The sequence below is a fragment of the Juglans regia genome, unplaced genomic scaffold (assembly GCF_001411555.2).
Source record: "Juglans regia cultivar Chandler unplaced genomic scaffold, Walnut 2.0 Scaffold_683, whole genome shotgun sequence".
In the NCBI taxonomy this organism is placed as follows: domain Eukaryota; kingdom Viridiplantae; phylum Streptophyta; class Magnoliopsida; order Fagales; family Juglandaceae; genus Juglans; species Juglans regia.
Window position 1 is genome coordinate 1 of NW_023361697.1, and position 52,644 is coordinate 52,644.

Below are 52,644 nucleotides of genomic sequence, written 5' to 3' on the forward strand. Positions count from 1 at the left end.
AATAGTCCTAGTTAGATAGAGAAGTGGTGATGCAGAGGAAGGGGAAAATGAACAATAGCACGTCTAATTACCTTTGCCTCTCTCCTTGAATATCAATAACTATATGGCTAGAGGTTCGTTCTATAAGCATAAAACCATAGGTGGCAGAAGCATACACCAATGCTTGTTCATCTGGAGACTCCCCTTGGTAATTTATTATCTTCACACTAGGATCAGATGTGTCGACAAGCAGAGGCACTATTGTATTGCAAGCTGCCAACGCAAGGAAGAAATCACCGACATGTTTACCTTCCTTTGTGCCATTTCCGCACTTTGATATTTGTAAAAGCTCCGAGTCAGGCTTTACCTTCATTTTTGGCCTTAGAACTTTCCCCTCCACTGATACCAAGTAAGGCAACATAAGATGAAAACGTTATGCCAAGTAAAAACAAATTCAGAAACATTATAGATTATATTACAAGATAACAAAATGGTATTACCTTGAACAAAGTATCCTACTTGCTCAATTTTTGAATTCCCACAACTATAATCTTCTCCCCGTACGCTTGCTCATTGGAATTCCATCTTGTTCTCTGTAAGCATGCCAGTTTTATCTGAGAATACATACTTTACTTACCCTAAATCTTCGTTTATATTCAATGTTCTGCGCTGAAATCTCGAATGCAATGCCTCATCATACATTTGGGTATCTCCGATCATGAAGTAAGCCTAACCAACCCGAACAAGCTCCATGGAAATGTACAGAGAAATGGGGATCATGATCTGGAAAACAATAACTGGCATGAGGAATGCGAATAACGTCTCCATTCCCCACTCGTAATAGTTAAAGTCTTTCCGTCCTCCCTTGGAGAAGTCTTGTTTTCTATAATAAGGCAAGTAATCCAACTCTTCCCTGTGGTTCAGCAACTAAATGAGGGCACAGATAGAAACAACCACGCATAGAGCAACAAGAAACATAGAAAGTATGATGATCTCGGAGTTCATATGGGTCTCAAGCCGACTCCTCTTAGATGGAGCTCCTGAGTTGTTGAGCATGGCTTTGGTGTCACGACCAGCATACACTATAACCCCAATTGCCCAATTAGTATTCTTCAGCTGACAGCCTCGAAGGACAATATTGGAGGGTCCAAGTGACAGCTTTTTTCCATCAATTTCCATGTTTGCATGAAACCCATAGATATTCCTATTTGGTTTTCACACTTGATCAACCCACTAACTTTTCCTTCATTAGGCATCTTCAAGAGGGTCTCTTGTTTCGCATAGTGAGTTTTCAAATTTGACTCCCCATCCAAAGTAATCGTCTGCACATATGCGACCCCAGTTGGGTCGCTAGTCAAGAGCAGCACCATATCACAAGGAAGTGTTTCCTTTGCTTGACTTCTGATCATTTCACCAACTTGGAGGTCCTTCCATTTTTTTGGTTGGAACTGATCATTAACCAAAACTGATGCCAACATGTTGTTCTCAATTCGGTCTAACCGGTGCCACCTATAGTCCTCATGTGCATCCTTCACAGCTGTAACTAACAGCACAAAGTGATGGGCACCAAGATGGACCTAATCTTAAAGATGTTTTGCAAGTTTCAGATGGGTCAATTACAAGGTCAAGAGCCAAGAAGATCAATGAAGCAATGCAAGGATTGGTGCAATCCACTTGAGACGAGTCTAGCAAGAGCCGAATATTCAAGATGGGCTTTAGAGAATGAAATCTAGTGACCATCCATGTGATACAAGCTATGGAAGAGCTTAACATAAACTAGGGCCAATTATTATGATTATGTGATTAAAGGTCTTGGACTTGTTTATTTCATTAAATGAGCTTATGTTATTAGTTATAGGAATTAGTCTAGAATAATTGGGTTTGAAGACGTTTGGTCCCCATACGTCTTATTTCTTATGAATTATGGATTTTGTACAGGCCTTGTATTTTGGCCAATGGCTTATTTGAAAAGTTATTTTTTAGGAACTAGGGTTTCAAAATGTTACTGTAGCCGAGTTACTGTAGTGTTGTACTGCAGCTGCGACACTGTTCACTCAGATGTATTTTTGGAAGATAGGGCATTATTTTGGCTAAGATTTTAATTAGGTTTTGGTTTAAATACTCTTTGTAGCCTCATTTTAACAAGTTTATAAAATTTAATGAATTTATTCATTGTGAGTTAAGTTTTACTCTTCTTATTCTTGATTGAACTTTTGTACTTATTAAAGGTAAATCACAATATCTGTGGCTTTCCTCCTTGTAATCTGGGTTCTTGAGACGGGTTCTTCAACGGGTCTAGATTTTAATATAATCTAGATTCTTGAAACGAGTTTTTATCGGGTCTAGATTCTCCATCTATTGACTTGATTTTAGCTTTCTTGGATGAATTTTTAAATTAATTGTGAATTTAAGAGATTTCATTCTTGCAGGTTGATATCACTAAGGCTAACAGCAAAATTGAAACTCCCCGGCCAAAAACGGCCAGCTGTGGGAGCTGATTCAGCACAACAATTACAAGAAAATATCTATGAAATTGTTCAAACAAATTTCATGGCAAAAATGAAATAATCGAATCCTTTGCAGTTCTTAAGAGTTTCCCGCAAACTCATACCTCTCATTTGTCTTCGCAGGATCATTTATATAAGGAAAATGCTACATGCCCCGCTGGGGGCTCCCGCTGGGAGCTCCCGCTGGGCATGTAACATTTTTTTATCTATTTATTTTAGTTTTTTTAATATAAATATTATTAATAATTTTAAATATTTTAAAAAATAAAATAAAAATTATAATATTATTAAAAATATTTTTTTAATCAAGAAATAGAATAAAAAATAATATTTATTTTACTTCGTGATTAAGGAAGTATTTTTTAATAATTTTTTTTTACTTTCTGATTAAGAAAGTGTTTTTAAATGATATTTTAAATTTATTTTATTTTTTAAAAGTGTAAAAAAAATCTATATAAAAAATAAATTAAAAAAATACACATAAAAGAGTACATATTAAGCCCAGCAGGAACCCCAACGAAGCTGTAGCATGTCCATTTTAAATATTTAAAAAAATCATAATATTATTAAAAATATTTTCTTAATCATGAAGTAAAATAAAAAATTATAAAAAAATATTTTTTATTTTACTTCGTAATTAAGAAAATATATATTTTTTTACTTTTTGATTAAAAAAATATTTTCTTAATAATATTTTAAATTTATTATTTTTTTAAAATATTAAAAAATGTTAAAAAATTTAGATAAAAAATTATTTAAATAAAAAATATATAAAATAACCTACAGCCCCCAGCGGGGGCTGTAGCATCACCCTTTATATAAATCAACCTCGCATCCTCATCACTGATTTGCTTCTGGGACATGCTAAGCAGCTCGGAATCAGCCCCTCTGGACCCATATCTCACGGGCTTCGACCCCAAATCACCAAAACTCACTTCCCTGATAGAATTCCCCGCCGACTTGGACTGAATGGAAAAAACACTTCGTTGGGATGAGGAATTGAAATTTGGTTCCACATTAGAGGAACTCTCAAATGGGTTTTTCGATTCCATCTCGGAAAAAGAACCTGGGCGGCCAGAATTTGGTTTAGCTAGATCTAACAAGACAAGTGCAGTATATATGTCTCGGGAATTTGGAATTCTCGGATATGGGATCAAAAGGGGACGCTCAGAGGCCATGATCTGACAATTTGAGGCCTCTTGAACAGCACAGAGTTAACGATCACCAAAGTCATGAAATACCAGAAAGGTTATTTCGTTTTTTCATTCTATTTTCGATAAGTAAATAGCTCGAGGTGATTCGACCAATTGCCACGAAAGTTTACAACAACAACAGAAATTTAAGACAAGCAGCAAACCCAGGACGAATAGGAAAAGATCGGCCTAGTTAAATATTTAGCTGGAGATGCTAGTATTTGTTTCATTTGTGGATTTTTATTGATTAATAAAGAAAAAGAGATGTTGTCCTCTTCTGTTAAAGAAAATACAATATTTGATAAATATTTTTTAAGAAATTCTACTTGAAACATCCATTATCGACACGACAAACAATCAAACCAATCATTTTTGTAATTGATATGATAGGCATATACATATTTATCAAGTCAATAATATTACAAGAATATACACTTGGGTGACGAAAATAGCAAAACTCATATTTTTTAGATTGAATAAGATGGATAAAGACTTATTTAAACACTAGCTAGCATTTAATAAAATCTCAGTTTTTTATTTTGGCTTTAAGTTAAACATATATAGAGTTTTGATTCCATCAAGGTTCATCCCCATCGAAAAGTGACAAAGTGATGGCATCTTATGTAATTAAGGATATTAAAACAGAAGGATATTTTTTCTCAGTTTCAAAATGCCATATTATGGTTTACATACAAAGATTTTTTGTGTATTTATAACTTTATATATATATATATAGAAAAATAATAGTTACAGTTGTGAGTGCGCAAGTACTGTATAATTATTTTAAAAAAAGTGAATAAATACGAGATCCACATGAAAAGAAATTAATTTTTTAATAATAGACCACAATATTTTTCAAAGCGACTGTACCGCGCTTGTATATTCACGACTGTATATAGCATTACTCATATATATATATAGGTACGAGATGACCCAAATTATCGCAATTTTAGTGAATTCTTGTTATTTTTTATTAGTATAATTACCCCTCTTTTTGAAACTATTAGTGACTTTTGCTTGTATGCATTATGATACAATTGTTTATATCCCATTAGAAAAAACATGAATTATTTGGACTTAAAACGCACAACACACACCTGATATGCATTCCACTTATTGAACATGATTAGGTTTTGATATAATCAAAAACATGGCAAAGGGCTTACCGACTTCATAAATATGACTAATGTTAAATACAGTTTTAGAGTGTACAAGTCTAAAGCATTTATTTGAAATATATGAATGAAATTTTTCATATTTATTCTAAATTTGACTATTATTAAAAAGGTAATGCGCTCGCTTTTATTTGTATAAATTATTTTTTCATAAAAATATCTATAAAATGTTTTGTCATGTTATTTTTTTTATTTTATCAACTAGCATTTAAAATATAGTGAAATAATCTCGTGACTACATAATGGGTTAGGTTTACTAATTAGATTGGTGCGTGATTCGAATGCACGTAGAATAAGTTATTTATCTTTTATTTGAACAAATAATAATGGGTTTTTCAATGAAGAGGATCTTTTATTTTTGAATTAATGATAGGGAAGAATCGTTTAGCTTTCTTTAATAAATGATTCGTATCTTTCCCACGTACATAAGACAAAAAGTACTTAGATAATTAACCTAATACACTAATTAAAGGAAAAATAAATTACATTTTTATATGATTAAATGAGACAACCATTGTTTAGGAATACAATTGTTCTAAGATATTTTCAGACTACTTTATTATTATTCACTACTATTCATAAATCAATAAAGACGATTTTAATATCTAAACGGAACCATAATGTCTACCATATAGTTCCATAGAAAATTTCGAAAATGAAAAATATTATTCTTTATTCTAAATCTCATCGTTCTCAATTATATCAATTGATGTGTCATATTTCAAGTGACATTTTATTCAAATTGCATAATTATAAAATCGTCTAAATGAAAAATAGCAATGCCATATATATATATATATATATATACACACTAGCGGTTGGGCAATGTGCGAGGCACATTTGCCCGGTTGAAAAATAACTTATTTTGTAAAATATAAATATGTTTTGGGTTAAAAAAAAAAACGTAATCATTAGTAAAATAAGTAGTATATAGAGAATTTTTTATGAATTTAATTTCTGCACCTAACAAGTGAAAAGAGATGTAGAGAATTTTTGTGATAGTGATAGTACTTCACTGCATAAATCGAAACAATCCAACCGAAGAAAAAAAATGAGAAGTGGTAAAATGAAGGGTTGGATTTAAATCTTAAAAATTTTAATGTACCAACAGCAGCCTCGTCCTTCAAAAAACAACACACGTAGACATCATATCCTTAGATATGATTTGGATCGATGTATTAATAGTAGTGATATGGTTTGTGAATAGTAATATATAAAATTATTTGGATTAAGATGTTTTATTTGATTTTAGAAAATGACAGAAAAAAAATTAAAATAAAAATATTATAAAAGTTAAAATATTATTGGAATATAATTTTTTAATGTAGTTTTTGTTTTAAAATTTAAAAAATTTATATTTAAGAAAATTGTAATGATTAGATTAACAAATTAAAAAATATTTTATATTTAAATAATATTTTAAAAAATATATAAAAGTTTCTGAAAACCTAAGAATCTATTAATCTCTTCCTCGAACTCAATAATTTTGTTTGGGAAGAAATAGATTGTCAATTCCCTCCTGACCCAATGATGTTGTAAATTTTTTATTTTTTTAAAAATGTTTATGATGATTAAAAAAATACATGAAAAAAAGAAAATAAAAATAAAAAAATGAAATACATATTCATGACATATTTTCAGGTTACTTTTTTATTAGTTGTAGCAGTTCTCTTTAGTTAATTAAGAATATTATCATATTTAAATTATGTTAAAACTCTAATTATTTATATAGTTATACTTTTTTAAAAATATTTAACAAAATTTCATTATTTATTTAATGATGAAATATTAGTATTTTATAAATGGCTTGGTTATTTTGAAATTAGTGGTACTTGTATAAAATCCTGTATGGCGTAAGATTTTTTAATTGATAAAAAAAAGCAAGTTTGCCACATCTGTCAAATTGAAGAAAAAAATAAAGTGTAATTTCAAATATTAAAATAGTCTAATGTATAAGAATAAAATTATTATTTATTTATGTTCATCATTTATTATGAAATTTAAATTATATTAAAAATTCAAATTAATTAGATAGTTTTTTTCTCTTAAAAATGTACAGTAAAATTTTATCATTTATTTAATGATAAAAAATTAGTATTTTATAAATTAAAATTGATTTTTAGTGTATGATATAATAAACAGTAATAGGATATGCGAAAAAAACATGCGAAGAAAAAAAAACAGCTTCTTTATTGATCATTTAAAACTCAAAAATCAATATTTTTTTCACTTTTTCTTTCTTCCTCTTTCTCATTCCCTACGCACGATTGTGGTATTACGTCGCACATTGGCATTCACACAGACAAAAACAAAAAACAAAAAAAAATCTTTACTGTTCATTAATGTTCATCATACTGTCGATGAACAGTAATAAGATATGAAAAAAAAAAACGGCTGATTTAGATTTACTATTCACGATGAATAGTAATGAACAATAACGTTATAGGCGCATTTAAGTAATAGGCAGATATATATCAACTTCAATTCTCTTGGATGGAAGACGTGTTTATACATATGTGCATGTATGTATAAACAAGTCTTCAATTCAAGAGAATCAAAGTTGATGGAAGGTAAGAACAATTGCACTTAAAACACGTTTTATGTGCATCTACAAAATAATGCTCAAGGCAAAAGGGTATGGACAAAGCTTGATTATTCTATTGCATCATTATTTGGAGGAGAAGGAGATCAACTTTGACCATTTCAAAGAAAGGATAACGTGTTGTTAAGGTGTTGATCTGACCGACTCTGACCACATCTCTGTAAATAAATATGTTTTGAGTGCCTCCACAGTAAGTATTTCAATTCCCCACAATAAAGCTATTATTTCAATTTCCCACAATATTTAGGTTGTGTTTAGATGTTGAATTGAGTTAAGTTGAGATGATAAAATATTATTAGAATATTATTTTTTAATAATATTATTATTTTGAAATTTGAAAAAATTAAATTATTTATTATATTTTGTATTGAGATTTAAAAAAATTGTAATGATGAATTGAGATGAATTGAGATGAGTTTGAGATCCAAACGAAGCCTTATTATTGTCCATTCCATATCTCATCTCATTTAATATAATAAAGACATAATTTACTACCATCTTAATTACAATAAATTAATAAAATAAAATGAATATCATGATCTCTAATATAATATTATAATTTCATACAATAGTTCAAAGTTACAAGAGTGCAGTCAAGAATCTGATGGCAGACGGCTCCATTTTTTTTATTTATTGATTAAGAAAGTGATTTTAAGTGTATTAATATATTTTTTTATTTTTTAAATATATTAAAAAAATGTGAAAAGAAAAATGAAAAAAAAATAGAAAAGCAACTAGCGGTCAAAGTGAGCAAACTACTCTAGACGGCAGAGTAGCCCGACTCTTTCTTCAAATGTAAAACATGAGTAACTCACTCCCCCATTGTGTTAAAAAAAAAAACTACAATAGTGTAGATATAAAAGCCAATAATTGTCAAAGGTCTGTGGCCTGGTTGGCATAATCCTCGGCTTTGAACTTTCAAAATAAAAGTCTAAAATTCGAAACTCCAGTCCCAGATTAAAAAAAAAAAAAAAACCAATAATTCTGTCTAGTGGAAAATGAAGTATGCTAATTAGAAAGAATATCCAAAGTAGTCAAGAACATATTGCTTAAATGACACTCTTATTTAATTCTCTATCATATGCCATTCTCAAAATCATATCCCACGAACAAAAATATTATTTATCATCATCCTATTAATATAAAAATATGATAATAAATAGTTTTCTAATTATTAAAAATCAGATAATAATTTAAAAAAATTGATAAATATCACTTCAAGCCCACTTTGAAAGTTGGATCTGGTCTAACCTATAGCCCTGGCCTTGAATTCATTGTTAGTGGATTGGATTTAGTTAAATCTTCCAGCTTGGCATGATTTCATGCCCAAACCCAAATTCATGAACAGGGTTTTATTTTTATTTTGTGTTTTTGTTAAAAAGAGAGAAAAGAAATGTGAAAGACAATTTCTTCTGATGGATGATCCCTTGCTTGATTCCTTCTCTAACGCTTTTACAAACCTACTTTGAGTCCAGGGAAGGGAAGGGAAGGGAAGGGAGAAGTACGAGGAGAACAAAGTAAAGCATAAAATGGACATTTATTGCTATTTAATACCCATTATCACTGATGTAATCTACTAAAAAGTTGCTTGCAAAAATATCTCTCAGAATGGAGCTTATGCAAATTTCCCTGGCCCACTTGCTCGGGAAAGCTTTTGCTCTATCTTCGGTGGCCATACCTGCTGCCTATTTATATTTCACCAATAAACGCAAAGGTATGATTTCCATCTTTTGTGGCAATCGTGAATGTGTAAATATAGTGTAATTATTTTTAAAAAAATGAATAAATACATGATTCACATAAAAAAAATTAATTTTTTAATAGTAGATCTCACTCTTTTTCAAAGTGATTACATGACGTTTGCACACTTCACGACTGCATGTAGCATTACTCTTTACTAAAACAGGAAATTATCAATTTATCATTACCTCTCTAATACCTTCAAATTGGCAACTATTTCATATGTAAAACAACAAACCACCATTAATCAATTTTCCTAAAACTTGTCACTCCACTTCAGCTATCCCTACAAGGATGTCAAGTGTCAACATCTAACCACTACTTTGAATTAGTTTACCAACACCAACAACATTACTTACCTCCTTTTCTAAAATATTGTTATATATGGAAAGAAATGGATATCAAATTTCTGAAATATATTTTCGTGCAAGTAGGAATTGTCAATCATCAAGGATCCATGCATTTGTCAACTTAACTGAAATTTGATTATTCCTGATACTCGATGATCAATAAAAAAATGCATGTGAACTTCTTTATCAAGCAAGTTTTTAAGAAAACTATATTTTGTACTCTCGTATTATCATTGTTTTTCAACTTGCATGCTAAAATATCAAAATTGTCAATGTACACGATAAATTATCAAATTTTAACAATTCGCAAACTCATTACTAACTGTTAAGATTGTGCTATACATGTACTATTTTTCATCGAAGTGAGTAGTCAGATTTTGACCAAACGTGTAAATTATCAAGATTTGATGGTCTAAGGCTGAGATTTGACAATTTCGGTAGTTTAGGATGCAATTGAGATAGCGGTGGTAATTCAGATGTGCAAAACATAATTTCTTGTTTTTGTTTTTCAAGTTTTCTTATGGTCTTAAATTCCTTATTTGCCTGCCATATGATTGTTCTGGTGATGTCTGTCCAGGTTGTTTAAATCCTGACAAGTTCAACGAATTCAAACTTGTTAAGAAAACTCAGCTAAACCATAATACTGCAAGGTTCAGATTTAGTCTTCCTACACCCACTTCAGTATTGGGTCTTCCCGCCGGACAGTATGTAATTTGCAGGTTCAAGTAACTGATTCTGTCAGTGTCAATGATTTCAGAATTGCAATGCATTTGTCTTCTGCATAACTCTGATGTTTTGTTGTAGTGCATAAACACTTCAAAAGTTCTCTGAGGCATTGAAACCTTCTTGAAACATAGATTATGGGTGCATAATGTCTGAACTATCTTTTGATAAATTGAGTTATTTGTTTGCTCATTTTGTTAATTTCTCCAGTTATGCTTAGTGAATATGATTGTTCCAACAGTTTTTTGAACTCTCTTTATGTTGCTTTTATCAATTCCCCCAAAACTTAGTTGTCTGTATATACAAATAATGGACATCTAGTTGATGCAACAAGTGACAAGAATTGAAACCTAACAAGTGTTCCCTGGTTAAGCAGAGGAAAGGATAACCAAGGTGAAGAAGTGATTAGACCATATACACCAATTACTTTGGACTCTCATGTGGGTTACTTTGAACTGGTTGTAAAGGTATATCCCATCATCCCCCTTTCATATCTAAGAACATGTCTTTGCTCATTCATTTCAGTTTTATTCAGCAGAACTCGGTTTCTCATTTTGATTTTTCCTGTAAAAGATGTATCCCATGGGAAAGATGTCCCACCATTTTAGAGAGATGCGAGAAGGCGATTACCTGTCTGTGAAGGGCCCCACGGTACATATTCTATCTTTTGGGGGATACCCACTTGATACATGTGGATGTTGGTCTCTATTACAGATAATAGTGTTAGCCATGGAAATTCTGATAGATTGTTTAGAACTTCTGTTATGTACATGGGCTTGACACCTTGAAGTTGGCGACAATATTAGGTATGAACTCCAGTTACCCTTCATTGCAGATTCCTGTAAAATATGGTTGCAAGGACAATGCAAATCATTGCAAAACCTTTCGTAATCACACTGTTGATTGTTGAAATGGAACTTTACCATATGTAGGTTTTAAACAACTAGTAGTGATGAATTTGCCTTCAAAATGTTGTGGGCAAAATCATTTAAGCCACCCATTTTGGACCATATCCACTTCGGTTCTACATTAGATCCTACCCTATTATCTTAAGCAACAGTGGGAGCTATAAATGTATGCCTAAATCAGTTGGTATTATGTATTGCATACTCATCAGAACCAAGATTTTCAAATTCTCTGTTTTTTTCATTTTATGAGTTAAATTTTCGTGCTTAAAAGGGGAGCTTTAAATACAAACCTGGCCAAGCTAGAGCTTTTGGAATGCTTGCAGGTGGCTCTGGCATAACCGCAATGTTTCAGGTACATATGTGAGCATTAAAAAGCAGAATTTCTTCCTGTTTAGTGTTCTGATTGGTATTATTGATCTTATCAAGCATTTTGTTGATTTAAAGGTTCTTATTTCTACTTCTCTCTTTCTTTGTTTCTTTGTCATTCCTTTTGTTTCCAGCTCACTCGAGCCATACTAGAAAACCGGAAAGATAAGACCAATGTGCATCTTATCTATGCCAATGTCACCCTAGATGACATCCTGTTGAAGGTAATTTGCTTGCTTCATTTTTTTCCCTTATAGATGAGTGTGCAGTGCACTAGTTTTTCTTTACTGGATGAATTAGAGAAAACTTGTTCAACCAAACAGATAGTGCACCTGTCAGAATCATTTACAAGACCTTTGTAGCAGGGCACTCCAAACGGCAGAAACATAAATAAGACAAAGCAAATTACACAGAGAAAGACATCGATGGAAACAAACTAAATGTAATTGGAAACAGCAATAGCAATTCCTTAGCTTTGACAGAGTCTGGTTGATTCGTTCTGCATCCAAGTTGTCCTCATAATATGAAATTTTCTTTTAGAACTATATCTTATTTACCTTTTCTGCAATTCTTGCATATAAAAGAAGATGTACCACATATAAAAAGAAATAGAGTTAGTCTAGATACAGTGCCCAAATGGGGATTGCTCATGCAAGCCCATACAGTTATGTTTAAAAAAAATACGGGTCACAGAGTTTCACTTTAATTTACATATGATAGACATGAGGGTCCTTATCATTCTACCATTTCTTATATCAGACACATCGATCTCTTTCTCCAAGTCTCTTGAGTTAACTGTCTCTTGATTCATTATTTTCTTTGATGTAGTATTGATGAGAGTGCATTTTTTTTACGGACTTTCTGCAGGAAGAGCTAGATGCCTTTGCTAGAAATTTCCCTAATCGTTTCAAAGTCTTCTATGTCTTGAATGAGGTCAGTTCCTTTGGTACAACATTTCCTTCAAATATCTCTCTTTTTAGATGTGCTAAGGGAACACTTGCAAAAGATATCCCCTTGATTTCAAAAATAAATAAATAAATAGATATCCCCTTGTGTAAGTATGTGCCAAATCTTTATCATTGATGCTCACTCTATCCCATAATTGCCAGCCTCCTGTGCCATGGAATGGTGGCGTTGGGTTTATAACCAAGGAAATGATTCAAACCCATTTCCCAGCACCAGCCCCAGATGTTCAGGTTAGTTACCCAATTTTTATATTTACTTCAAACGAAAACTTGCACATTCTCATGACACTTGCTCTCTAACTTGCACTCCTCATTGGGCTAAAACGTTTGCAGATTCTGAGGTGCGGTCCACCAGCCATGAACATGGCCATGAAAGCTCACGTTGATGCACTTGGATACACATCAGACATGTGTTATAATGAACCCTAGGGAACCCTTGAGAAGATAACTGAGAAGAGAAGTTTGAAGTGAACTGAAGTGTTGTCGTGAAGGCTAAACTTACATGAGTTCGGGAATGGGCTGGATCACGTAGAGGCTGAAGCCCGTGCTGCAATAGGGTTTTAAGAATAAGTGGGCCTTGGCCCAGTTCAATATTAAGTCTATTAATGTTTTAAAATTAATCCAGTATCGGTTATTGTATTTCCTTATTTTATTCCGTTACGTTGTTATGGTACTGTCAGAGAATATTCTCCATGAGTGCGCAGAGTTTGTTACGTACTCTGTCCATATACATGGTTGTTTTCTCTTGTAAGGACATCAATGAATGCATAAGTTTTCTAGTATTTCCCCTTCTCGAGAGAATGGTCATTCTCTGAGTGAGCTTATTCATCCTTCTACCCCAAGGGGTGTTACAGAATTGGTATCAGAGATACCCCCATCCCCTTCTTACAAAAGTATACTCATGGCAGAAGGCACCCGTCTGTCACAGCTGCAGGAGAGTTTCACCTCTCTAAAGAAAACTTCTGAATCCCAGTTCAAGAGCTTGGAGATAGAAATGCTGGCCTTGAAGAGACAACTTTCCTTGCTCACTGTGGAGTTGCAGAAGAAGCATCAGGAGGAAGTTAAATCTTCACATGCACCAAAGGGGCAGCAGGACCTCCAACTAGTTCAGATGGGAGAAGTGCAAACCCGTTTGGTACGACTTGACTTCCCTATGTTTACTGGTGATGATCCCACGGGCTGGCTGTACAAGGTACATCAGTTTTTTAAGTTTCAAAATACTCTGCCACAACACAAGTTAAGGTTAGGATCATTTCATATGTAGGGTAGGGCATTGGTGTGGTTCCAGGAGATGCATGAGACTGGGCAGTTGGTTGATTGGGAGTGGTTTGTGAAAGCCTTACTTATTAGGTTTGGTCCAAGTTGTTATGATGATCTTATGGAGGCCTTAACCAGGCTTAGGCAATTTGGTTCAATAGAGGACTACAAAACTCAATTTGAGTCCCTCTCTAATTGGCTGAGGGGTCTATCCGATAACTATAAACTAAGTTGTTTTGAGTGGGCTTAGGGATGACATTCGTCTTCCAGTACGCATGTTCAATCCTACATTCCTTATTTCAGCCTACAGTTTGGCCAAATTCCAAGAGGAAAACTTGTCCCTCACTAGAAGAATCCATAAACCATTCACTTCCTATTCTACTGAAACCACCCTACCCAGAATTAGCCAACCACAACCACAACCTGAGAACCAGAAAACCTATCCAAAACTCACCTTACCAGTACAAAAAATTAGCTAAACACAAATCAAGGACCGTAGGGATAAGGGTCTGTGCTATTACTATGAGGCAAGATGGACACCGAGGCATAAGTGTCAAAAGCCTTGATTATATTTGATTGAAGAGATTTGTGAGGTGCCTGATGAGGAAGGGGCTGTGATGGGGGATTTGCTTGAGAAGGAAAATGAGCCTGAATAGAGGCTGGTGGAAGTGATTAAAACAAAAGGGGGTCCAAAACTATCACTCCATGCTATCACTGGTTCAATCAACACTAAGCCCATGAGAGTCAAAGGAAAAATTGGAGACTGCTGGATAGTCATTCTCATTGACTTTGGTAGCACCCATAACTTAGTTGACCCAACAATAGTCCATAAGACCAGGTTGCGAGTCAATAGGGAGGAAACAATCCAGGTTAAAGTGGCGAATGGGGAATTAGTCTCTAGTGTGGGGAAAGTGAAAGACATATCACTGGTAATTCAAAATGTTCCATTTTTGGGTGAAGCCTATGTGTTGTTGTTGGCGGAATGTGATATGGTCTTAGGAGTGGTTTGGCTCCAAACCTTGGGGTCTATCTTGTGGAATTTCAAATAGCTAAAAATGCAATTTTCAGTGGCAGGGCGACAAGTGCTACTTAGAGGCCTGACCAACTCTAAATTGGTGGAAGAGGGCAGTTTACCTAACCCTAGCAGCATGGGCAGCAAAGGGGTATTATTGCAATATTTAGAGCCTGAGCTAGAAACCCCAACTTTCCTTTTAAAAATAATCAACCAGTTCTCAGATATTTTTGCTGAACCCAGAGAGCTTCCACCACAAAAGTCCCATGACCATTCCATTCCCCTACTTCCTAGAACAAGCCCAATTTCAGTAAGACCCTATAGGCATCTCTACTACCAAAAAGACAAAATAGAAAAGATAGTGAAGGAGCTACTGGGTACAAGGGTTATTCAGCCAAGTCAAAGCCCATATTCCTCACCAGTGTTGTTGGTTAGGAAGGCTGATGGGTCTTGGCGCCTTTGTATGAATTATGGGCCTTAAACAAGGTCACAGTGAAGGACCGATACCCCATACCAGTGGTGGAAGAACTTTTGGATGAACTTTGTGGTTCTACTATTTTCTCTAAGTTGGATTTTCGATTGGGTTATCACCAGATAAGGGTCAAAGTTGAAGATATTCCAAAGACAGCCTTTCGTACCCACGAAGGCCACTATGAATTTTTAGTCATGTCTTTTGGCTTCACTAATGCTCCATCAACTTTCCAAAGATTGATGAACCAAATTTTTAAACCCTTTCTAAGACATTTCATACTTGTGTTTTTTTATGACATTTTGATCTACAGTAAAAATGAGGAGGAGCATGGGCAGCATTTGGAGATTACACTGCAGATACTCAGACAACATCAACTCTTTGCAAAAGGCTCCAAGTGCATGTTTGGTTGCTCAGAAATGGCTTACCTAAGGCATTTAATCTCAGCTCAAGGAGTTAAGCAGATCCTAAGAAGCTTAAGGCCATGGGGGAATGGCCCATGGCCCCATACCGACTACTGTGAGGTCCTTAAGAGGCTTTTTGGGGCTAAGTAGATATTACAGAAGGTTCATCCAAGGGTATGGAGGAGTAGCTACCCCCCTTACAAAGTTGCTAAAAAAATATGGGTTTAAGTGGACAGCTACTGCAGAAACAGCATTCCACGCACTCAAGGAGGCAGTGACTAAACCTCCAATTCTAGCCCTTCCTAATTTTTCATTCCCATTCGAAATTGAATGTGATGCTTCAGGGAAGGTTGTGGGGGCAATTCTTATGCAAAAGGGACATCCCATTGCATTTTATAGCCAGACTCTGAAGGGTAGAGCCTTGGATATGTCAACCTATGAGAATGAGCTCTTTGCACTGGTTTCTGCAGTACAACGATAGAGGCATTACCTCTTCGTTGTGAAGACAGACCATCAGAGTTTGAAGTTTTTATTAGACCAGAAGGTCGGCACTACTATGCAACAAAAGTGGATCAGCAAACTTCTAGGTTATGATTTCCTGGTGGAGTACAAAAGAGGGTCTGAGAATAGGGCAGCAGATGTCCTATCTAGGAGGGATGAAGATGAGAGTCCTATAGTACTCTCCATTATTTCAGTTCCCACTTGGAACTTGCTGGAAGAAGTGAAACAGAAGAGCGAAAGGAATCCTGAAGTGAAACTACTATTGCAAAAGGTGGAGAGTGGAGAAACAAAAGACAATAATTCCAGCTTTTTGAAATGGAGCCACTCGACTACATAGCACCACGGAACATCTACTGGCCAATTGGAAGAGCTGCAACTCAAGATGCATGAGCTACATTAGCATAATAAGACATCAACAAGCACTAGGAAGGGGAGGGGGAGGGCGAGGGCGAGGGGGAGAGAGAGAGAGAGAGAGAGAGAGAGCCATTAGCTTACAAGCACTTACATGTTCTTCGAGTTCGCTATCAAGAACATAAACAAGGCTGGTACCATCAGTAATCAAGGCCACTGGAGTTGAACCAGCTTCAGAACTTCCTCCAACATCACCTGCAACCCCAGCAATGACATGACAATGGCATCTTCCAAACTCCTTCTACATGACTCTTTAGAACTGCTATTAATTATTATCTGGGTCATCTTGCTTGTCAGGAGCTTAGAGGAGTAGCCAATTGATATGGCAGTTTCTTGCTTGTCCCCTGTCAAAACCCATACTTTGATACCTGAGGTTCTCAGAGATTCTATAGCTTCTGGCACCCCTTGTTGCAGTTTATCTTCAATACCAGAGGCACCTAGTATGCATAGATTGTTTTCAACACTGCTAGCAACCTTTCGAAGCAGAGCCGCTCTACCAATTAAAGCAGTGCTTGCAGCCTCAAAGGAAGAGTGTCATTGTTCAAATTCTGAAGCACACAGTTCCCGCATCCTAACAACAAGGGTTCTCAAACCAAGTGAGGAATAAGTTTGAAGATGGGCTTCAGTTGCCCGTATTATGCTCGTGTTCAAATATTTATCCACCACGCTGAACATGGTTGAGTCAGCACCTTTTACAAAGACTCTCACAGTCTTGTCAGGGCACCCCAATATTACTAACATCCTCTTTTGGTCACTATCAAACTCATGCAAACCCATTACATCAAACCTGCAATGCCAATTATGAGGGAATTCATCAATAAGAAGAGATTCTAAAGCTCACATCTTTTGAAAGAAGCCACATATAAAGATGATAGGTAGTCATTTGGAGTAATCAAGTATGACTACTCGACCCACTGCAACTACATTACCCAACAGTTTCGTAACTGATACTTTAAAACTATTAAGTATAAATTAACTCAAAATTATTCAAACCATTACAAGCCACCTATTACTTCTGTTTGTATATTGATTGATTATGACAAAGGAAAAATAATTGAATGTCAATTGTTACTGAATCTGAAAAGAACGTACAGGGATAGGGATAGGGATATGGATAGAGGGGGAGAGAGAGGGAGAGAGAGTTCTAAGAATTCTGAAACCACTATAGACTAACCAAAATTTCCTTCTACTAGTAAAAAACAAATCCAGCAAGAACAGTTGTAGCCACTCTGTCAAAGTTGTTCTAACAATGGTGTGGTCATCATAAATTCGTAATAGTCCTAGTTAGATAGAGAAGTGGTGATGCAGAGGAAGGGGAAAATGAACAATAGCACGTCTAATTACCTTTGCCTCTCTCCTTGAATATCAATAACTATATGGCTAGAGGTTCGTTCTATAAGCATAAAACCATAGGTGGCAGAAGCATACACCAATGCTTGTTCATCTGGAGACTCCCCTTGGTAATTTATTATCTTCACACTAGGATCAGATGTGTCGACAAGCAGAGGCACTATTGTATTGCAAGCTGCCAACGCAAGGAAGAAATCACCGACATGTTTACCTTCCTTTGTGCCATTTCCGCACTTTGATATTTGTAAAAGCTCCGAGTCAGGCTTTACCTTCATTTTTGGCCTTAGAACTTTCCCCTCCACTGATACCAAGTAAGGCAGCATAAGATGAAAACGTTATGCCAAGTAAAAACAAATTCAGAAACATTATAGATTATATTACAAGATAACAAAATGGTATTACCTTGAACAAAGTATCCTACTTGCTCAATTTTTGAATTCCCACAACTATAATCTTCTCCCCGTACGCTTGCTCATTGGAATTCCATCTTGTTCTCTGTAAGCGTGCCAGTTTTATCTGAGAATACATACTTTACTTACCCTAAATCTTCGTTTATATTCAATGTTCTGCACTGAAATCTCGAATGCAATGCCTCATCATACATTTGGGTATCTCCGATCATGAAGTAAGCCTAACCAACCCGAACAAGCTCCATGGAAATGTACAGAGAAATGGGGATCATGATCTGGAAAACAATAACTGGCATGAGGAATGCGAATAACGTCTCCATTCCCCACTCGTAATAGTTAAAGTCTTTCCGTCCTCCCTTGGAGAAGTCTTGTTTTCTATAATAAGGCAAGTAATCCAACTCTTCCCTGTGGTTCAGCAACTAAATGAGGGCACAGATAGAAACAACCACGCATAGAGCAACAAGAAACATAGAAAGTATGATGATCTCGGAGTTCATATGGGTCTCAAGCCGACTCCTCTTAGATGGAGCTCCTGAGTTGTTGAGCATGGCTTTGGTGTCACGACCAGCATACACTATAACCCCAATTGCCCAATTAGTATTCTTCAGCTGACAGCCTCGAAGGACAATATTGGAGGGTCCAAGTGACAGCTTTTTTCCATCAATTTCCATGTTTGCATGAAACCCATAGATATTCCTATTTGGTTTTCACACTTGATCAACCCACTAACTTTTCCTTCATTAGGCATCTTCAAGAGGGTCTCTTGTTTCGCATAGTGAGTTTTCAAATTTGACTCCCCATCCAAAGTAATCGTCTGCACATATGCGACCCCAGTTGGGTCGCTAGTCAAGAGCAGCACCATATCACAAGGAAGTGTTTCCTTTGCTTGGCTTCTGATCATTTCACCAACTTGGAGGTCCTTCCATTTTTTTGGTTGGAACTGATCATTAACCAAAACTGATGCCAACATGTTGTTCTCAATTCGGTCTAACCGGTGCCACCTATAGTCCTCATGTGCATCCTTCACAGCTGTAACTAACAGCACAAAGTGATGGGCACCAAGATGGACCTAATCTTAAAGATGTTTTGCAAGTTTCAGATGGGTCAATTACAAGGTCAAGAGCCAAGAAGATCAATGAAGCAATGCAAGGATTGGTGCAATCCACTTGAGACGAGTCTAGCAAGAGCCGAATATTCAAGATGGGCTTTAGAGAATGAAATCTAGTGACCATCCATGTGATACAAGCTATGGAAGAGCTTAACATAAACTAGGGCCTATTATTATGATTATGTGATTAAAGGTCTTGGACTTGTTTATTTCATTAAATGAGCTTATGTTATTAGTTATAGGAATTAGTCTAGAATAATTGGGTTTGAAGACGTTTGGTCCCCATATGTCTTATTTCTTATGAATTATGGATTTTGTACAGGCCTTGTATTTTGGCCAATGGCTTATTTGAAAAGTTATTTTTTAGGAACTAGGGTTTCAAAATGTTACTGTAGCCGAGTTACTGTAGTGTTGTACTGCAGCTGCGACACTGTTCACTCAGATGTATTTTTGGAAGATAGGGCATTATTTTGGCTAAGATTTTAATTAGGTTTTGGTTTAAATACTCTTTGTAGCCTCATTTTAACAAGTTTATAAAATTTAATGAATTTATTCATTGTGAGTTAAGTTTTACTCTTCTTATTCTTGATTGAACTTTTGTACTTATTAAAGGTAAATCACAATATCTGTGGCTTTCCTCCTTGTAATCTGGGTTCTTGAGACGGGTTCTTCAACGGGTCTAGATTTTAATTAATCTAGATTCTTGAAACGAGTTTTTATCGGGTCTAGATTCTCCATCTATTGACTTGATTTTAGCTTTCTTGGATGAATTTTTAAATTAATTGTGAATTTAAGAGATTTCATTCTTGCAGGTTGATATCACTAAGGCTAACAGCAAAATTGAAACTCCCCGGCCAAAAACGGCCAGCTGTGGGAGCTGATTCAGCACAACAATTACAAGAAAATATCTATGAAATTGTTCAAACAAATTTCATGGCAAAAATGAAATAATCGAATCCTTTGCAGTTCTTAAGAGTTTCCCGCAAACTCATACCTCTCATTTGTCTTCGCAGGATCATTTATATAAGGAAAATGCTACATGCCCCGCTGGGGGCTCCCGCTGGGAGCTCCCGCTGGGCATGTAACATTTTTTTATCTATTTATTTTAGTTTTTTTAATATAAATATTATTAATAATTTTAAATATTTTAAAAAATAAAATAAAAATTATAATATTATTAAAAAATATTTTTTTAATCAAGAAATAGAATAAAAAATAATATTTATTTTACTTCGTGATTAAAGAAGTATTTTTTAATAATTTTTTTTACTTTCTGATTAAGAAAGTGTTTTTAAATGATATTTTAAATTTATTTTATTTTTTAAAAGTGTAAAAAAAATCTATATAAAAAATAAATTAAAAAAATACACATAAAAGAGTACATATTAAGCCCAGCAGGAACCCCAACGAAGCTGTAGCATGTCCATTTTAAATATTTAAAAAAATCATAATATTATTAAAAATATTTTCTTAATCATGAAGTAAAATAAAAAATTATAAAAAAATATTTTTTATTTTACTTCGTAATTAAGAAAATATATATTTTTTTACTTTTTGATTAAAAAAATATTTTCTTAATAATATTTTAAATTTATTATTTTTTTAAAATATTAAAAAATGTTAAAAAATTTAGATAAAAAATTATTTAAATAAAAAATATATAAAATAACCTACAGCCCCCAGCGGAGCTCCCAGCGGGAGCCCCCAGCGGGGGCTGTAGCATCACCCTTTATATAAATCAACCTCGCATCCTCATCACTGATTTGCTTCTGGGACATGCTAAGCAGCTCGGAATCAGCCCCTCTGGACCCATATCTCACGGGCTTCGACCCCAAATCACCAAAACTCACTTCCCTGATAGAATTCCCCGCCGACTTGGACTGAATGGAAAAAACACTTCGTTGGGATGAGGAATTGAAATTTGGTTCCACATTAGAGGAACTCTCAAATGGGTTTTTCGATTCCATCTCGGAAAAAGAACCTGGGCGGCCAGAATTTGGTTTAGCTAGATCTAACAAGACAAGTGCAGTATATATGTCTCGGGAATTTGGAATTCTCGGATATGGGATCAAAAGGGGACGCTCAGAGGCCATGATCTGACAATTTGAGGCCTCTTGAACAGCACAGAGTTAACGATCACCAAAGTCATGAAATACCAGAAAGGTTATTTCGTTTTTTCATTCTATTTTCGATAAGTAAATAGCTCGAGGTGATTCGACCAATTGCCACGAAAGTTTACAACAACAACAGAAATTTAAGACAAGCAGCAAACCCAGGACGAATAGGAAAAGATCGGCCTAGTTAAATATTTAGCTGGAGATGCTAGTATTTGTTTCATTTGTGGATTTTTATTGATTAATAAAGAAAAAGAGATGTTGTCCTCTTCTGTTAAAGAAAATACAATATTTGATAAATATTTTTTAAGAAATTCTACTTGAAACATCCATTATCGACACGACAAACAATCAAACCAATCATTTTTGTAATTGATATGATAGGCATATACATATTTATCAAGTCAATAATATTACAAGAATATACACTTGGGTGACGAAAATAGCAAAACTCATATTTTTTAGATTGAATAAGATGGATAAAGACTTATTTAAACACTAGCTAGCATTTAATAAAATCTCAGTTTTTTATTTTGGCTTTAAGTTAAACATATATAGAGTTTTGATTCCATCAAGGTTCATCCCCATCGAAAAGTGACAAAGTGATGGCATCTTATGTAATTAAGGATATTAAAACAGAAGGATATTTTTTCTCAGTTTCAAAATGCCATATTATGGTTTACATACAAAGATTTTTTGTGTATTTATAACTTTATATATATATATATAGAAAAATAATAGTTACAGTTGTGAGTGCGCAAGTACTGTATAATTATTTTAAAAAAAGTGAATAAATACGAGATCCACATGAAAAGAAATTAATTTTTTAATAATAGACCACAATATTTTTCAAAGCGACTGTACCGCACTTGTATATTCACGACTGTATATAGCATTACTCATATATATATATAGGTACGAGATGACCCAAATTATCGCAATTTTAGTGAATTCTTGTTATTTTTTATTAGTATAATTACCCCTCTTTTTGAAACTATTAGTGACTTTTGCTTGTATGCATTATGATACAATTGTTTATATCCCATTAGAAAAAACATGAATTATTTGGACTTAAAACGCACAACACACACCTTATATGCATTCCACTTATTGAACATGATTAGGTTTTGATATAATCAAAAACATGGCAAAGGGCTTACCGACTTCATAAATATGACTAATGTTAAATACAGTTTTAGAGTGTACAAGTCTGAAGCATTTATTTGAAATATATGAATGAAATTTTTCATATTTATTCTAAATTTGACTATTATTAAAAAGGTAATGCGCTCGCTTTTATTTGTATAAATTATTTTTTCATAAAAATATCTATAAAATGTTTTGTCATGTTATTTTTTTTATTTTATCAACTAGCATTTAAAATATAGTGAAATAATCTCGTGACTACATAATGGGTTAGGTTTACTAATTAGATTGGTGCGTGATTCGAATGCACGTAGAATAAGTTATTTATCTTTTATTTGAACAAATAATAATGGGTTTTTCAATGAAGAGGATCTTTTATTTTTGAATTAATGATAGGGAAGAATCGTTTAGCTTTCTTTAATAAATGATTCGTATCTTCCCCACGTACATAAGACAAAAAGTACTTAGATAATTAACCTAATACACTAATTAAAGGAAAAATAAATTACATTTTTATATGATTAAATGAGACAACCATTGTTTAGGAATACAATTGTTCTAAGATATTTTCAGACTACTTTATTATTATTCACTACTATTCATAAATCAATAAAGACGATTTTAATATCTAAACGGAACCATAATGTCTACCATATAGTTCCATAGAAAATTTCGAAAATGAAAAATATTATTCTTTATTCTAAATCTCATCGTTCTCAATTATATCAATTGATGTGTCATATTTCAAGTGACATTTTATTCAAATTGCATAATTATAAAATCGTCTAAATGAAAAATAGCAATGCCATATATATATATATATATATATACACACTAGCGGTTGGGCAATGTGCGAGGCACATTTGCCCGGTTGAAAAATAACTTATTTTGTAAAATATAAATATGTTTTGGGTTAAAAAAAAAAACGTAATCATTAGTAAAATAAGTAGTATATAGAGAATTTTTTATGAATTTAATTTCTGCACCTAACAAGTGAAAAGAGATGTAGAGAATTTTTGTGATAGTGATAGTACTTCACTGCATAAATCGAAACAATCCAACCGAAGAAAAAAAATGAGAAGTGGTAAAATGAAGGGTTGGATTTAAATCTTAAAAATTTTAATGTACCAACAGCAGCCTCGTCCTTCAAAAAACAACACACGTAGACATCATATCCTTAGATATGATTTGGATCGATGTATTAATAGTAGTGATATGGTTTGTGAATAGTAATATATAAAATTATTTGGATTAAGATGTTTTATTTGATTTTAGAAAATGACAGAAAAAAAATTAAAATAAAAATATTATAAAAGTTAAAATATTATTGGAATATAATTTTTTAATGTAGTTTTTGTTTTAAAATTTAAAAAATTTATATTTAAGAAAATTGTAATGATTAGATTAACAAATTAAATAATATTTTATATTTAAATAATATTTTAAAAAATATATAAAAGTTTCTGAAAACCTAAGAATCTATTAATCTCTTCCTCGAACTCAATAATTTTGTTTGGGAAGAGATAGATTGTCAATTCCCTCCTGACCCAATGATGTTGTAAATTTTTTATTTTTTTAAAAATGTTTATGATGATTAAAAAAATACATGAAAAAAAGAAAAGAAAAATAAAAAAATGAAATACATATTCATGACATATTTTCAGGTTACTTTTTTATTAGTTGTAGTAGTTCTCTTTAGTTAATTAAGAATATTATCATATTTAAATTATGTTAAAACTCTAATTATTTATATAGTTATACTTTTTTAAAAATATTTAACAAAATTTCATTATTTATTTAATGATGAAATATTAGTATTTTATAAATGGCTTGGTTATTTTGAAATTAGTGGTACTTGTATAAAATCCTGTATGGCGTAAGATTTTTTAATTGATAAAAAAAAGCAAGTTTGCCACATCTGTCAAATTGAAGAAAAAAATAAAGTGTAATTTCAAATATTAAAATAGTCTAATGTATAAGAATAAAATTATTATTTATTTATGTTCATCATTTATTATGAAATTTAAATTATATTAAAAATTCAAATTAATTAGATAGTTTTTTTCTCTTAAAAATGTACAGTAAAATTTTATCATTTATTTAATGATAAAAAATTAGTATTTTATAAATTAAAATTGATTTTTAGTGTATGATATAATAAACAGTAATAGGATATGCGAAAAAAACATGCGAAGAAAAAAAAACAGCTTCTTTATTGATCATTTAAAACTCAAAAATCAATATTTTTTTCACTTTTTCTTTCTTCCTCTTTCTCATTCCCTACGCACGATTGTGGTATTACGTCGCACATTGGCATTCACACAGACAAAAACAAAAAACAAAAAAAAATCTTTACTGTTCATTAATGTTCATCATACTGTCGATGAACAGTAATAAGATATGAAAAAAAAAAACGGCTGATTTAGATTTACTATTCACGATGAATAGTAATGAACAATAACGTTATAGGCGCATTTAAGTAATAGGCAGATATATATCAACTTCAATTCTCTTGGATGGAAGACGTGTTTATACATATGTGCATGTATGTATAAACAAGTCTTCAATTCAAGAGAATCAAAGTTGATGGAAGGTAAGAACAATTGCACTTAAAACACGTTTTATGTGCATCTACAAAATAATGCTCAAGGCAAAAGGGTATGGACAAAGCTTGATTATTCTATTGCATCATTATTTGGAGGAGAAGGAGATCAACTTTGACCATTTCAAAGAAAGGATAACGTGTTGTTAAGGTGTTGATCTGACCGACTCTGACCACATCTCTGTAAATAAATATGTTTTGAGTGCCTCCACAGTAAGTATTTCAATTCCCCACAATAAAGCTATTATTTCAATTTCCCACAATATTTAGGTTGTGTTTAGATGTTGAATTGAGTTAAGTTGAGATGATAAAATATTATTAGAATATTATTTTTTAATAATATTATTATTTTGAAATTTGAAAAAATTAAATTATTTATTATATTTTGTATTGAGATTTAAAAAAATTGTAATGATGAATTGAGATGAATTGAGATGAGTTTGAGATCCAAACGAAGCCTTATTATTGTCCATTCCATATCTCATCTCATTTAATATAATAAAGACATAATTTACTACCATCTTAATTACAATAAATTAATAAAATAAAATGAATATCATGATCTCTAATATAATATTATAATTTCATACAATAGTTCAAAGTTACAAGAGTGCAGTCAAGAATCTGATGGCAGACGGCTCCATTTTTTTTATTTATTGATTAAGAAAGTGATTTTAAGTGTATTAATATATTTTTTTATTTTTTAAATATATTAAAAAAATGTGAAAAGAAAAATGAAAAAAAAATAGAAAAGCAACTAGCGGTCAAAGTGAGCAAACTACTCTAGACGGCAGAGTAGCCCGACTCTTTCTTCAAATGTAAAACATGAGTAACTCACTCCCCCATTGTGTTAAAAAAAAAAACTACAATAGTGTAGATATAAAAGCCAATAATTGTCAAAGGTCTGTGGCCTGGTTGGCATAATCCTCGGCTTTGAACTTTCAAAATAAAAGTCTAAAATTCGAAACTCCAGTCCCAGATTAAAAAAAAAAAAAACCAATAATTCTGTCTAGTGGAAAATGAAGTATGCTAATTAGAAAGAATATCCAAAGTAGTCAAGAACATATTGCTTAAATGACACTCTTATTTAATTCTCTATCATATGCCATTCTCAAAATCATATCCCACGAACAAAAATATTATTTATCATCATCCTATTAATATAAAAATATGATAATAAATAGTTTTCTAATTATTAAAAATCAGATAATAATTTAAAAAAATTGATAAATATCACTTCAAGCCCACTTTGAAAGTTGGATCTGGTCTAACCTATAGCCCTGGCCTTGAATTCATTGTTAGTGGATTGGATTTAGTTAAATCTTCCAGCTTGGCATGATTTCATGCCCAAACCCAAATTCATGAACAGGGTTTTATTTTTATTTTGTGTTTTTGTTAAAAAGAGAGAAAAGAAATGTGAAAGACAATTTCTTCTGATGGATGATCCCTTGCTTGATTCCTTCTCTAACGCTTTTACAAACCTACTTTGAGTCCAGGGAAGGGAAGGGAAGGGAGAAGTACGAGGAGAACAAAGTAAAGCATAAAATGGACATTTATTGCTATTTAATACCCATTATCACTGATGTAATCTACTAAAAAGTTGCTTGCAAAAATATCTCTCAGAATGGAGCTTATGCAAATTTCCCTGGCCCACTTGCTCGGGACAGCTTTTGCTCTATCTTTGGTGGCCATACCTGCTGCCTATTTATATTTCACCAATAAACGCAAAGGTATGATTTCCATCTTTTGTGGCAATCGTGAATGTGTAAATATAGTGTAATTATTTTTAAAAAAATGAATAAATACATGATTCACATAAAAAAAATTAATTTTTTAATAGTAGATCTCACTCTTTTTCAAAGTGATTACATGACGTTTGCACACTTCACGACTGCATGTAGCATTACTCTTTACTAAAACAGGAAATTATCAATTTATCATTACCTCTCTAATACCTTCAAATTGGCAACTATTTCATATGTAAAACAACAAACCACCATTAATCAATTTTCCTAAAACTTGTCACTCCACTTCAGCTATCCCTACAAGGATGTCAAGTGTCAACATCTAACCACTACTTTGAATTAGTTTACCAACACCAACAACATTACTTACCTCCTTTTCTAAAATATTGTTATATATGGAAAGAAATGGATATCAAATTTCTGAAATATATTTTCGTGCAAGTAGGAATTGTCAATCATCAAGGATCCATGCATTTGTCAACTTAACTGAAATTTGATTATTCCTGATACTCGATGATCAATAAAAAAATGCATGTGAACTTCTTTATCAAGCAAGTTTTTAAGAAAACTATATTTTGTACTCTCGTATTATCATTGTTTTTCAACTTGCATGCTAAAATATCAAAATTGTCAATGTACACGATAAATTATCAAATTTTAACAATTCGCAAACTCATTACTAACTGTTAAGATTGTGCTATACATGTACTATTTTTCATCGAAGTGAGTAGTCAGATTTTGACCAAACGTGTAAATTATCAAGATTTGATGGTCTAAGGCTGAGATTTGACAATTTCGGTAGTTTAGGATGCAATTGAGATAGCGGTGGTAATTCAGATGTGCAAAACATAATTTCTTGTTTTTGTTTTTCAAGTTTTCTTATGGTCTTAAATTCCTTATTTGCCTGCCATATGATTGTTCTGGTGATGTCTGTCCAGGTTGTTTAAATCCTGACAAGTTCAACGAATTCAAACTTGTTAAGAAAACTCAGCTAAACCATAATACTGCAAGGTTCAGATTTAGTCTTCCTACACCCACTTCAGTATTGGGTCTTCCCGCCGGACAGTATGTAATTTGCAGGTTCAAGTAACTGATTCTGTCAGTGTCAATGATTTCAGAATTGCAATGCATTTGTCTTCTGCATAACTCTGATGTTTTGTTGTAGTGCATAAACACTTCAAAAGTTCTCTGAGGCATTGAAACCTTCTTGAAACATAGATTATGGGTGCATAATGTCTGAACTATCTTTTGATAAATTGAGTTATTTGTTTGCTCATTTTGTTAATTTCTCCAGTTATGCTTAGTGAATATGATTGTTCCAACAGTTTTTTGAACTCTCTTTATGTTGCTTTTATCAATTCCCCCAAAACTTAGTTGTCTGTATATACAAATAATGGACATCTAGTTGATGCAACAAGTGACAAGAATTGAAACCTAACAAGTGTTCCCTGGTTAAGCAGAGGAAAGGATAACCAAGGTGAAGAAGTGATTAGACCATATACACCAATTACTTTGGACTCTCATGTGGGTTACTTTGAACTGGTTGTAAAGGTATATCCCATCATCCCCCTTTCATATCTAAGAACATGTCTTTGCTCATTCATTTCAGTTTTATTCAGCAGAACTCGGTTTCTCATTTTGATTTTTCCTGTAAAAGATGTATCCCATGGGAAAGATGTCCCACCATTTTAGAGAGATGCGAGAAGGCGATTACCTGTCTGTGAAGGGCCCCACGGTACATATTCTATCTTTTGGGGGATACCCACTTGATACATGTGGATGTTGGTCTCTATTACAGATAATAGTGTTAGCCATGGAAATTCTGATAGATTGTTTAGAACTTCTGTTATGTACATGGGCTTGACACCTTGAAGTTGGCGACAATATTAGGTATGAACTCCAGTTACCCTTCATTGCAGATTCCTGTAAAATATGGTTGCAAGGACAATGCAAATCATTGCAAAACCTTTCGTAATCACACTGTTGATTGTTGAAATGGAACTTTACCATATGTAGGTTTTAAACAACTAGTAGTGATGAATTTGCCTTCAAAATGTTGTGGGCAAAATCATTTAAGCCACCCATTTTGGACCATATCCACTTCGGTTCTACATTAGATCCTACCCTATTATCTTAAGCAACAGTGGGAGCTATAAATGTATGCCTAAATCAGTTGGTATTATGTATTGCATACTCATCAGAACCAAGATTTTCAAATTCTCTGTTTTTTTCATTTTATGAGTTAAATTTTCGTGCTTAAAAGGGGAGCTTTAAATACAAACCTGGCCAAGCTAGAGCTTTTGGAATGCTTGCAGGTGGCTCTGGCATAACCGCAATGTTTCAGGTACATATGTGAGCATTAAAAAGCAGAATTTCTTCCTGTTTAGTGTTCTGATTGGTATTATTGATCTTATCAAGCATTTTGTTGATTTAAAGGTTCTTATTTCTACTTCTCTCTTTCTTTGTTTCTTTGTCATTCCTTTTGTTTCCAGCTCACTCGAGCCATACTAGAAAACCGGAAAGATAAGACCAATGTGCATCTTATCTATGCCAATGTCACCCTAGATGACATCCTGTTGAAGGTAATTTGCTTGCTTCATTTTTTTCCCTTATAGATGAGTGTGCAGTGCACTAGTTTTTCTTTACTGGATGAATTAGAGAAAACTTGTTCAACCAAACAGATAGTGCACCTGTCAGAATCATTTACAAGACCTTTGTAGCAGGGCACTCCAAACGGCAGAAACATAAATAAGACAAAGCAAATTACACAGAGAAAGACATCGATGGAAACAAACTAAATGTAATTGGAAACAGCAATAGCAATTCCTTAGCTTTGACAGAGTCTGGTTGATTCGTTCTGCATCCAAGTTGTCCTCATAATATGAAATTTTCTTTTAGAACTATATCTTATTTACCTTTTCTGCAATTCTTGCATATAAAAGAAGATGTACCACATATAAAAAGAAATAGAGTTAGTCTAGATACAGTGCCCAAATGGGGATTGCTCATGCAAGCCCATACAGTTATGTTTAAAAAAAATACGGGTCACAGAGTTTCACTTTAATTTACATATGATAGACATGAGGGTCCTTATCATTCTACCATTTCTTATATCAGACACATCGATCTCTTTCTCCAAGTCTCTTGAGTTAACTGTCTCTTGATTCATTATTTTCTTTGATGTAGTATTGATGAGAGTGCATTTTTTTTACGGACTTTCTGCAGGAAGAGCTAGATGCCTTTGCTAGAAATTTCCCTAATCGTTTCAAAGTCTTCTATGTCTTGAATGAGGTCAGTTCCTTTGGTACAACATTTCCTTCAAATATCTCTCTTTTTAGATGTGCTAAGGGAACACTTGCAAAAGATATCCCCTTGATTTCAAAAATAAATAAATAAATAGATATCCCCTTGTGTAAGTATGTGCCAAATCTTTATCATTGATGCTCACTCTATCCCATAATTGCCAGCCTCCTGTGCCATGGAATGGTGGCGTTGGGTTTATAACCAAGGAAATGATTCAAACCCATTTCCCAGCACCAGCCCCAGATGTTCAGGTTAGTTACCCAATTTTTATATTTACTTCAAACGAAAACTTGCACATTCTCATGACACTTGCTCTCTAACTTGCAGTCCTCATTGGGCTAAAACGTTTGCAGATTCTGAGGTGCGGTCCACCAGCCATGAACATGGCCATGAAAGCTCACGTTGATGCACTTGGATACACATCAGACATGTGTTATAATGAACCCTAGGGAACCCTTGAGAAGATAACTGAGAAGAGAAGTTTGAAGTGAACTGAAGTGTTGTCGTGAAGGCTAAACTTACATGAGTTCGGGAATGGGCTGGATCACGTAGAGGCTGAAGCCCGTGCTGCAATAGGGTTTTAAGAATAAGTGGGCCTTGGCCCAGTTCAATATTAAGTCTATTAATGTTTTAAAATTAATCCAGTATCGGTTATTGTATTTCCTTATTTTATTCCGTTACGTTGTTATGGTACTGTCAGAGAATATTCTCCATGAGTGCGCAGAGTTTGTTACGTACTCTGTCCATATACATGGTTGTTTTCTCTTGTAAGGACATCAATGAATGCATAAGTTTTCTAGTATTTCCCCTTCTCGAGAGAATGGTCATTCTCTGAGTGAGCTTATTCATCCTTCTACCCCAAGGGGTGTTACAGAATTGGTATCAGAGATACCCCCATCCCCTTCTTACAAAAGTATACTCATGGCAGAAGGCACCCGTCTGTCACAGCTGCAGGAGAGTTTCACCTCTCTAAAGAAAACTTCTGAATCCCAGTTCAAGAGCTTGGAGATAGAAATGCTGGCCTTGAAGAGACAACTTTCCTTGCTCACTGTGGAGTTGCAGAAGAAGCATCAGGAGGAAGTTAAATCTTCACATGCACCAAAGGGGCAGCAGGACCTCCAACTAGTTCAGATGGGAGAAGTGCAAACCCGTTTGGTACGACTTGACTTCCCTATGTTTACTGGTGATGATCCCACGGGCTGGCTGTACAAGGTACATCAGTTTTTTAAGTTTCAAAATACTCTGCCACAACACAAGTTAAGGTTAGGATCATTTCATATGTAGGGTAGGGCATTGGTGTGGTTCCAGGAGATGCATGAGACTGGGCAGTTGGTTGATTGGGAGTGGTTTGTGAAAGCCTTACTTATTAGGTTTGGTCCAAGTTGTTATGATGATCTTATGGAGGCCTTAACCAGGCTTAGGCAATTTGGTTCAATAGAGGACTACAAAACTCAATTTGAGTCCCTCTCTAATTGGCTGAGGGGTCTATCCGATAACTATAAACTAAGTTGTTTTGAGTGGGCTTAGGGATGACATTCGTCTTCCAGTACGCATGTTCAATCCTACATTCCTTATTTCAGCCTACAGTTTGGCCAAATTCCAAGAGGAAAACTTGTCCCTCACTAGAAGAATCCATAAACCATTCACTTCCTATTCTACTGAAACCACCCTACCCAGAATTAGCCAACCACAACCACAACCTGAGAACCAGAAAACCTATCCAAAACTCACCTTACCAGTACAAAAAATTAGCTAAACACAAATCAAGGACCGTAGGGATAAGGGTCTGTGCTATTACTATGAGGCAAGATGGACACCGAGGCATAAGTGTCAAAAGCCTTGATTATATTTGATTGAAGAGATTTGTGAGGTGCCTGATGAGGAAGGGGCTGTGATGGGGGATTTGCTTGAGAAGGAAAATGAGCCTGAATAGAGGCTGGTGGAAGTGATTAAAACAAAAGGGGGTCCAAAACTATCACTCCATGCTATCACTGGTTCAATCAACACTAAGCCCATGAGAGTCAAAGGAAAAATTGGAGACTGCTGGATAGTCATTCTCATTGACTTTGGTAGCACCCATAACTTAGTTGACCCAACAATAGTCCATAAGACCAGGTTGCGAGTCAATAGGGAGGAAACAATCCAGGTTAAAGTGGCGAATGGGGAATTAGTCTCTAGTGTGGGGAAAGTGAAAGACATATCACTGGTAATTCAAAATGTTCCATTTTTGGGTGAAGCCTATGTGTTGTTGTTGGCGGAATGTGATATGGTCTTAGGAGTGGTTTGGCTCCAAACCTTGGGGTCTATCTTGTGGAATTTCAAATAGCTAAAAATGCAATTTTCAGTGGCAGGGCGACAAGTGCTACTTAGAGGCCTGACCAACTCTAAATTGGTGGAAGAGGGCAGTTTACCTAACCCTAGCAGCATGGGCAGCAAAGGGGTATTATTGCAATATTTAGAGCCTGAGCTAGAAACCCCAACTTTCCTTTTAAAAATAATCAACCAGTTCTCAGATATTTTTGCTGAACCCAGAGAGCTTCCACCACAAAAGTCCCATGACCATTCCATTCCCCTACTTCCTAGAACAAGCCCAATTTCATTAAGACCCTATAGGCATCTCTACTACCAAAAAGACAAAATAGAAAAGATAGTGAAGGAGCTACTGGGTACAAGGGTTATTCAGCCAAGTCAAAGCCCATATTCCTCACCAGTGTTGTTGGTTAGGAAGGCTGATGGGTCTTGGCGCCTTTGTATGAATTATGGGCCTTAAACAAGGTCACAGTGAAGGACCGATACCCCATACCAGTGGTGGAAGAACTTTTGGATGAACTTTGTGGTTCTACTATTTTCTCTAAGTTGGATTTTCGATTGGGTTATCACCAGATAAGGGTCAAAGTTGAAGATATTCCAAAGACAGCCTTTCGTACCCACGAAGGCCACTATGAATTTTTAGTCATGTCTTTTGGCTTCACTAATGCTCCATCAACTTTCCAAAGATTGATGAACCAAATTTTTAAACCCTTTCTAAGACATTTCATACTTGTGTTTTTTTATGACATTTTGATCTACAGTAAAAATGAGGAGGAGCATGGGCAGCATTTGGAGATTACACTGCAGATACTCAGACAACATCAACTCTTTGCAAAAGGCTCCAAGTGCATGTTTGGTTGCTCAGAAATGGCTTACCTAAGGCATTTAATCTCAGCTCAAGGAGTTAAGCAGATCCTAAGAAGCTTAAGGCCATGGGGGAATGGCCCATGGCCCCATACCGACTACTGTGAGGTCCTTAAGAGGCTTTTTGGGGCTAAGTAGATATTACAGAAGGTTCATCCAAGGGTATGGAGGAGTAGCTACCCCCCTTACAAAGTTGCTAAAAAAATATGGGTTTAAGTGGACAGCTACTGCAGAAACAGCATTCCACGCACTCAAGGAGGCAGTGACTAAACCTCCAATTCTAGCCCTTCCTAATTTTTCATTCCCATTCGAAATTGAATGTGATGCTTCAGGGAAGGTTGTGGGGGCAATTCTTATGCAAAAGGGACATCCCATTGCATTTTATAGCCAGACTCTGAAGGGTAGAGCCTTGGATATGTCAACCTATGAGAATGAGCTCTTTGCACTGGTTTCTGCAGTACAACGATAGAGGCATTACCTCTTCGTTGTGAAGACAGACCATCAGAGTTTGAAGTTTTTATTAGACCAGAAGGTCGGCACTACTATGCAACAAAAGTGGATCAGCAAACTTCTAGGTTATGATTTCCTGGTGGAGTACAAAAGAGGGTCTGAGAATAGGGCAGCAGATGTCCTATCTAGGAGGGATGAAGATGAGAGTCCTATAGTACTCTCCATTATTTCAGTTCCCACTTGGAACTTGCTGGAAGAAGTGAAACAGAAGAGCGAAAGGAATCCTGAAGTGAAACTACTATTGCAAAAGGTGGAGAGTGGAGAAACAAAAGACAATAATTCCAGCTTTTTGAAATGGAGCCACTCGACTACATAGCACCACGGAACATCTACTGGCCAATTGGAAGAGCTGCAACTCAAGATGCATGAGCTACATTAGCATAATAAGACATCAACAAGCACTAGGAAGGGGAGGGGGAGGGCGAGGGCGAGGGGGAGAGAGAGAGAGAGAGAGAGAGAGCCATTAGCTTACAAGCACTTACATGTTCTTCGAGTTCGCTATCAAGAACATAAACAAGGCTGGTACCATCAGTAATCAAGGCCACTGGAGTTGAACCAGCTTCAGAACTTCCTCCAACATCACCTGCAACCCCAGCAATGACATGACAATGGCATCTTCCAAACTCCTTCTACATGACTCTTTAGAACTGCTATTAATTATTATCTGGGTCATCTTGCTTGTCAGGAGCTTAGAGGAGTAGCCAATTGATATGGCAGTTTCTTGCTTGTCCCCTGTCAAAACCCATACTTTGATACCTGAGGTTCTCAGAGATTCTATAGCTTCTGGCACCCCTTGTTGCAGTTTATCTTCAATACCAGAGGCACCTAGTATGCATAGATTGTTTTCAACACTGCTAGCAACCTTTCGAAGCAGAGCCGCTCTACCAATTAAAGCAGTGCTTGCAGCCTCAAAGGAAGAGTGTCATTGTTCAAATTCTGAAGCACACAGTTCCCGCATCCTAACAACAAGGGTTCTCAAACCAAGTGAGGAATAAGTTTGAAGATGGGCTTCAGTTGCCCGTATTATGCTCGTGTTCAAATATTTATCCACCACGCTGAACATGGTTGAGTCAGCACCTTTTACAAAGACTCTCACAGTCTTGTCAGGGCACCCCAATATTACTAACATCCTCTTTTGGTCACTATCAAACTCATGCAAACCCATTACATCAAACCTGCAATGCCAATTATGAGGGAATTCATCAATAAGAAGAGATTCTAAAGCTCACATCTTTTGAAAGAAGCCACATATAAAGATGATAGGTAGTCATTTGGAGTAATCAAGTATGACTACTCGACCCACTGCAACTACATTACCCAACAGTTTCGTAACTGATACTTTAAAACTATTAAGTATAAATTAACTCAAAATTATTCAAACCATTACAAGCCACCTATTACTTCTGTTTGTATATTGATTGATTATGACAAAGGAAAAATAATTGAATGTCAATTGTTACTGAATCTGAAAAGAACGTACAGGGATAGGGATAGGGATATGGATAGAGGGGGAGAGAGAGGGAGAGAGAGTTCTAAGAATTCTGAAACCACTATAGACTAACCAAAATTTCCTTCTACTAGTAAAAAACAAATCCAGCAAGAACAGTTGTAGCCACTCTGTCAAAGTTGTTCTAACAATGGTGTGGTCATCATAAATTCGTAATAGTCCTAGTTAGATAGAGAAGTGGTGATGCAGAGGAAGGGGAAAATGAACAATAGCACGTCTAATTACCTTTGCCTCTCTCCTTGAATATCAATAACTATATGGCTAGAGGTTCGTTCTATAAGCATAAAACCATAGGTGGCAGAAGCATACACCAATGCTTGTTCATCTGGAGACTCCCCTTGGTAATTTATTATCTTCACACTAGGATCAGATGTGTCGACAAGCAGAGGCACTATTGTATTGCAAGCTGCCAACGCAAGGAAGAAATCACCGACATGTTTACCTTCCTTTGTGCCATTTCCGCACTTTGATATTTGTAAAAGCTCCGAGTCAGGCTTTACCTTCATTTTTGGCCTTAGAACTTTCCCCTCCACTGATACCAAGTAAGGCAGCATAAGATGAAAACGTTATGCCAAGTAAAAACAAATTCAGAAACATTATAGATTATATTACAAGATAACAAAATGGTATTACCTTGAACAAAGTATCCTACTTGCTCAATTTTTGAATTCCCACAACTATAATCTTCTCCCCGTACGCTTGCTCATTGGAATTCCATCTTGTTCTCTGTAAGCGTGCCAGTTTTATCTGAGAATACATACTTTACTTACCCTAAATCTTCGTTTATATTCAATGTTCTGCACTGAAATCTCGAATGCAATGCCTCATCATACATTTGGGTATCTCCGATCATGAAGTAAGCCTAACCAACCCGAACAAGCTCCATGGAAATGTACAGAGAAATGGGGATCATGATCTGGAAAACAATAACTGGCATGAGGAATGCGAATAACGTCTCCATTCCCCACTCGTAATAGTTAAAGTCTTTCCGTCCTCCCTTGGAGAAGTCTTGTTTTCTATAATAAGGCAAGTAATCCAACTCTTCCCTGTGGTTCAGCAACTAAATGAGGGCACAGATAGAAACAACCACGCATAGAGCAACAAGAAACATAGAAAGTATGATGATCTCGGAGTTCATATGGGTCTCAAGCCGACTCCTCTTAGATGGAGCTCCTGAGTTGTTGAGCATGGCTTTGGTGTCACGACCAGCATACACTATAACCCCAATTGCCCAATTAGTATTCTTCAGCTGACAGCCTCGAAGGACAATATTGGAGGGTCCAAGTGACAGCTTTTTTCCATCAATTTCCATGTTTGCATGAAACCCATAGATATTCCTATTTGGTTTTCACACTTGATCAACCCACTAACTTTTCCTTCATTAGGCATCTTCAAGAGGGTCTCTTGTTTCGCATAGTGAGTTTTCAAATTTGACTCCCCATCCAAAGTAATCGTCTGCACATATGCGACCCCAGTTGGGTCGCTAGTCAAGAGCAGCACCATATCACAAGGAAGTGTTTCCTTTGCTTGACTTCTGATCATTTCACCAACTTGGAGGTCCTTCCATTTTTTTGGTTGGAACTGATCATTAACCAAAACTGATGCCAACATGTTGTTCTCAATTCGGTCTAACCGGTGCCACCTATAGTCCTCATGTGCATCCTTCACAGCTGTAACTAACAGCACAAAGTGATGGGCACCAAGATGGACCTAATCTTAAAGATGTTTTGCAAGTTTCAGATGGGTCAATTACAAGGTCAAGAGCCAAGAAGATCAATGAAGCAATGCAAGGATTGGTGCAATCCACTTGAGACGAGTCTAGCAAGAGCCGAATATTCAAGATGGGCTTTAGAGAATGAAATCTAGTGACCATCCATGTGATACAAGCTATGGAAGAGCTTAACATAAACTAGGGCCTATTATTATGATTATGTGATTAAAGGTCTTGGACTTGTTTATTTCATTAAATGAGCTTATGTTATTAGTTATAGGAATTAGTCTAGAATAATTGGGTTTGAAGACGTTTGGTCCCCATACGTCTTATTTCTTATGAATTATGGATTTTGTACAGGCCTTGTATTTTGGCCAATGGCTTATTTGAAAAGTTATTTTTTAGGAACTAGGGTTTCAAAATGTTACTGTAGCCGAGTTACTGTAGTGTTGTACTGCAGCTGCGACACTGTTCACTCAGATGTATTTTTGGAAGATAGGGCATTATTTTGGCTAAGATTTTAATTAGGTTTTGGTTTAAATACTCTTTGTAGCCTCATTTTAACAAGTTTATAAAATTTAATGAATTTATTCATTGTGAGTTAAGTTTTACTCTTCTTATTCTTGATTGAACTTTTGTACTTATTAAAGGTAAATCACAATATCTGTGGCTTTCCTCCTTGTAATCTGGGTTCTTGAGACGGGTTCTTCAACGGGTCTAGATTTTAATATAATCTAGATTCTTGAAACGAGTTTTTATCGGGTCTAGATTCTCCATCTATTGACTTGATTTTAGCTTTCTTGGATGAATTTTTAAATTAATTGTGAATTTAAGAGATTTCATTCTTGCAGGTTGATATCACTAAGGCTAACAGCAAAATTGAAACTCCCCGGCCAAAAACGGCCAGCTGTGGGAGCTGATTCAGCACAACAATTACAAGAAAATATCTATGAAATTGTTCAAACAAATTTCATGGCAAAAATGAAATAATCGAATCCTTTGCAGTTCTTAAGAGTTTCCCGCAAACTCATACCTCTCATTTGTCTTCGCAGGATCATTTATATAAGGAAAATGCTACATGCCCCGCTGGGGGCTCCCGCTGGGAGCTCCCGCTGGGCATGTAACATTTTTTTATCTATTTATTTTAGTTTTTTTAATATAAATATTATTAATAATTTTAAATATTTTAAAAAATAAAATAAAAATTATAATATTATTAAAAAATATTTTTTTAATCAAGAAATAGAATAAAAAATAATATTTATTTTACTTCGTGATTAAGGAAGTATTTTTTAATAATTTTTTTTTACTTTCTGATTAAGAAAGTGTTTTTAAATGATATTTTAAATTTATTTTATTTTTTAAAAGTGTAAAAAAAATCTATATAAAAAATAAATTAAAAAAATACACATAAAAGAGTACATATTAAGCCCAGCAGGAACCCCAACGAAGCTGTAGCATGTCCATTTTAAATATTTAAAAAAATCATAATATTATTAAAAATATTTTCTTAATCATGAAGTAAAATAAAAAATTATAAAAAAATATTTTTTATTTTACTTCGTAATTAAGAAAATATATATTTTTTTACTTTTTGATTAAAAAAATATTTTCTTAATAATATTTTAAATTTATTATTTTTTTAAAATATTAAAAAATGTTAAAAAATTTAGATAAAAAATTATTTAAATAAAAAATATATAAAATAACCTACAGCCCCCAGCGGAGCTCCCAGCGGGAGCCCCCAGCGGGGGCTGTAGCATCACCCTTTATATAAATCAACCTCGCATCCTCATCACTGATTTGCTTCTGGGACATGCTAAGCAGCTCGGAATCAGCCCCTCTGGACCCATATCTCACGGGCTTCGACCCCAAATCACCAAAACTCACTTCCCTGATAGAATTCCCCGCCGACTTGGACTGAATGGAAAAAACACTTCGTTGGGATGAGGAATTGAAATTTGGTTCCACATTAGAGGAACTCTCAAATGGGTTTTTCGATTCCATCTCGGAAAAAGAACCTGGGCGGCCAGAATTTGGTTTAGCTAGATCTAACAAGACAAGTGCAGTATATATGTCTCGGGAATTTGGAATTCTCGGATATGGGATCAAAAGGGGACGCTCAGAGGCCATGATCTGACAATTTGAGGCCTCTTGAACAGCACAGAGTTAACGATCACCAAAGTCATGAAATACCAGAAAGGTTATTTCGTTTTTTCATTCTATTTTCGATAAGTAAATAGCTCGAGGTGATTCGACCAATTGCCACGAAAGTTTACAACAACAACAGAAATTTAAGACAAGCAGCAAACCCAGGACGAATAGGAAAAGATCGGCCTAGTTAAATATTTAGCTGGAGATGCTAGTATTTGTTTCATTTGTGGATTTTTATTGATTAATAAAGAAAAAGAGATGTTGTCCTCTTCTGTTAAAGAAAATACAATATTTGATAAATATTTTTTAAGAAATTCTACTTGAAACATCCATTATCGACACGACAAACAATCAAACCAATCATTTTTGTAATTGATATGATAGGCATATACATATTTATCAAGTCAATAATATTACAAGAATATACACTTGGGTGACGAAAATAGCAAAACTCATATTTTTTAGATTGAATAAGATGGATAAAGACTTATTTAAACACTAGCTAGCATTTAATAAAATCTCAGTTTTTTATTTTGGCTTTAAGTTAAACATATATAGAGTTTTGATTCCATCAAGGTTCATCCCCATCGAAAAGTGACAAAGTGATGGCATCTTATGTAATTAAGGATATTAAAACAGAAGGATATTTTTTCTCAGTTTCAAAATGCCATATTATGGTTTACATACAAAGATTTTTTGTGTATTTATAACTTTATATATATATATATAGAAAAATAATAGTTACAGTTGTGAGTGCGCAAGTACTGTATAATTATTTTAAAAAAAGTGAATAAATACGAGATCCACATGAAAAGAAATTAATTTTTTAATAATAGACCACAATATTTTTCAAAGCGACTGTACCGCGCTTGTATATTCACGACTGTATATAGCATTACTCATATATATATAGGTACGAGATGACCCAAATTATCGCAATTTTAGTGAATTCTTGTTATTTTTTATTAGTATAATTACCCCTCTTTTTGAAACTATTAGTGACTTTTGCTTGTATGCATTATGATACAATTGTTTATATCCCATTAGAAAAAACATGAATTATTTGGACTTAAAACGCACAACACACACCTGATATGCATTCCACTTATTGAACATGATTAGGTTTTGATATAATCAAAAACATGGCAAAGGGCTTACCGACTTCATAAATATGACTAATGTTAAATACAGTTTTAGAGTGTACAAGTCTGAAGCATTTATTTGAAATATATGAATGAAATTTTTCATATTTATTCTAAATTTGACTATTATTAAAAAGGTAATGCGCTCGCTTTTATTTGTATAAATTATTTTTTCATAAAAATATCTATAAAATGTTTTGTCATGTTATTTTTTTTATTTTATCAACTAGCATTTAAAATATAGTGAAATAATCTCGTGACTACATAATGGGTTAGGTTTACTAATTAGATTGGTGCGTGATTCGAATGCACGTAGAATAAGTTATTTATCTTTTATTTGAACAAATAATAATGGGTTTTTCAATGAAGAGGATCTTTTATTTTTGAATTAATGATAGGGAAGAATCGTTTAGCTTTCTTTAATAAATGATTCGTATCTTTCCCACGTACATAAGACAAAAAGTACTTAGATAATTAACCTAATACACTAATTAAAGGAAAAATAAATTACATTTTTATATGATTAAATGAGACAACCATTGTTTAGGAATACAATTGTTCTAAGATATTTTCAGACTACTTTATTATTATTCACTACTATTCATAAATCAATAAAGACGATTTTAATATCTAAACGGAACCATAATGTCTACCATATAGTTCCATAGAAAATTTCGAAAATGAAAAATATTATTCTTTATTCTAAATCTCATCGTTCTCAATTATATCAATTGATGTGTCATATTTCAAGTGACATTTTATTCAAATTGCATAATTATAAAATCGTCTAAATGAAAAATAGCAATGCCATATATATATATATATATATATACACACTAGCGGTTGGGCAATGTGCGAGGCACATTTGCCCGGTTGAAAAATAACTTATTTTGTAAAATATAAATATGTTTTGGGTTAAAAAAAAAAACGTAATCATTAGTAAAATAAGTAGTATATAGAGAATTTTTTATGAATTTAATTTCTGCACCTAACAAGTGAAAAGAGATGTAGAGAATTTTTGTGATAGTGATAGTACTTCACTGCATAAATCGAAACAATCCAACCGAAGAAAAAAAATGAGAAGTGGTAAAATGAAGGGTTGGATTTAAATCTTAAAAATTTTAATGTACCAACAGCAGCCTCGTCCTTCAAAAAACAACACACGTAGACATCATATCCTTAGATATGATTTGGATCGATGTATTAATAGTAGTGATATGGTTTGTGAATAGTAATATATAAAATTATTTGGATTAAGATGTTTTATTTGATTTTAGAAAATGACAGAAAAAAAATTAAAATAAAAATATTATAAAAGTTAAAATATTATTGGAATATAATTTTTTAATGTAGTTTTTGTTTTAAAATTTAAAAAATTTATATTTAAGAAAATTGTAATGATTAGATTAACAAATTAAAAAATATTTTATATTTAAATAATATTTTAAAAAATATATAAAAGTTTCTGAAAACCTAAGAATCTATTAATCTCTTCCTCGAACTCAATAATTTTGTTTGGGAAGAAATAGATTGTCAATTCCCTCCTGACCCAATGATGTTGTAAATTTTTTATTTTTTTAAAAATGTTTATGATGATTAAAAAAATACATGAAAAAAAGAAAATAAAAATAAAAAAATGAAATACATATTCATGACATATTTTCAGGTTACTTTTTTATTAGTTGTAGCAGTTCTCTTTAGTTAATTAAGAATATTATCATATTTAAATTATGTTAAAACTCTAATTATTTATATAGTTATACTTTTTTAAAAATATTTAACAAAATTTCATTATTTATTTAATGATGAAATATTAGTATTTTATAAATGGCTTGGTTATTTTGAAATTAGTGGTACTTGTATAAAATCCTGTATGGCGTAAGATTTTTTAATTGATAAAAAAAAGCAAGTTTGCCACATCTGTCAAATTGAAGAAAAAAATAAAGTGTAATTTCAAATATTAAAATAGTCTAATGTATAAGAATAAAATTATTATTTATTTATGTTCATCATTTATTATGAAATTTAAATTATATTAAAAATTCAAATTAATTAGATAGTTTTTTTCTCTTAAAAATGTACAGTAAAATTTTATCATTTATTTAATGATAAAAAATTAGTATTTTATAAATTAAAATTGATTTTTAGTGTATGATATAATAAACAGTAATAGGATATGCGAAAAAAACATGCGAAGAAAAAAAAACAGCTTCTTTATTGATCATTTAAAACTCAAAAATCAATATTTTTTTCACTTTTTCTTTCTTCCTCTTTCTCATTCCCTACGCACGATTGTGGTATTACGTCGCACATTGGCATTCACACAGACAAAAACAAAAAACAAAAAAAAATCTTTACTGTTCATTAATGTTCATCATACTGTCGATGAACAGTAATAAGATATGAAAAAAAAAACGGCTGATTTAGATTTACTATTCACGATGAATAGTAATGAACAATAACGTTATAGGCGCATTTAAGTAATAGGCAGATATATATCAACTTCAATTCTCTTGGATGGAAGACGTGTTTATACATATGTGCATGTATGTATAAACAAGTCTTCAATTCAAGAGAATCAAAGTTGATGGAAGGTAAGAACAATTGCACTTAAAACACGTTTTATGTGCATCTACAAAATAATGCTCAAGGCAAAAGGGTATGGACAAAGCTTGATTATTCTATTGCATCATTATTTGGAGGAGAAGGAGATCAACTTTGACCATTTCAAAGAAAGGATAACGTGTTGTTAAGGTGTTGATCTGACCGACTCTGACCACATCTCTGTAAATAAATATGTTTTGAGTGCCTCCACAGTAAGTATTTCAATTCCCCACAATAAAGCTATTATTTCAATTTCCCACAATATTTAGGTTGTGTTTAGATGTTGAATTGAGTTAAGTTGAGATGATAAAATATTATTAGAATATTATTTTTTAATAATATTATTATTTTGAAATTTGAAAAAATTAAATTATTTATTATATTTTGTATTGAGATTTAAAAAAATTGTAATGATGAATTGAGATGAATTGAGATGAGTTTGAGATCCAAACGAAGCCTTATTATTGTCCATTCCATATCTCATCTCATTTAATATAATAAAGACATAATTTACTACCATCTTAATTACAATAAATTAATAAAATAAAATGAATATCATGATCTCTAATATAATATTATAATTTCATACAATAGTTCAAAGTTACAAGAGTGCAGTCAAGAATCTGATGGCAGACGGCTCCATTTTTTTTATTTATTGATTAAGAAAGTGATTTTAAGTGTATTAATATATTTTTTTATTTTTTAAATATATTAAAAAAATGTGAAAAGAAAAATGAAAAAAAAATAGAAAAGCAACTAGCGGTCAAAGTGAGCAAACTACTCTAGACGGCAGAGTAGCCCGACTCTTTCTTCAAATGTAAAACATGAGTAACTCACTCCCCCATTGTGTTAAAAAAAAAAACTACAATAGTGTAGATATAAAAGCCAATAATTGTCAAAGGTCTGTGGCCTGGTTGGCATAATCCTCGGCTTTGAACTTTCAAAATAAAAGTCTAAAATTCGAAACTCCAGTCCCAGATTAAAAAAAAAAAAAAAACCAATAATTCTGTCTAGTGGAAAATGAAGTATGCTAATTAGAAAGAATATCCAAAGTAGTCAAGAACATATTGCTTAAATGACACTCTTATTTAATTCTCTATCATATGCCATTCTCAAAATCATATCCCACGAACAAAAATATTATTTATCATCATCCTATTAATATAAAAATATGATAATAAATAGTTTTCTAATTATTAAAAATCAGATAATAATTTAAAAAAATTGATAAATATCACTTCAAGCCCACTTTGAAAGTTGGATCTGGTCTAACCTATAGCCCTGGCCTTGAATTCATTGTTAGTGGATTGGATTTAGTTAAATCTTCCAGCTTGGCATGATTTCATGCCCAAACCCAAATTCATGAACAGGGTTTTATTTTTATTTTGTGTTTTTGTTAAAAAGAGAGAAAAGAAATGTGAAAGACAATTTCTTCTGATGGATGATCCCTTGCTTGATTCCTTCTCTAACGCTTTTACAAACCTACTTTGAGTCCAGGGAAGGGAAGGGAAGGGAAGGGAGAAGTACGAGGAGAACAAAGTAAAGCATAAAATGGACATTTATTGCTATTTAATACCCATTATCACTGATGTAATCTACTAAAAAGTTGCTTGCAAAAATATCTCTCAGAATGGAGCTTATGCAAATTTCCCTGGCCCACTTGCTCGGGACAGCTTTTGCTCTATCTTTGGTGGCCATACCTGCTGCCTATTTATATTTCACCAATAAACGCAAAGGTATGATTTCCATCTTTTGTGGCAATCGTGAATGTGTAAATATAGTGTAATTATTTTTAAAAAAATGAATAAATACATGATTCACATAAAAAAAATTAATTTTTTAATAGTAGATCTCACTCTTTTTCAAAGTGATTACATGACGTTTGCACACTTCACGACTGCATGTAGCATTACTCTTTACTAAAACAGGAAATTATCAATTTATCATTACCTCTCTAATACCTTCAAATTGGCAACTATTTCATATGTAAAACAACAAACCACCATTAATCAATTTTCCTAAAACTTGTCACTCCACTTCAGCTATCCCTACAAGGATGTCAAGTGTCAACATCTAACCACTACTTTGAATTAGTTTACCAACACCAACAACATTACTTACCTCCTTTTCTAAAATATTGTTATATATGGAAAGAAATGGATATCAAATTTCTGAAATATATTTTCGTGCAAGTAGGAATTGTCAATCATCAAGGATCCATGCATTTGTCAACTTAACTGAAATTTGATTATTCCTGATACTCGATGATCAATAAAAAAATGCATGTGAACTTCTTTATCAAGCAAGTTTTTAAGAAAACTATATTTTGTACTCTCGTATTATCATTGTTTTTCAACTTGCATGCTAAAATATCAAAATTGTCAATGTACACGATAAATTATCAAATTTTAACAATTCGCAAACTCATTACTAACTGTTAAGATTGTGCTATACATGTACTATTTTTCATCGAAGTGAGTAGTCAGATTTTGACCAAACGTGTAAATTATCAAGATTTGATGGTCTAAGGCTGAGATTTGACAATTTCGGTAGTTTAGGATGCAATTGAGATAGCGGTGGTAATTCAGATGTGCAAAACATAATTTCTTGTTTTTGTTTTTCAAGTTTTCTTATGGTCTTAAATTCCTTATTTGCCTGCCATATGATTGTTCTGGTGATGTCTGTCCAGGTTGTTTAAATCCTGACAAGTTCAACGAATTCAAACTTGTTAAGAAAACTCAGCTAAACCATAATACTGCAAGGTTCAGATTTAGTCTTCCTACACCCACTTCAGTATTGGGTCTTCCCGCCGGACAGTATGTAATTTGCAGGTTCAAGTAACTGATTCTGTCAGTGTCAATGATTTCAGAATTGCAATGCATTTGTCTTCTGCATAACTCTGATGTTTTGTTGTAGTGCATAAACACTTCAAAAGTTCTCTGAGGCATTGAAACCTTCTTGAAACATAGATTATGGGTGCATAATGTCTGAACTATCTTTTGATAAATTGAGTTATTTGTTTGCTCATTTTGTTAATTTCTCCAGTTATGCTTAGTGAATATGATTGTTCCAACAGTTTTTTGAACTCTCTTTATGTTGCTTTTATCAATTCCCCCAAAACTTAGTTGTCTGTATATACAAATAATGGACATCTAGTTGATGCAACAAGTGACAAGAATTGAAACCTAACAAGTGTTCCCTGGTTAAGCAGAGGAAAGGATAACCAAGGTGAAGAAGTGATTAGACCATATACACCAATTACTTTGGACTCTCATGTGGGTTACTTTGAACTGGTTGTAAAGGTATATCCCATCATCCCCCTTTCATATCTAAGAACATGTCTTTGCTCATTCATTTCAGTTTTATTCAGCAGAACTCGGTTTCTCATTTTGATTTTTCCTGTAAAAGATGTATCCCATGGGAAAGATGTCCCACCATTTTAGAGAGATGCGAGAAGGCGATTACCTGTCTGTGAAGGGCCCCACGGTACATATTCTATCTTTTGGGGGATACCCACTTGATACATGTGGATGTTGGTCTCTATTACAGATAATAGTGTTAGCCATGGAAATTCTGATAGATTGTTTAGAACTTCTGTTATGTACATGGGCTTGACACCTTGAAGTTGGCGACAATATTAGGTATGAACTCCAGTTACCCTTCATTGCAGATTCCTGTAAAATATGGTTGCAAGGACAATGCAAATCATTGCAAAACCTTTCGTAATCACACTGTTGATTGTTGAAATGGAACTTTACCATATGTAGGTTTTAAACAACTAGTAGTGATGAATTTGCCTTCAAAATGTTGTGGGCAAAATCATTTAAGCCACCCATTTTGGACCATATCCACTTCGGTTCTACATTAGATCCTACCCTATTATCTTAAGCAACAGTGGGAGCTATAAATGTATGCCTAAATCAGTTGGTATTATGTATTGCATACTCATCAGAACCAAGATTTTCAAATTCTCTGTTTTTTTCATTTTATGAGTTAAATTTTCGTGCTTAAAAGGGGAGCTTTAAATACAAACCTGGCCAAGCTAGAGCTTTTGGAATGCTTGCAGGTGGCTCTGGCATAACCGCAATGTTTCAGGTACATATGTGAGCATTAAAAAGCAGAATTTCTTCCTGTTTAGTGTTCTGATTGGTATTATTGATCTTATCAAGCATTTTGTTGATTTAAAGGTTCTTATTTCTACTTCTCTCTTTCTTTGTTTCTTTGTCATTCCTTTTGTTTCCAGCTCACTCGAGCCATACTAGAAAACCGGAAAGATAAGACCAATGTGCATCTTATCTATGCCAATGTCACCCTAGATGACATCCTGTTGAAGGTAATTTGCTTGCTTCATTTTTTTCCCTTATAGATGAGTGTGCAGTGCACTAGTTTTTCTTTACTGGATGAATTAGAGAAAACTTGTTCAACCAAACAGATAGTGCACCTGTCAGAATCATTTACAAGACCTTTGTAGCAGGGCACTCCAAACGGCAGAAACATAAATAAGACAAAGCAAATTACACAGAGAAAGACATCGATGGAAACAAACTAAATGTAATTGGAAACAGCAATAGCAATTCCTTAGCTTTGACAGAGTCTGGTTGATTCGTTCTGCATCCAAGTTGTCCTCATAATATGAAATTTTCTTTTAGAACTATATCTTATTTACCTTTTCTGCAATTCTTGCATATAAAAGAAGATGTACCACATATAAAAAGAAATAGAGTTAGTCTAGATACAGTGCCCAAATGGGGATTGCTCATGCAAGCCCATACAGTTATGTTTAAAAAAAATACGGGTCACAGAGTTTCACTTTAATTTACATATGATAGACATGAGGGTCCTTATCATTCTACCATTTCTTATATCAGACACATCGATCTCTTTCTCCAAGTCTCTTGAGTTAACTGTCTCTTGATTCATTATTTTCTTTGATGTAGTATTGATGAGAGTGCATTTTTTTTACGGACTTTCTGCAGGAAGAGCTAGATGCCTTTGCTAGAAATTTCCCTAATCGTTTCAAAGTCTTCTATGTCTTGAATGAGGTCAGTTCCTTTGGTACAACATTTCCTTCAAATATCTCTCTTTTTAGATGTGCTAAGGGAACACTTGCAAAAGATATCCCCTTGATTTCAAAAATAAATAAATAAATAGATATCCCCTTGTGTAAGTATGTGCCAAATCTTTATCATTGATGCTCACTCTATCCCATAATTGCCAGCCTCCTGTGCCATGGAATGGTGGCGTTGGGTTTATAACCAAGGAAATGATTCAAACCCATTTCCCAGCACCAGCCCCAGATGTTCAGGTTAGTTACCCAATTTTTATATTTACTTCAAACGAAAACTTGCACATTCTCATGACACTTGCTCTCTAACTTGCAGTCCTCATTGGGCTAAAACGTTTGCAGATTCTGAGGTGCGGTCCACCAGCCATGAACATGGCCATGAAAGCTCACGTTGATGCACTTGGATACACATCAGACATGTGTTATAATGAACCCTAGGGAACCCTTGAGAAGATAACTGAGAAGAGAAGTTTGAAGTGAACTGAAGTGTTGTCGTGAAGGCTAAACTTACATGAGTTCGGGAATGGGCTGGATCACGTAGAGGCTGAAGCCCGTGCTGCAATAGGGTTTTAAGAATAAGTGGGCCTTGGCCCAGTTCAATATTAAGTCTATTAATGTTTTAAAATTAATCCAGTATCGGTTATTGTATTTCCTTATTTTATTCCGTTACGTTGTTATGGTACTGTCAGAGAATATTCTCCATGAGTGCGCAGAGTTTGTTACGTACTCTGTCCATATACATGGTTGTTTTCTCTTGTAAGGACATCAATGAATGCATAAGTTTTCTAGTATTTCCCCTTCTCGAGAGAATGGTCATTCTCTGAGTGAGCTTATTCATCCTTCTACCCCAAGGGGTGTTACAGAATTGGTATCAGAGATACCCCCATCCCCTTCTTACAAAAGTATACTCATGGCAGAAGGCACCCGTCTGTCACAGCTGCAGGAGAGTTTCACCTCTCTAAAGAAAACTTCTGAATCCCAGTTCAAGAGCTTGGAGATAGAAATGCTGGCCTTGAAGAGACAACTTTCCTTGCTCACTGTGGAGTTGCAGAAGAAGCATCAGGAGGAAGTTAAATCTTCACATGCACCAAAGGGGCAGCAGGACCTCCAACTAGTTCAGATGGGAGAAGTGCAAACCCGTTTGGTACGACTTGACTTCCCTATGTTTACTGGTGATGATCCCACGGGCTGGCTGTACAAGGTACATCAGTTTTTTAAGTTTCAAAATACTCTGCCACAACACAAGTTAAGGTTAGGATCATTTCATATGTAGGGTAGGGCATTGGTGTGGTTCCAGGAGATGGATGAGACTGGGCAGTTGGTTGATTGGGAGTGGTTTGTGAAAGCCTTACTTATTAGGTTTGGTCCAAGTTGTTATGATGATCTTATGGAGGCCTTAACCAGGCTTAGGCAATTTGGTTCAATAGAGGACTACAAAACTCAATTTGAGTCCCTCTCTAATTGGCTGAGGGGTCTATCCGATAACTATAAACTAAGTTGTTTTGAGTGGGCTTAGGGATGACATTCGTCTTCCAGTACGCATGTTCAATCCTACATTCCTTATTTCAGCCTACAGTTTGGCCAAATTCCAAGAGGAAAACTTGTCCCTCACTAGAAGAATCCATAAACCATTCACTTCCTATTCTACTGAAACCACCCTACCCAGAATTAGCCAACCACAACCACAACCTGAGAACCAGAAAACCTATCCAAAACTCACCTTACCAGTACAAAAAATTAGCTAAACACAAATCAAGGACCGTAGGGATAAGGGTCTGTGCTATTACTATGAGGCAAGATGGACACCGAGGCATAAGTGTCAAAAGCCTTGATTATATTTGATTGAAGAGATTTGTGAGGTGCCTGATGAGGAAGGGGCTGTGATGGGGGATTTGCTTGAGAAGGAAAATGAGCCTGAATAGAGGCTGGTGGAAGTGATTAAAACAAAAGGGGGTCCAAAACTATCACTCCATGCTATCACTGGTTCAATCAACACTAAGCCCATGAGAGTCAAAGGAAAAATTGGAGACTGCTGGATAGTCATTCTCATTGACTTTGGTAGCACCCATAACTTAGTTGACCCAACAATAGTCCATAAGACCAGGTTGCGAGTCAATAGGGAGGAAACAATCCAGGTTAAAGTGGCGAATGGGGAATTAGTCTCTAGTGTGGGGAAAGTGAAAGACATATCACTGGTAATTCAAAATGTTCCATTTTTGGGTGAAGCCTATGTGTTGTTGTTGGCGGAATGTGATATGGTCTTAGGAGTGGTTTGGCTCCAAACCTTGGGGTCTATCTTGTGGAATTTCAAATAGCTAAAAATGCAATTTTCAGTGGCAGGGCGACAAGTGCTACTTAGAGGCCTGACCAACTCTAAATTGGTGGAAGAGGGCAGTTTACCTAACCCTAGCAGCATGGGCAGCAAAGGGGTATTATTGCAATATTTAGAGCCTGAGCTAGAAACCCCAACTTTCCTTTTAAAAATAATCAACCAGTTCTCAGATATTTTTGCTGAACCCAGAGAGCTTCCACCACAAAAGTCCCATGACCATTCCATTCCCCTACTTCCTAGAACAAGCCCAATTTCAGTAAGACCCTATAGGCATCTCTACTACCAAAAAGACAAAATAGAAAAGATAGTGAAGGAGCTACTGGGTACAAGGGTTATTCAGCCAAGTCAAAGCCCATATTCCTCACCAGTGTTGTTGGTTAGGAAGGCTGATGGGTCTTGGCGCCTTTGTATGAATTATGGGCCTTAAACAAGGTCACAGTGAAGGACCGATACCCCATACCAGTGGTGGAAGAACTTTTGGATGAACTTTGTGGTTCTACTATTTTCTCTAAGTTGGATTTTCGATTGGGTTATCACCAGATAAGGGTCAAAGTTGAAGATATTCCAAAGACAGCCTTTCGTACCCACGAAGGCCACTATGAATTTTTAGTCATGTCTTTTGGCTTCACTAATGCTCCATCAACTTTCCAAAGATTGATGAACCAAATTTTTAAACCCTTTCTAAGACATTTCATACTTGTGTTTTTTTATGACATTTTGATCTACAGTAAAAATGAGGAGGAGCATGGGCAGCATTTGGAGATTACACTGCAGATACTCAGACAACATCAACTCTTTGCAAAAGGCTCCAAGTGCATGTTTGGTTGCTCAGAAATGGCTTACCTAAGGCATTTAATCTCAGCTCAAGGAGTAAGCAGATCCTAAGAAGCTTAAGGCCATGGGGGAATGGCCCATGGCCCCATACCGACTACTGTGAGGTCCTTAAGAGGCTTTTTGGGGCTAAGTAGATATTACAGAAGGTTCATCCAAGGGTATGGAGGAGTAGCTACCCCCCTTACAAAGTTGCTAAAAAAATATGGGTTTAAGTGGACAGCTACTGCAGAAACAGCATTCCACGCACTCAAGGAGGCAGTGACTAAACCTCCAATTCTAGCCCTTCCTAATTTTTCATTCCCATTCGAAATTGAATGTGATGCTTCAGGGAAGGTTGTGGGGGCAATTCTTATGCAAAAGGGACATCCCATTGCATTTTATAGCCAGACTCTGAAGGGTAGAGCCTTGGATATGTCAACCTATGAGAATGAGCTCTTTGCACTGGTTTCTGCAGTACAACGATAGAGGCATTACCTCTTCGTTGTGAAGACAGACCATCAGAGTTTGAAGTTTTTATTAGACCAGAAGGTCGGCACTACTATGCAACAAAAGTGGATCAGCAAACTTCTAGGTTATGATTTCCTGGTGGAGTACAAAAGAGGGTCTGAGAATAGGGCAGCAGATGTCCTATCTAGGAGGGATGAAGATGAGAGTCCTATAGTACTCTCCATTATTTCAGTTCCCACTTGGAACTTGCTGGAAGAAGTGAAACAGAAGAGCGAAAGGAATCCTGAAGTGAAACTACTATTGCAAAAGGTGGAGAGTGGAGAAACAAAAGACAATAATTCCAGCTTTTTGAAATGGAGCCACTCGACTACATAGCACCACGGAACATCTACTGGCCAATTGGAAGAGCTGCAACTCAAGATGCATGAGCTACATTAGCATAATAAGACATCAACAAGCACTAGGAAGGGGAGGGGGAGGGCGAGGGCGAGGGGGAGAGAGAGAGAGAGAGAGAGAGAGAGCCATTAGCTTACAAGCACTTACATGTTCTTCGAGTTCGCTATCAAGAACATAAACAAGGCTGGTACCATCAGTAATCAAGGCCACTGGAGTTGAACCAGCTTCAGAACTTCCTCCAACATCACCTGCAACCCCAGCAATGACATGACAATGGCATCTTCCAAACTCCTTCTACATGACTCTTTAGAACTGCTATTAATTATTATCTGGGTCATCTTGCTTGTCAGGAGCTTAGAGGAGTAGCCAATTGATATGGCAGTTTCTTGCTTGTCCCCTGTCAAAACCCATACTTTGATACCTGAGGT

General features: G+C 34.5%; 3 protein-coding genes and 3 pseudogenes across 3 annotated transcripts; 3 read left to right on the top strand and 3 right to left on the bottom strand.

Moving 5' to 3' along the window:
• Positions 1–67: 67 nt before the first annotated feature.
• Positions 68–3,538, bottom strand: LOC118346113 (annotated as a pseudogene).
• Positions 3,539–9,064: 5,526 nt separating this feature from the next.
• LOC109017075 (NADH--cytochrome b5 reductase 1-like) lies at positions 9,065–13,182 on the top strand. Its single transcript, XM_035687127.1, has 9 exons — positions 9,065–9,170; positions 10,124–10,265; positions 10,646–10,736; positions 10,843–10,920; positions 11,449–11,529; positions 11,678–11,767; positions 12,411–12,476; positions 12,653–12,739; positions 12,842–13,182. The coding sequence occupies exons 1-9, from the start codon at positions 9,065–9,067 to the stop codon at positions 12,935–12,937; spliced, it is 837 nt and encodes a 278-aa protein (XP_035543020.1). The 3' UTR covers positions 12,938–13,182.
• Positions 13,183–16,410: 3,228 nt separating this feature from the next.
• Positions 16,411–21,523, bottom strand: LOC118346112 (annotated as a pseudogene).
• A 5,385-nt stretch (positions 21,524–26,908) lies between these two features.
• LOC109016343 (NADH--cytochrome b5 reductase 1-like) lies at positions 26,909–31,034 on the top strand. Its single transcript, XM_035687128.1, has 9 exons — positions 26,909–27,022; positions 27,976–28,117; positions 28,498–28,588; positions 28,695–28,772; positions 29,301–29,381; positions 29,530–29,619; positions 30,263–30,328; positions 30,505–30,591; positions 30,694–31,034. Exons 1-9 carry the CDS (start codon positions 26,917–26,919, stop codon positions 30,787–30,789), a joined length of 837 nt encoding a protein of 278 aa, XP_035543021.1. The 5' UTR covers positions 26,909–26,916; the 3' UTR covers positions 30,790–31,034.
• A 3,228-nt stretch (positions 31,035–34,262) lies between these two features.
• On the bottom strand, positions 34,263–39,375 carry LOC109016342 (annotated as a pseudogene).
• Positions 39,376–44,764: 5,389 nt separating this feature from the next.
• Positions 44,765–48,890, top strand: LOC109018278 (NADH--cytochrome b5 reductase 1-like). Its single transcript, XM_019000439.2, has 9 exons — positions 44,765–44,878; positions 45,832–45,973; positions 46,354–46,444; positions 46,551–46,628; positions 47,157–47,237; positions 47,386–47,475; positions 48,119–48,184; positions 48,361–48,447; positions 48,550–48,890. The coding sequence occupies exons 1-9, from the start codon at positions 44,773–44,775 to the stop codon at positions 48,643–48,645; spliced, it is 837 nt and encodes a 278-aa protein (XP_018855984.2). The 5' UTR covers positions 44,765–44,772; the 3' UTR covers positions 48,646–48,890.
• Positions 48,891–52,644: the final 3,754 nt, after the last annotated feature.

What these genes read in the sequence shown, in the direction of transcription:
- LOC109017075 (XM_035687127.1), top strand. Translation starts at nt 9,065, where the DNA reads ATGGAGCTTATGCAAATTTCCCTGGCCCACTTGCTCGGGAAAGCTTTT. An exon ending in GCATAACCGCAATGTTTCAG is followed by an intron (nt 11,530 to 11,677) that starts GTACATATGTGA and finishes TTTTGTTTCCAG; the next exon opens with CTCACTCGAGCCATACTAGA. An exon ending in CACCAGCCCCAGATGTTCAG is followed by an intron (nt 12,740 to 12,841) that starts GTTAGTTACCCA and finishes AAACGTTTGCAG; the next exon opens with ATTCTGAGGTGCGGTCCACC.
- LOC109016343 (XM_035687128.1), top strand. Translation starts at nt 26,917, where the DNA reads ATGGAGCTTATGCAAATTTCCCTGGCCCACTTGCTCGGGACAGCTTTT. An exon ending in TGTCTGTGAAGGGCCCCACG is followed by an intron (nt 28,773 to 29,300) that starts GTACATATTCTA and finishes CGTGCTTAAAAG; the next exon opens with GGGAGCTTTAAATACAAACC. An exon ending in TCTTCTATGTCTTGAATGAG is followed by an intron (nt 30,329 to 30,504) that starts GTCAGTTCCTTT and finishes CATAATTGCCAG; the next exon opens with CCTCCTGTGCCATGGAATGG.
- LOC109018278 (XM_019000439.2), top strand. Translation starts at nt 44,773, where the DNA reads ATGGAGCTTATGCAAATTTCCCTGGCCCACTTGCTCGGGACAGCTTTT. An exon ending in TGTCTGTGAAGGGCCCCACG is followed by an intron (nt 46,629 to 47,156) that starts GTACATATTCTA and finishes CGTGCTTAAAAG; the next exon opens with GGGAGCTTTAAATACAAACC. An exon ending in TAGATGACATCCTGTTGAAG is followed by an intron (nt 47,476 to 48,118) that starts GTAATTTGCTTG and finishes GACTTTCTGCAG; the next exon opens with GAAGAGCTAGATGCCTTTGC.